Source organism: Eptatretus burgeri, chromosome 7, assembly GCF_056783735.1.
Source record: "Eptatretus burgeri isolate ZD-2024b chromosome 7, Ebu_testis_v1, whole genome shotgun sequence".
Lineage (NCBI taxonomy): Eukaryota > Metazoa > Chordata > Myxini > Myxiniformes > Myxinidae > Eptatretus > Eptatretus burgeri.
Window position 1 is genome coordinate 60,883,410 of NC_140967.1, and position 68,365 is coordinate 60,951,774.

Genomic DNA, 68,365 nt, shown 5'->3' on the forward strand with positions numbered 1-68,365 from the left:
TGTTACGCAAAAATAACCCTTATAATTCACATGTCAAAATTTATTCAACTGAAATGTAATTCCCTTCTCGTTTCATAGAGGATATGGATATCAGAAAGTTTTTCATGACAGCATCAAGTAGCACATCCCCGACCACTCTCCTGGAGCAATCAAGTTCCCAGAAAGAGGTGGACGATTCAAAGGAGAAGATAGCAGAAAAGGGTGCATGTGCGAGTACTCGGCCTAATTTCCCAGATCAGCCTTTTCAACCTCATGATGTCAATTGTATCCCAGTCCAAATACTGCCAAACCGAAAGTTGAAGTTTCAACAACAGTGGTTCAAAGATTTTCCATGGCTTCATTTTGATCAGAGCATCGGCGGTGTACTCTGTCACACATGTATGGACGCTTCACGTGAAAAACTTACCGAACTTGCCCGCTGTGCAGAAGACGCATTTAGCACAGGCATTTTCGCAGAAATATTTGGTCAACCTCCCACAAATTGCAACAAAAGCAAACTCAACAGATTTTGATTCCTGGATATGTCCTCAGTGACAGAAAAAAAGTCCTAAGGGATCCTCCGGGGGGAAAGTCCTGAAATCATGGAAATCCAATATGGCTGCTACCCGGCTTCGGGGAAAATGAGAAAATTGTATAGATTGATATTTTAATATGTAAATATATGTTTTTCTGCATTCGAATTGTTTCGAGTTATGGTCAGTATATTGATATACAAGAATAATTATAAAAAAGTGAAATGTATTGAGGGTAAAATAAAAAATTTTATGGCATTTTTTTGTCCTGAAAAAAAATATATTTACCTGATACTGATTTTGGCTCCTGGACAAAAAAAAATAAGAAACGTTGAAGACACAAGATGAAATCAAGTCCATGGCAATACAATATAATTATGTAAATCATTGAAACGTGACAAAATTCACAATTCCACTTGGGCAATCACATCTGCCTGACAAAGGTAACGAAATGAAAATGAAAATTTGCATTAAACTCAGAAACTACATCCATTATAAAGTTAGAACTCGACAATGTCGTCATAATCCTCATCATTGTCACATGGAGTGTTTGTGCAGCCAGAGCCCCTGCAGTTTCCACAAGCTGGAGTGCACTCAATGTTGTGCTTCTTGCATGTGCATCTCATGGTACTACATTCAGCCTGGCAGTTGCACCTAATGACACATAACATCTTTTCAGGCGCTGGAGCTATTGATGTCTGAAGTGGCACAAAACCCTCGTCACACTTCTGCCAACCCCAGTCTGTGGAAGAAGTATGCAAGTCTGACGTCTTGAAACTAATCAAAGACCACCTTCAGAAGCATGCCGAGTCTGCAAAGACATCTTCTAGAACTTCAGCGCTCTGGGTTCAGTATATGGACATTCCAGACATTATACGCAAATACATCCGGGCAGATCGTACGGGGAACTGGGCACTATATCTACTGGCCATCCAGGAAATGCTGCCTTACCTGGTAGCCTCAGGCCACAACCTGTGTGCCAAATCTGTGAGGATGTATCTGCAGCAGATGTCCAACCTCAAAACTCAACATCCCAATGTCCAACAACGTCTTGATGAGGGGTTCCATGTGGTTCGACGAAGTGATCGCCTGTGGGCAGGTCTTTCATCTGACCTGATCATCGAACAAGTTTTGATGAGAAGTTTGAAGACCAGCGGGGGGCTCACACGAGGGCGAGGAATGACAGAGCAACAACGGCTGGTATGGCTATTATCAATGCCTGCCTGTGCAGAAATAAACCAGGCAATGCAGGAGCTCACAGGTGTGAACTACAACACTAGAGCAGAAGAATGTCTTGCCTTGGTCATGTCCATCTCGTGACTGGAAGGACACACTCTCAGCTCTTCAGTATTTACAGGAACGGAATCCGTTCAGTAGTGATCCACGTCTGAGGAACATTGCCACTGGAGTTCATGCACACACCACTGTCAACGTCGATACAGCACATGCTGTACGAGCCAAAATATTGAAATCTTTGGATGGGAAAACACCTGCCGAGTACACATTTAAGAGGAAAGACCAAGTTGTCACCCTCGGCATGAAGTCGTCTGTCAAGATTGATGGAGAGCAAGTCCAGGTTGACCCACAACTCCTCTTCCAGAGACTGATCACTGTTGCACAGACAGCAGAAGAACTGGAGTCGGCCTTCAAATATGAACTGTGCAGCTATCCACCAGCCCTCTTTGATTCCTCTCTTCAGCTCCGAGAAGCTCACAAGCCAGTCTTTGCTGATGCCATCTGGGATCTTCTTGGATCCGATGTCCCAGTCGATATCCCCAATAATGGGCAACAGTATGTTTTGGATGGTGGGGCACTTGTTCAATGCATTCCATGGTCTCGTGGATCTACATACAGAGACATATGCCACCAGTACACTGATTATGAAACGAATAAGTACGGAGATGCCAGAGTCGTGTTTGATGGTTATGAGAGTACCAACACGAAGGACATGACACACCAGAGACGGTCTAAAGGGAATGCTGGCACTACTGTGACATTTACAGCTGACATGCGTCTCACAATGAAGAAGGAACAGTTTCTTGCCAATAGGCAGAATAAACAGCAATTCATTTTTATGTTGAGTGAAGAGCTTCAGAAGAACAACTGTGAGACACACCATGCCTCAGGGGATGCTGATCTCCTGATTGTACTGAAGGCTGTGTAGTCTGCAACTGTCACCAACACTGTGTTAGTTGGTGATGACACAGACCTCCTCGTCCTCCTATGCAACCATGCAAGCTTAGAATCCCATGACCTCGTCTTTTGTCCCGAGCCAAAGAAGAACAATAAGAAGCCTCGCATCTGGAACATCAAGGCTACAAAGAAAATGATTGGTACAGACATATGCAAGCACATACTGTTTCTACATGCAGTTCTTGGGTGCGACATGACATCTCGTCTTCATGGGATTGGAAAGGGAGCTTCCCTCAAAAAGTTCAAAGCAAGCAACACATTCCGTGAGCAGGCCAAGGTTTTTGATACATATCCAGCTTCCGTATGTGATGTGGCAGATGCAGGAGAAAAAACATTGGTGATAATCTACAACGGAAAGTCAACTGACACCCTGGATACCCTCCGGTATCAGTGGTACTGGGACAAGGTGGCTTGGAGCTCCTCTCACATGCAACCACAGATGTTACCACCAACATCAGAAGCAGCAAAGTATCACAGCCTGCGCATGTATCTGCAAGTCCAAGAATGGAAGTGATGTGCAGATGAACTTCTTCCGACAGACTAGGGTTGGCAGAAGTGTGACGAGGGTTTTGTGCCACTTCAGACATCAATAGTTCCAGCTCGTGAAAAGATGTTACGTGTCATTAGGTGCAACTGCCAGGCTGAATGTAGCACCATGAGATGCACAACATTGAGTGCACTCCAGCTTGTGGAAACTGCAGGGGCTCTGGCTGCACAAACACTCCATGTGACAATGATGAGGATGATGACAACATTGTCGAGTTTTAACTTTAATACGCTTGATTTTTCTCAACATGTATAGTAAGTTTATAATGGATGTAGTTTCTGAGTTTAATGTGAATTTTCATTTTCATTTCCAAACCTTCGTCAGGCAGATGTGATTGCCCCGAGTGGAATTGTGAATTTTGTCATGTTTCAATGATTTACATAATTATATTGTATTGCCATAGACTTGATTTCATCTTGTGTCTTCAACATTTCTTATTTTTTTTGGTCCAGGATCCAAAATCAGTATCGGGTAAATATATATATATATATTTTGGGGACAAAAAATTGACATTTTTGGACAAAAAAGCTATAATTTTTTATTTTACCCTCAATACATTTCACTATTTTATAATTATTCTTGTAAATCAATATACTGACCATAACTGGAAACAATTAGAATGCAGAAAAACATATATTTACATCTTAAAATATCAATCTTTACAATTTTCTCATTTTCCCCGAAGCCGGGTGATGGCCATATTGGATTTCCATGATTTCAGGACTTCCCCCCCGGAGGATCCCTTAGGACTTTTTTCTGTCACTGAGGACATATCCAGGAATCAAAATCTGTTGAGTTTGCTTTTGTTGCAATTTGTGGGAGGTCATCCGATATTTTGACTGTACTAATTTGTCTCAAAGGGCTTTCGGAACTGGAAAAAGGCTCCAGAAAAATTCAGACAACACGAACGGTCAAACACACATAGGCTTGCCTCTGAAAATCTGAAATGTCGCAGAAGTCAACCTGGTGTCCTTGTGCAGTTGAGCAGCAAACTGCTAGAAGAGCAAAGATCTGCACGGTCAGCACTTCTGAAGATTATCACCTCACTGCAATATTTAGCCCGACAAGGTTTTGCAATTCGTGGGAAGGATGCCTCTGAAGGGAATTTCAAAATGCTCTTACAGTTGCGGGCCAAGGATGATTTAAACCTCAAGACGTGGCTGTCAAGGAAGACGACGTTCACACGTGGAGAAATTCAGAACGAAATTCTACAGTTGATGAGTCATGCCATCCGCCGAAATATCTGCAGTAACGTGAATGAAATGTCCACTCAGTTCGGACTCGTAACTGATGGAACGCAAGATATTCAGGGTAATGAGCAGGAGTCGGTGTGTGTGCACTATGTGACGGATTCCTTTGATGTTCAAGAAGATCTCATCGGCCTCTACCAAGTATCGTCAACAACAGGAGTATCACTTTGTAAGATGCTTCAGGATGTCCTAATTTGGTGTCAACTCCCTATTGAACACCTTAGAGCACAGACTTATGATGGGGCAAGCAACATGTCCAGAAAGTACAAGGGCTGTCAAGCAGAGCTAAAAAAAACTCCAACCGCTGGCCAATTATGTTCACTGTGGAGCTCATGTCACCCAACTCATTACATCCAAAGCCCTACAAACTGCACCGTTCATAAGAGACACCCTTGATTATGTCCAGGTACTCAGCAACATCTACAACAACTCTGGAAAATTCAAGCATCTGTACGTGAATATCCACGCTGACAATGCTGACACTCCTTGCCCTACACGCCTGAGGCCAATTTGCCTGACGCGTTGGTTAACTTGTTCTCCTGCCGTGAAATCGATATTGGATAACTATGAAGCGATACTGGATGCCCTTCAACAAGCAAGCGGTACTGGAAGCGGTACTGGATGCCCTTGACTTTGGTATGAACACGGCATCGCGAGCCAACGGTATTCGAAGCTATCTTTCATCAGGATAGTGTGTTCTCGGTCTGTTTGCATCATTGCCCATTCTCCAATCCCTTGAATACCTCAATAAGGCACTTCAGGGTTCACAGGTTACCATCTCTGGTATGCTTACTGCTGCAAAGGTAACTGCGCAGACTCTCCAATCTCTTCGTACCGACCAGACGTTTAAGGAGGTTTTCGAAGCAGCACAACAGAAGCTCCAGCAGTGCCAACTCGATCCAGTGACCCTCCCTTGTAAGCGCAAGCTTCCAAAGAGACTTGATGGAGGCACGCAGGAATACACTGCCAATACTGCAGAGGAGGTATACAGAGTTGAATTTTTCAAAGTCATCGACAGCGCATCCGAGAACTTGAATGAGTTCTTCACATCAACCGACATCATGGCGAACAGGGACTTGGGTGAAATGCTCCTGTCTGGGTCATTCAAACCACAAATCGTCCGCAAATATCCCGAACTGTCAGATTCCCTCGAGCAAGAACTTGGCTTCTTTCGTAACCAGTTCAGTGGTTCATCTGTTGAGGATTACCGTAAGATATTTGTAGACATGGTGCCGGAAGACCGTCGAATGTTCCCACAGGTAGAACGTTTGCTTAGGCTTCTATTGGTTTCCCCAGCAAGTTCATGCGAAGCTGAACGGTCATTCAGCGCACTCAGACGTATGAAGACTTGGTTACGTTCCACAATGACCCAACAACGCCTCACCATCTCATGTTCTGCCATGTTCACCGAGATCGTCTGACTGCACTTGACCCCCAAGACATTGCTACAAAGTTTTTAACTGGTTCGGCAGACAAGAGGGTTCATATTTTTGGCAAGTTTTGAGGCAAGTTGACCGTACTCATGTAATATCAATTTGTATGTCAGTCTAGTTTTTAGTTTATATTTAGTGAATCAGTTCAAGGGTCGTGAGAAGGAGGCTTCATAAACAATTCTATATATATATATATATATATATATATATATATATATATATATATATATATATATATATATATATATATATATATATATATATATATATATATTTCTTTGATGACACTTGAAACTTTGAAATGTGAATTATTAATGTTTAATTTCGCTCCGTCTGCTTACATTTGATAAAAAGATGGTCGATAGATGGTCAGATTAATTTAAGGGATTTGTGTGATCAGAAGGCAGCATGTCAACGAGCGTATAAAATCAAGAATTTGCAAGAGTAGACTTGCTGTGGGCTTCGTGGTCTGGACATGCAATGTCCCCCCACTTTTCAAAAGCAATCGACGTGTGTGCCAGGCCACCATTATACCAGCTGGGTCACTGTGAGTACCAGGCCACCAGTACCAGGCCACCACAGTCCAAAACTCCAATCTCATTGAGCAGCCTCTAAATATAGTCCAAAATGGATAGAATTTGATGTGTGATGTTGTTTTGTATTTTGTAACACAATTTGTGGGTGACAGGTTTATAATTTCTAACTTTAGATTTTATCTGCAAATCAAGACAACACGAAATTCCAGAGCTTTGGTTGCCATTGCCTTCACAGCACGAAAGGTTGGAATGTGCATTTTGACCAGGGTGCCGGCGATAACTCGCTACTCTTCTCGAAAGACATTGTGGAATCTTTAACATCCACCAACTAGTACAAGCAGACAGGACACCCAGCTTAACGGACATTCGGGACACCATGCGCACAGCACGCAATGACGATATCGTGTCTCGTTCATGCGAAGCACCAGGATGACCGTTTTCAGCTGGTTCGGGATTCAAACCCAGCATAATTAGCTGATCACATGTGAGTGCACAAACTTTTTAATAATTTGTAGTTTAATGTTTCGAAGGGCTGCCACTGACGGGATGACCTGGAGGTAGGCACACTCTCCTCCAAGCTTCCTAGCCTGGGTTCGAATCCCGAACCAGCTATAAACTGCCATCCTGGCGTTTCACAGGCAGGGTGATTCATGAACGCCTGTCCAGTCCCTTGGATGGATGCTCAACCGCACAGGACCGTGGGAATAATTGTGGCTTCACGCGGTTTACAACACACAAACGTATGAAACGTGACAAGATGTAGCTGTCGTCAATTTAAATTGCCATGGACATTTTTGGCCTCATCAAGTTTCACTTCATCACAAAGTGCGAAAGCCACGTGGGCTGGGACGATGCAAGCGATGGTAATCTTACTAATGAATGAAGTCATGATCTTCATTTTAAATTAATTGGTTAAAATCAATTCTGTCGAGTGAAGAAGGGTTGATAAAGAAAAAATGAAATTCTTCGCGAGATGCAACACCTGCACACCTGCACACCTGCACACCTGCACACCTGCACCGATTCTGTTTTACACATCTTGACGGCAGGAGCAATCACCATTCCCTCGGCCATTAGATGCTGATGAAGCATTCAAGACTTCGTTGAGATCAACACTTGCAGCAGCTGCGATTGGATGTCTGAGTGGTTAGGGACAGAGCTGTGGGTTTGTGGTTCAAATCCCCATTCGGGCCACGTTTGAAATAGAAAGTGGAGAATCGTGACTTTGTGATCTGATAAACAGACTCGGTGTTCGGTCTGATGTGAATCTGGGAAGTCAGTGGATGAAACACCTGCAGTCAGTCATACAACAACATGAACAATAGTCAATTGGACATCATGGATGTCTTCAGGACTCTCCAGCCGGTACCCACTGTGATTCTCTGCATGTTGTGGACAACCCCACAACTCTCCCATAATTGTCTACAGATTGTCACTACCACAGTGGTTCTTCAAGCAGCCATAGTTGTGAAGGGCCATCTCTTTCTCCACTTGCTCTGACCGGTTGTTGCTTCTCCTTTCCTCCTTGTCCCACCTTCTCCCAGCATCCTCCCATCAGGGTTGATCCCTTTCATTATTATCTCCCTTTGAATTCACTCACATCCTCACTTTGGTTTTATTCCTTCCTCCATCTTGTGAACTTTCCTTCTGGCCACAACATCATAACTAGAGGGGGAGCACTCGGTAGAGTGCAAAACCTCCACCGCCAATACTGCGAAGTCACTCAAGTGAACCTGATATCCTATTCATTCAATTTGACGTCAACAGTGCTCACAGAGTTATAGTTTGCAACTTTCCCTTTTACTTTTAACTTTTACATCCTCAATTCATTCGTCATAACTAGATTCCTTGAGACAGAAATTGATTTTACGTGGGTATATCCACCTGAAGTTCCAAAATCAGCCGCAATTATAATTTTGGCATGTTTTTTGTTGGAAATCAAAATTTTGGAAATTGCAGAAATGCAAAAAAAAATTGGACCTCTATCTGAAACCGCACCAAGGAAAAAAATTTAAACTTGGCATTTGGCAAGTATTCTGCATGGGGAATAAGTGTAATTTTTTAATGTCATAGGTGCCTTCATTATGACGTCATAATTGCATATGTAGAATGCTACATCCGATCAGTACATAATTTTTTGAGGGTCATCTAGGGATAAAATATTGACAGAAAAAATTGATGACATAATCAGTTACGTGGTTCGGCAGCCATCTTTTTTTTATAATTTCATTTCAACCTTCAAAAAATATCCCTCTCCAAAATGGCTGAACAGATCAAGGCAAAACTTTACACGTCTGACCGCCTATCCATGAGGAACAAAACGTTCGCACCCTATTATGTCATCGGTCATGGTTTGGCAGCCATATTGGATTTACCTGAAAACCCATTAAAAAAAACTTCTCCAGAACTGCTGGACAGATCAAGGGGAAACTTCGCACACATATTCCCCAAGCCTTGAGGATACCAGGGTACTCACAAATTATAATTGATAGGTCACATGGTCTGGCAGCCTTATTGGATTGAATGAAGATCTTTTGAAAAATTATTTCTTTTGAACTGCTTCATCGATCGATGTGAAACTTTACAGTTATGGTCTCGTCATAATGGGGAATATATGTTTTCAATTTCAACCTGATCAGATGCATGGTCTGCAAGCCAGAATTATTATTTTTTAATCTGTTTTTTTTTTTTCTTTTCTTTCTGAATAAGGCTCACTTGGCTGTTCCTGGATGGGTTTGAGGGTAGAGCAGCAGCTGAAATGCAAATCCAATCCAGGTGATGACTTCATCTTTGCTTTTGGTTTGTCTGTGTTCCTTCCGATTACTCCAATTGCAGGACTGCACCCATTTGGTCTTCCATTTGATTTGAATTGAATTTATTTTAATCCCATTCTGAATTAAATTGAATAATTATTTTAAAAAACGTTATGGGTCAGGTGTCCGATCGAAGCGGGACATCTTGGTACCCGGTCATCACTGCCAGCAGTTATAAATTTGCAGTTCTACTTATGTCTCTTATTAATTAACACACCAGTACACAACACCACACAAAATACACCTCAAAGCTACATAAATACCACACAAAACAAGTCCTGGTGAGGGTCTGCAATCTCTGATTGCTCTTTTTCTTGTTTTTGTTGTATTTATTTAAAAAATAGTGGAATTTAAGGTTAGAAAAACTTTTTTTGATGAAACTTTGCTGTCCCCCAGGTGTGCGTCAGTCTGACGATCGAACACTCACACAGAACACAAATCATCATTTATAAAGTTTCCCAAAGCTTATTCTCTCGTAAGTGATCATCTATTATATTATCTCACCTGCACTTACGTCCGGTGAGCTTATGCGATCAAGCAGTAACTGTAGGTAAGTGAGTGAGAGTGAGTCAGTCAATCAGTCCGTAAACACTTCATTCATGATCGCTTGAATCAAACACACGATTTTGATTAAACTTGGCCACAAGCTTCACATCTGATGCCTAAGGAAGGTGTATTGACCGCATCAAAATCTGCACTCATTAAGGGGGTCTCCGGGGTGCGGGAAGGAGGGGGTTTGATCCCCCAAAATAGGTATTTGCTTTCTTCTCTGAAACCACACACACAATTTCGACGCAACTTGACCACACCACAACCTTCATCACCCATGATGTACCAAAGTTTGTTCACGCCAATAAAAAAGAATCGGTCTGGGGGTTTGAGTGACTGTCGCTCCTGATCCAGGTGAGCTTCAGGACGCGTGGTCTTATTTTTTATCGTGAGTGCAAGACATACTTTTTTTATTAAGTTTGTTCCTATTTAGTTTGTACACAAACATTTGTTTCTATTTAAATATTTAACCACAGGAAATGTTATTTGGATACATGTATAATGTATGAGAGAAATAAATTGTACATTGGGACAGTAAGCTGGTTTACTCTTGTATGTAGAGGTCAGTTTTTCCTTCTTATATAAAATTTATGCCCTCTCTATATTATTATAATTTCAGGCTTCTCCTTTGAAAAAATAATCTCTTCGATACCATAAAAACGATTCATGTCTGTGTGTGCAAAAAGTTACACGACGCACTTATGTCTCTTAATTACGTCCGTTTGAACGTCAGTTGCGCCGTGATTACATCAATTAATTACGTACTATTGGAACACACCTTTTAAACTTTTAGACCCTTGAGATATCTTTTGACTCCTTGGGCCATAAGCGTAATGTTGGCTTAACAGTACACCAGGTGGGTTGATTCAGCCTTCTGAGGTCGGCAAAATGAGTATCAGTTCACTGGTAACAGGGGCACTGCATCAGCAGCACAGCCATGCTTCCAGAAACGATGTGACTAGCAGCCACAGGCTACGTACAAAACAACGAAACTTTATGCCCTTTCGATCCCTTAGATCTAAAGATCCTTTAAACACCTTGAGACCATTTAGATATTTTAGACCCCTTGAAACCCTTAAGAACTTGATATTAATAGCCTTTGAACTGCTTAGACCCCTTTCGACCTTTTTGACCCTTTAGGCCCCTTAAGCCTCCTTCGAGACTTTAGGCCCTTTTGATTCCTTAGACATTTTTTTTGTACATACAATGTCGAGGCTCGTATAAGAGCTAACACACAGAGAACACATAACAAGGGGAACAGGAGACAAGAGGGGTGGGAGAGGGAAGCACAAAACAGTGGGGAACAGAGACATTGGATCTGAGGAAGGGAGAGGGATGGGGCGGGGTACACAGGGAAAACAAGATGGACACTACAGGGACTTTCAGGGACATTTATACCCCTATAAACCCCATTAGACCCTTTAGACCCCTAACTGCTATTGGAACATACCGTTTAGACCCTATGAACCTTTGTATACCCTCTGTAAACCTTTAATACTCTGATAGCCCCATTGGACTCTTTGGACCCCTGAGACCTCTTGGACCCTTTGGACCCCTGAGACCTCTTAAATCTTTTGAACCTTTACACTCTTTAGATATCTTAGACTTGTAGACCTTTTAAAACCTTTTACACCATTTAGCCCCTTCAGACCCATTTGATGCTTTAGACCCCATCGACCCTTCTGACCAATTAAACCATTTTATACACTAACTACAATTGGAACATACCCTTTAGACCCTTAGAACCTTATAGACCCTTTGACCTCTTTGACCTCTTTGACCACTTCGACCCTTTGCAGTTTACACCATTGAAACACCTTCGACCATTTAAACCTGTAGACCTTTATTTCCGTTCAACCCCTTTAATACAGACACCACACAAACATTGCCTTCTTGCAAAACACAGTACCTTTTTTCAGCAAGTAATGCGCAAACTCTACCCACCCATCGGGTGGGTACTCTGCTAGTTTACTTTAAGTTGAAGCAAAAACATCGACCAACACGACAAAATTGTATGAACTAACCAGTTTGGAGCTATAGATTGGGCTGATTCGAGAGATTATATTACACGAGGGAATCCCTGGCAGAGAACCAACATCTGTCTGCTTATTAAAGAAAATCTCGTCTTTGAATATATAAAGTAACAAGATAAAATTGCTTGAATTTTCAACCCTTTACTTGATACCCATTTTACAAATACCAAACAACAAATGCAGGGATTGATGAACAGTGTCAGAAAAATACAAAATGACCCCAATAATTTATGCACGCAATCTGTGCCTAAACGGGCACCGTGACCCAATTAACCACCTTTATCCATCAAAATCCCAGGCAAAACGAACAACGGAAAACTGTTTTCTCTACATTCACTCTTCGTATATTGTCGCCAAAATTGAGAGAAAAAGAAGCGGTAGGATGGAAAGGATCCGTGGTGCGAGGGAGTGACGCGACCGGGCCAAAAAGGGGGGTTGGGTGAGGAGGGTCTTGGAGAGGGTGTGGAGAGTCTTGGAGGCGGGATACGGAGGGTCTTGAGCTCCACCATTAGGAAATGGAAAAAATATAAAACTACCCAGACTCTTCCTAGAGCTGGCTGTCTGACCAAACTGAGCAACTGGGTAAGAAGGACCTTGGTCAAGGAGGTGACCAAGAAGCTCCCTCTGACAGGTCGGGGAGGTGACGAAGAACCTCCCTCTGATAGGTCAGGGAGGTGACCAAGAACCTCCCTCTGATAGAACCCAATGACCACTCTGACAGAACCTCAGAGTTCCTTGGCTGAGATGGGAGAACCTGCTGGAAGGACAACAGTCTCTGCAGGACTTAACAAATCTAGGCTTTATGGGAGAGTGGCCAGATGGAAGGCACATTAAAGACTCTGAGAGCATGAAGCAAAAGACTCTGTGGTCTGATGAGACGAAAATTGAACACTTTGGCCTGAATGCAAAGCGCTACATCTGGCGGCAACTGAGCATAGATCATCACCCATGGAACACCATCCCTACTGTGAAGCATGGTGATGGCAGCATCATGCTATGGGGATGCTTTTCAGCAGCAGGAACTGGGAGGCTTGTAAGGATAGAGGGACCAATGAATGGAACCAAATACAGGCAAATCCTTGAGGAGAACCTGCTTCAGAGTGCAAAAGACCTGAAACTGCAGTGTAGGTTTACGTTTGAATAGGATAATAACCCCAAGCAAACAGCCAAAGCAACACTGGAATGGCTTCAGAACAAGAACATGAAAGTCCTTGAGTGGCCGAACCAAAGCCCAGACTTGAATCTCATTGAGAATCTGTGGAAAGACTTGAAGATTGCTGTTCACCGACACTCCCCATCCAACTTGACAGAGCTTGAACAAATCTTCAAGGAAGAATGGGAGAAAATCCCCAAATCCAGATGTGCAAACCTGATACAGACATACCCATTAAGCCTCGAAGCTGTAATCGCTGCCAAAGGCGCTTCTATAAAGTATTCACTCAGGGGTATAGAAACATTTTATCATGATAGGTTTGGGGGTGATAAAATAAATAAATTGATGATGATTAAAACCTGATATTAAAATAAAATATGTTAAACCTGAAGTAGAATGTACTCAAATATGATATTATCTTTTAAGTATGTATCCATTTGGAATTAACATAATTATATTTCTCCTCTGTATGGAAAGATCACCTGTATATTAAATATGTAAACAGGTTGAACTTTGCCAGTAAGTTGAATATAAGAAGAATTGCCTATCATTTAAAAAGCTATCTAGAGGAATTTTTAAAACAGACACAAACAGGTTGGAATGTGGATTTGAGAAGGTGTCCAGATGTATTCACGAAGCTCTGGTCGCTTCAAGATAATATATCTTCCCAGTTTTGGGAGAAGCAGACTGACTCTTAACCTACATAAGATGGAAACTTGTTTTAATGGCCATTAGGGTTGGTGTTTGACGTTATTCTAGCATTCTGTGCCATTAATATGTCTGGGTTTGAGTATGTGTTCCAACCATTTAAGCAGGAGCTGTCAAAGCAGACTGAAGATAAGGTTCACCTGGAAATTGTCAAGACCAGGCGAACTGGCGTCAGCGTCAAAATTATTAAAAAAAAAAACTGTGTCTTACTGGAAACTATACAAAGACGAAGATTCTCTAGTTATGTTGAGAGATCTGGAACTTGTATGTATTGTCCAGGTTCTTCTGTGCTGGCATATATAATCTGTTTGTCTGTTCAATAAATGTTTTAAAATTGTACTGACGTTCTGTGTCTGTATCTACAGGGGGATGAAGGATTATTGACGCAAGACATTTCAGCTTTTAATTTTTAATTAATTTGTTAAAAATTTCATTATGGGGTATGTGTGTAGATTCATGACAAATAATTGAAATTTAATTCAGGCTGGAGCACAACAAAATCTGACAAAAGTCAAGGGGTGTGAATACTTTCTGAAGGCACTGTACGTCGAACCAATGGAGGAAAACAGACACCGGTTGCAGGTTTGGAAAGTCTATATGTTGTTAAAACCAAAAGCAATTGTGTTGGCTGAATCTCCAGTGTGGATCTCCAGTGTGCACTAAATGCAGTTTGGGATTAATGAGAGCACAGTTTTACAGTGATAGGAAGCACACAAACTGAATATTTGTCTTGATATTCAGTGTGAGCTTTTCAAACAAATGGTGATGTCCATTTTATAATTTTTTTATATAGTTGTGAGGTTTGGGGTTGTTACAATACCACCCATATTGAAATTTTTCATCATAAATTTCTTCAACAAATTTTACACCTCAATAAAAGGAGTGCTAACTGTACTGTATGGTATTTGGGAAAACCAGAAGTTACCCCCATACGAGACTTTATTGACAAGGGAATGGTAAATTTGTGGTTGCATATTGAAAGTGGCAAGCAGAACAAATTTTGTGCTGTCATGCTGAGATTATCAAAGTGTCTTCATGAAAGTGAAATATGTCAGTCGAAATGGCTTATCGTCTGTGAAAGGCATTGTTACCTCGGCCACGCAGGTGAAGGAGGTTATGTTTTCACCCCTTTCTGTCTGTCTCTGTTTGTGTACAGGATATCTCAAAAAGTTGTAGACAGATCCAGGTGAAATTTTGTGGACAGGTTCGGTGTGTGACAAGGCCAAACTGATTCGATTTTGGTGAAGATTCGGATCTGGATCCACTACTAGAATTTTAAAGTGATCCTTCACCATTGAGAGATTGGGCAAAACTGATATATAGCACAATATCTCAAAGAGTTGTGCACGGATGCGTATGAAACTTGGTGGACACGTTGGGTGTGTGACAAAGAAGAATTGATTCAATTTTGGTGAAGATCCGGATCCGGATCCGACTACTAGAATTTTAAAGTGATTCTTCACCATTGGGAGATTGGGCCAAAAACGATATAGTACTGTATAGCATGATATTTCAAAAATGTATTGGGCCCGATATGTTTTCGTGGATCAGGCATTGTGGGGTGGAGGTATGCCTTCTACCAAGTGCCCTTCTAGTTTATGAATGAGTTTAACTTCGACCCGTATTTACTGCAACTCTCTCCTGTCCTCAGAGTTAATACGTGTAAATTTTGTTGGCAACCATAATCTTCCTGTTTCTCATGGTCACGAGTCAAATGATCCTTTTCAGCAGTTGTGTCCATGATGCGAGGCTAATGCTACCGGTGACAAGTTTCACTATCTTCTTGTCTGTCGAGCGTACAATGAAGCTCATAAGAATTGTATGAAACATCATTATTGGGAAAAGTCCCCAATACATGAAATGAATGAGCTATATGTGGGTAATGTTGGTCAACTTGTAAATGTGGTGAAGTTTATTGGTTGCATATTATCCAGGTTCTAATAACTTGCTTATTTCTTTGTTGTCATTCAGGAATTTTCTATGCTGAGCCATGCTCAAAAATGCATTATATCTGATCATCTGTATCCAGATGTCACTTGTTTTGTCGACACTTGTATTCTAATGTTTTCTTTACTCTCGTTCCCAGAAAGGGGTCAAAGAGTTAATAATAAAATTCATTTATTCAATTAAATTCATTCAAATTCAATACAAAAACATATAAAGTAACATAGATTAATTTTTGGGTTTATTAAATTATCAACAATTGTTATGCAATGGAGGGATGTCCCTAAATTGCAAAGTGTACAATGACATTATATGTAATGTACCAAAACTTAAAAAAAAAACATCATTTGTATTCAGAGATGCAGCACCAATGTATCTGGAGCAGGTTGAAAATACGATGCTAAATTATTGATTTCAATAACTAACCTGCATCATCAAAAGTTTTACTTATTTTAAAAAAGACATAAAATGTCATAGCCCCCATTGTTTAAGTGATTTTGCCTGATGGAGTTAAATGGTTAGCCCATATTTATGTACAACTAAAATGGCCGCTGGTCTACCAGTCGGCCATTTTTGATCAGATCGCAAAATAAAGTGTGGTGTACATGTATGTCATCGTGTACTGTGCCTGTGCCAAGTTTGAACAAAATCAGACCATGCACGTCTGAGAACTGGTTGGGGACATATTTAAGTTACAAAATTGCTACTAGTCGGCCATCTTGAATCTGATCTTGAAAAAAAAATGACGTGCATAATATGTAAGCCATCATTCATTACCTGTGTGCCAAGTTTGAACAACATCGGTAGATGCATGTCTGAGAAATGGTTGAGGGCGTGTTGAACATAGGGTTTTTTTTTACAATTAAAAAGGCCACCAGTCGGCCATGTTGAATCTGATCTTGCAAAAAAAATGACGTGCATAATATGTAAGCCATCATTCATTACCTGTGTGCCAAGTTTGAACAACATCGGTAGATGCATGTCCGAGAAATGGTTGAGGGCGTGTTGAACATAGGGTGTTTTTTTTACAATTAAAAAAAGCTGCCAGTCGGCCATCTTGAATCTGATCTTGACAAAAAAAAATGACATGCATATGACGTATACCATCATGTGTTGTGTTTGTGCCAAGAACGAATAAAATTGGTCCATACATGGTTGCGGATGCACAGACATGAAAATAGAGACTAAATCCATAAGCCCCTGTTTAGGACTATCCAATGGGGGCTAATCACACCCCTTCCCTGTGTTTGACAAGCGAGACTGAGCAGTCTTACCATTGACCTATGCAGCATACTAAATTAACCAATATCCAGGTTTATAGGTCAATAGTGAGACCTATTTCAAATAACAATTTGTTGCAGATGAAGTGGGCCTGGCGGGTAGCGTTCAGGGCTCATAGTAGGCTCGATGGATATGTAAGTGTCTATGCTCCATGGGACATATAAAATATACCAAAAAATAACATTGGATAATAACAGTTAAGGTGATCTAAACCAAATTTTGAGGCAATGAGAATCGTTCTTCATGGCCGTACATCTACTTATATCGTTTCGCTATGTTTTACTACATTACTTTGTCACCTCTGTCTTTTCTCAAGATATATCTAACACAACCCTCATCCTACAGGTTTCTCTTTTCCATGCAGGATGCCCTGCTGACGTGGCTGGAAACTCATGATTAAACCAGGCTGTGCCTGCTGAGGGTGGCAGCTCAGGTCATGGGTAGTCTCCAGTGGGTGGTTCTTGTCTCCATCCGCAGGGCAAATTTGAAATATTGGTAGGATAGTGGCCAACACTACCTTCATTGCGATAATGGAGATGTGTCTACCCACACATGAACGCCTCCCAGCCCCAAACGGCAGGTAGTGTCCAGGTGGCACCTGTGGAGCACATTGCAATCAATTGAGGAAGACTCATTAACATTATCATTCAGTGAGAAATCAAATCGGATTTATTATTATTTGTTTTTAACCAAAAATGTTTTAATTTACGAATTATTTTCTGTGTGCTAAGTTTCTTAACTAGGATCTTCAAAAAACAAGGATCTCACCGGCTCTTTGAAGTTGTCTGTACTGAAGGTGTGTGCTTGTGGGAAGCATGGGTGGCGGTGCATACGTGCTAAATTGAGGACAACGTTTGAACCTGGTGGTAAAACACAGCTGTCAAGAGCCACGGGCATTTTGGTTTTTCGCATTATAACCTCCACGACTGGCATGTGGCGTATAGACTCCCGAATGAACCGGTCCAATAAGGATAACTGTTGGAGGTCTGCAGATGTGAGCTCTGATGGGGCTATGGAAGAGAGGAAATCGGCTCGCTTTACATTTTGATTTTTAATCCTTCCCCCTGCCCCCTCCCGATCATACCCCTCCCCCCCACCCAACACCCCATAAATGCAACATACATACCCCATTTCTAAAACATAATTCAGATGAATTAACACAATTTAGATGACATACCTCACAATGCTTAGAGAAATCTCTCATGCATGTCAAGGCAATTCATCATGGACACATGAATTCTCAATATTTCTTCATACAATACATGTTCACTGTAAAATGACCTACAGGCAGGATAAAACGATTACAAGAGATACAAGAGAACTATATTTTCTGACGTTTTGAAAATGCAAAATATAGAGGAGAACCTTGTTTTCTGAAGCTTTTAAGTGAAGGACAAAATGATCATCGCAACTTTTTTGGCCGTTTGATTGTTTTCGAACTTCAGTTCAGAAAATATTGTATTTGTTATCATTAAGCATTTATCGAGCAATGTGTTGCACCATATTTTGAATGGCTTGTTCATGCATTAGAAGGTCTGATAATTAATGAGTTTCCCAATCAGAGACACAAAACATGCGCAACTGTATAGAAGAATGACAAAGTCTGATTGCCTGTTGAATCAACTCGAAAATGTCACAATATTATTGGCACACCTGAACTCATATCCACCTACAAGGTTTTCCTTCACCGCTTGGTGGAGTACTGCTCTCCCCTTTGGGCTGGCTCCCCTGCCTCACATCTTGCTCAGCTTGATGCCTTGGTAGAAACCAAGGCCTCAAGATCATTGTAATCTCCCATGCTGAAGCTGAGCCAATGGGCCTATCACTTCACCATCGCAGAGAGGTCGGTGGTCTCTTTCTTCTACCACCTAATTTCTCATCTTGCACCCTCTGCTCTTTCTGTGCTTTCTTCCCACTCACCAAAATCCCCCCCCCCCACAAGGTGCACCGTAAACCCTCTTCCGGTAAAACTACCAAAATCTATGATCACTACTCACTTCCACTCATTTGTTCATCTTGTTTTCCCCACCTGTGGAATCAACTTCCACATCCTCTTAGATTTCATTCTTCCCTCCGGGTCTTCAAGACATCTGTTCACCACCATCTCAGATCATCCCCAATCCAAAACCATGATCTTTTCTACCCTTGTAAATCCCTCCTAATTCTCCAGTTTTTCCTTCTCGGAGTTTCCTTCTCCATGCACGCGTGTTTTGCGTCCTGTTTTTGTCTGTCCCGTGCTGATCCGTTCAGTGTGCTAGTTCTTCCATGAGCCTTGACGATGTAATAAATAAATAAGTAAAATCACAGCAGTGTCTCCATGGTGATGACCATTGTACTCACTGTGATTGTTGTTTAAGTAGAACTTTGCATGTGGCTGTGAGTAGTTTGTTCCTTTGTCCGAAAGGTTGACCAGTAAATTATAACGGTGCTTAACATGACCAGTCAGACTGGGATCCAATCCCCCCCAAAAAAAATTCATTGGAGGAAGGGTACAGGTGACGAAATATGTTTGGGGACAAGACTGATGGGCTGATAGCTCGGGCTTAATATGCCTACACATGCATATCACCTTCCATATATGGTCAGTTCTCCAACTGTGTTGGCCGTTGTGACCTCGTTGTTTGCCCCTTTCACGACAGCCATACTTACAGCTCAACGCAATCGTTGGCTCTTTTGTGACAGCTGTGCATAAGATACGGCACGGTAGCCATGTTCAAGGCACAGCACGATTGCAACACTCAATCCTTTGGGTGGTGCCCTGCCTCACAGTCCCCGTACCGAGCTTCTTGTCCCATGACTCTTGCCCGTGACTCTAGTTCTGCAGCTCCCCTTCTCCAAACTATTTTCTGTATGGCAAGTGGCTTCATATATACACCATTGCATCTGCTCACAACAGATCACCTTTGTTGAACGCTCTCAACGATTTTCAACATTCGTTTCCCACCAAAACGAAACAAACCAAACTCTACACACAGTCAGTAAGAACCTTCATGATGTGTGTCTGGCAGAAAATCACTTCCCAAATGCTCTCTGAGAGCATCATTTATTAAGTAGTTTTAAAAATTTACCAAAGCTAAAATTTCCACCTCCCACTCGGACTCTCCCTCGAATGGTGATCATACACCCCATTTCAGATTTCAAGTCAAATCCCTTCTGATATGAATGTTGAGCATGCTTGATGTCAAAATATATTTCAAAATGATTACATTGATGTAAATTGGCTTGAGAAATACGTGCAATTTTATTCTTTAAAACTAGAACAGTACTCGGTGGAGGGCATAACTCCGCCAGGTTGGATAGTTTACGTTTTGTCTCCACTGAAAAGCCGGATCTGTATCCGGATCTGAACCAAAATCGAATCGGCTTGTTCTTATTACTTAACCAACTCATCCACCAAGTTTTGTCACAACTCGTCCACAACTTTTTGAAATATCGTGCTATGTATAGTTTTTGGTCATAATCTCTCAATGGTGAAGAATCGCCCAAAAAAATTTCTAGAATCCGGATCTTCACCAAAATCTAATCACTTCAACCTTGTCACAAACGCAACCTGTCCAAGTTTCAGCCAAATAGATCGACAACTTTTTGAGATGTCCTGCTAACAGACAGACAAACGGACGAACAGGGGTGAAAACATTACCTCCGTCCACCTTTGGTGGCCGAGGTTAATGAAGGGACTTGCACCAACTAGCACAGCTGTTCAAAAGGTAAGGCGCAGTTCAAGAGCTGAGCCCTCCAGATCCTAAACAGACCATTGCCTTGGTGAGCAGCTAAAGTTGGAGGTGATGCCTTCATTTTTGAATATGGATCATCGACAGACAGCTTTTGGATATTCATCTTCTTTCGTTTTGTAACACACAGCTGTAGATAGCATCATTGGCTGGGGTGTGTGTCCATTTCTGCTGAGTACCACATGTAAGTTGGACCAGGAATTTGGAATTTGTTAAGGGTGCCGGCAATAGCTTGTCTACTTTTTTTTATGAAGGACCTTCACGTTCATTTAGTAATTCCAGCAGAGGGGACGTCCAGTTTAACGTCCATCCGAAGGACAGCACACACATTGATGCCTCGCCATGCCTGCGGAACACCAGGATGACGGCTTATTATCTGGGTGGAGATTCAAAACCAGGCTCGACAGCTCAGAGGAGAGTGTGCGTACCTCTCGGGTCGAGGCCATCCTACCAGGCCTTTGCGATTCGTGAGTTATTTCTACACTTGATTACGAAAACCTCAAGTAATTTAAACATTAACAGATTCATTAATAATATCATCTTTAAAAAAAATCTGTGTTCGATTACCATACTGCATACATGGATACTCACTTTCTTCAGAAGCTGTTTGTTCTTTGCCAAGGCATGTCTCAATTTTTCTTGCTTTATCACCTTCAAAACAGATAATCATGATGACGTGCTACCACACACAATGCATATCAACACACACACTTCTGTTAATCTTGCATGTTAAAGATTTCAATTTAATCGAAATTTATATTTGTTCTAAATTAACCATGCATGTTACAATGCCAGGATTCGGTGGAAATTGGAAAAACCACGAAATAATTTAAAGTTTAATTTCTCACGCTCATCATCCATTGTCAATTCAGCGGAATCACAAGTAATATCACCTGAGTGCTTCAATAGGCTAAAGTGGATGACAGTAGTTCCATACCTAGTTTCGTTTCCAGCTCAGACACGAGTTCTGCTTGGATCCCGGGTTTCTGTGCCAAAAATCTCAGCATGAATAACAAGGTTACGGACATTGTGTCTGGCGCAGCAATCATCATCTCGAGAGTACACTGCAGCACGTTTTCCTCGGTTAGCTCACCCAGCTCCTGAAACGTCAACATGTATGCAGCACAATCTTACATCTTCTGTCTGGACCATTTGCAATAACGCGAAAAGCAACGGCTGATCCTTTTCTAGCTTGCTCCGAGGTATTCCCAAATTTTGGGTAAAAAGGTATACCTTTGTTCTGAAGTTTCTCTCCTGTAAATTGTCACCAACATTCTATCGATACAAATAAATGTCAGTGTGTCAGTCTGTCCGTCTGTCCGTCTCCTCCATAGCTTCAAAACCATGAAACCGAGCAGCCCCCAAACTTTGCATGCACACCAAGGGAACTCCAAGGGAGCGCATGAATGAAATTAGTTGTTTGGGTTAATTAAAACAACCCTTATGAATATAATTAACGGCCTTATTTAATTATATCCTATATCAGGCGCATCCTTGGTCACCGAGCTCCTCCCTTGATGAGAGTCTTAATTCACTATTTTGTTCAGCTTGTTCAACAACACCTTGACTTGGAACAAGCCTCAACCGTTTCTTAACGACAAAGTGCTCAAATGTTTTTTTTTTCACTTTCCTCACTCGTGTCATCGAAAGCCTGATCTACACAGATACGAATTGCTGTATACATCACTTTTGTAAGTGCTATAGTTTTCACATTCGGAGCTTGGAGCAATTTTGTGCATTATATGATGCGATTTTCCATGATCTACTCTCACGGACTAATTAAAGTATATAATCGCAAAGTAATTGCTGTTTGGAGGATCCGATCGTGTGGACTAAATAACTATCAAAATCTGGAGTGAAATCTGAAAATATTAAGAAATCAGGGCTGTTTTGTTTTTTTGTGGGTATGTGTACCAATCAGTTTGCTATCGTTCACCAAGCCAGCCCATTCCTTATCAATCATTTCATTGGAGTGCATGCTGGAATGCTTAAGCTACTTGCCGAGCGTCCTACAGTCGATAACGGTACAGTTCCTGTCTCGATCGAGAGGTGGTGCAAATGGGTAGATTTGGATTTGGAAAGGGACTCTCAGTGGGGGTGTGTGCATGCCTGCATGCTTGGTAACGTGCATGTGGTGCGTGGGATTCATGAACTGAACTCGCATGGGCCCACGCCATGTGGCCCCATGGTGAATAGTGCCGTGGCGGAGGTGATGCGGCAGTCTTGTGAAACATGTGTTCTGGCATGCAGGCACATTCAGAGCATACATGCTGAGGCCGAAGTCACGTGGGACGTGCCATACAGTGCGGGTGTGGGTGAAGTTGAACGTGCTAGTGGGAATTCGTACACGTTTGCACGTGGAAGGATGAGTATATCGCCGGTACGCATGCAAGGTTAACATGGACCGCAAGGAGGTTGGAGGAACGAGTTTGGGTGGGCTGTTAAGGACTGCTTCTCCAAAGTGTAGCATATGCGAATCCGATTCAGAGGGGGCTGTATGTGCTAGCACGAAGAGGTACGTAGACAGCACACACGGACGTGGTATAAATGGGTAGATTTGGATTTGTAAAGGGGCTCTTCGTGTGTGTGTGTGTGTGTGTGTGTGTGTGTGTGTGTGTGTGTGTGTGTGTGTGTGTGTGTGTGTGTGTGTGTGTGTGTGTGTGTGTGTGTGTGTGTGTGTGTGTGCCTGTATGCTTGGTTACTTGTGTGGGATTCGTGGGTGCGCAGACCGAACTCACCCCCAGGCCCATGGTGCGTGGCGCCATAGTGGATGTTTGAACTTTTAACCTCAGCAGCATGCGAGTGATCACAGTTTCCTTTGTCCTCATGACTGTTTCTAAAGCAATTGGTTGTTACCTCTGCCACCGAAGGTGAAGGAGGTTATGTTTCCACCCCTTTCTGGCTGTTTGTCTGTTTGTGTACAGCATATCTCAAAAAGTTCTGCACGGATCTGGATTAAATTTTGTGGACAGGTTTGGTGTGTGTGACAAGGACGAGCTGATTAGATTTTGGTGAAGATCCGGATCCGACTACTCGAAATTTTAAAGTGATTTGTCACCATTGAGAAATAGTCAAAAATGATATATAGCACGATGTCTCAAAAAGTTGTGGACTGATTTGGACGAAACTTGGTGGACAGGTTGGATGTGTCACAAGGACGAATTGTTTCGATTTTGGTGAAGATCCGTATCTGGATCTGGATACGAGAATTATTTAATTTCAAAGTTATTCTTCATCATTGAGAGATAGAGCCAAAAACGATGTAGTACTGTATAGCATGATATTTCAAAAATGTATTGGGCCTGAGATGTTCTCGTGGATCAGGCATTACATGGCGGACGTACGCACTCGACTGAGTGCCCTTATAATTTTATATGAATCGGGTGTGCTTTCGAAAGGTTATATGCTTTCTCTGTCTAAATTTAAAAGCGAAATATATTTGATAATACCCAATTTCTGAGCTGTTTGCCATATTTACATGTTTTCTAATTTTTCCTACCCATCACCCACAGATGTTTATAAAGAATAATGTTTATGTACATCTCCTTGAAACGTCTATAATGCAACGTTGTGTTTTTAAAATTTGTTTATTGAAAGTTGTATACAGTACGTACTGCAGTCCGTAATCACACTGACTCCAATCTGCCGATTACCGAAAAATTGCCAATATCGGCCAAACGTGTGTGTGTGTGTGTGTGTGTGTGTGTGTGTGTGTGTGTGTGTGTGTGTGTGTGTGTGTGTGTGTGTGTGTGTGTGTGTGTTTGTGTGTTTTGCTCATAAAGCAGAACATTTTCTCTCTGCCAACTCCGCTCGCCAATTTCTCTTTCTCTTTCTCTTTCTCTTTCTCTTTCTCTTTCTCTTTCTCTTTCTCTTTCTCTTTCTCTCTCTCTCCCAGCCATCCCCAGATGGTGGTTATGTGTCTGATCGTGTTTGTCCCCGGACATGTCCAGCGGTGTTTGTCTCAGGGCAGTGTTTATAGTGTGACCAGTCGAAAATGGATAATTTTGAGACATTATTTTGTTTCCATCTTCACTGTTGTTCTATGCAGAATCATTTTGATGAGACAGTGTGAATCGGAATTAACATTCCACTGCAGGTCTGCCTTTCCTTCCCCTCCCCTCATGCTGCCTTCCCTTCCCCTCCCCTCATGCTGCCTTCCCTTCCCCTCCCCTCATGCTGTCTTCCCTTCCCTTCACAGTCTTCCCCCCCCCTCACACTGCCTTTCCTTCCCTTCACGCTGCCTTCCCTTTTCTCCCCTTGTGCTGCCTTCCCCTCCACTTGTGCTGCCTTCCCTTCCCCTCACACTGCCTTCCCTTCCCATCATGCTGCCTTCCCTCCCCCTCCCCTCATGCTTACCTCCTCCCAAATCCCCTTGCCCTCCCCACTTCCACCTTCCTCTCTCTCCATCCAACTCACTCCCACCCTCCCTCGCAGAGTGCTTAGCGACATTTGGTGAGACATTGCTCTCCCCGTCCCCCCTTCTTTGCTCTTGCCCCTTCCTACCTCCCTCCTTCCTCACCCCCTCCACACTCCCCCACCCCTCCTCGCTCCCCTTTCCATCTTCTCTCCTCTCCCTCCCTTCCCACCTCTCTCTCTCTCCCCCCCTCCCTCCTTCCCCTTTTTTTTTTTTTTTTTTTTTTTTGTATACCTTGGTCGAGGCTCGTATGAGAGCTAACACACAACTCACAGCAAGGAGGCATGAGACAAGAGGGGTGGGAGTGGAAAGGACAAAACGATGAGGGAACAGACACAGGTGAACTGTGGAAGGGAGAGGGATGGGGATGGGACGGGGAACATGGCGAGGAGAAGATGGACATTACAGGGACTTTCAGGAAGGAAAGCAGGAGAATTGAAGGAAGTGGGCTTGGGTGGATTATCGGGGGTAGAAAAGATCGAGGATTTGGATTGGGGAAGATAAGAGGTGGTGGTGAACAGCTGTTTTGAAAGCCTGGAGGGAAGAATGGGAAAGAATAGAGTGAGGAAGTTTATTCCAAAGGCGGGAAAAAGAGGAATGAAAGAGTGAAGATGAGCAGTGATTCGTGATTTTGGTAGTTTTACCAGAAGGGGGTTGTTGGCGGACCTTGAGCGCCCTGTGGAAATGTGGTTGGGACAAATCGCAGAGAGAGCAGGGGGGGCAAGGCTGGAGAGGAGTCGGTAGAAGACAGAAAGACCACCGACCAACCTGCGGTGATTGAGTGAGAGGCCCAAAGACTCAGCTTCATTGCGGGAGATGCCAATGATCTTAAAAGCCCTGGTTTCGACAGCGTGAAGTCGAGAAAGGTGGGAGGCAGGAGCACCAGCCCAGAGGGGAGAGCAGTACTCCATCAGGCTACGGACAAAAGCTTTGTAAGTAGTCAGGAGCTCAAGAGGGCCGAGGAAGGTCTTTGCACGACGGAGGATTCCCAGTCGGCGACTGGCTTTTGAGGCAAGGTTGGAAATGTGACTTTCCCAGGAAAGGTCATGGCAGATAGTGAGACGCAGAAGCTTGAAAGAAAAGACTTCTTCCAGAGGATTGTTGAGAAAGTGGATGGGGGGGTTTTGTAAACGGTCCTTTCGAAGAGACATAGTGAGAGTGTGAGATTTGTGTGGATTGAAAGACATGTTCCACGTGTTGGACCAGTTTGTGATTTTATCCAGATCTGCAGTGAGCGAAGAAGCTGCTGCTTGCCGGTCTGAGGGATGACAGATGGTACGGCAGAGGGTGGAGTCGTCGGCAAAGAGAAATAGAGGATTTTCCAGAGAGTCCGAGAGATCATTGATGAAAACCAGAAAAAAACAGGGCCCAGAACGCTACCTTGAGGAACTCCAGCCTGCACAGGAAGAGGGGATGAAAGAACTCCATTTAGGGCCACACGTTGACTGCGACAGGAGAGGAAGTCTGCAAGTAGCCATGAGTGGAGATGGCCTTGAATACCATGGGAAGAGAGTTTGGTGAGTAGGGCAGGGTGCCAGACTGTGTCAAAAGCACGTGATATGTCCAGGGATACGGCTCGGATTTCCTGTCTGGCATTGAGGACCTCCATCCATTGATGGGAGAGCAGTAGCAGCATATCCAGGGTAGAGTGACCTGGTCTGAAACCAAATTGATGATTGGAAATCAAGCCATTGGAGAAGAGGAAGGATTTCATGTCTGAAGCAATGATGGATTCCATAACCTTGCTGATGATTGGGAGAAGGCTGATTGGTCTGTAGTTACAGGGATCTGTTTTTGCACCTTTTTATGCAGGGCAGTGATGTTAGCAGATTTCCAAGCAGATGGCAGATGACCTTGGGAAAATGAGAGGGTGAATAGAACAGAGAGAGGGTGAGCAAGAGCAGAAGAGCAGGCTTTGAGGACACGTGGGCTGATGCCGTCTGGACCGGTTGCAGAATCTGACTCGAGGTTTGAAAGCAAGCTCTCCACCTTGTCAGGAGAAAAGGATACAGGTCCAGGGACAGTTGGGTGCGACTGGGTAAAGTGGGTAGAGATAGTGATGGGTTTAGGACACAAGATTTAGCTGCAAACACCGAGTTTAGACATTCAGCTTTATCACGTGTGGAATCAGCAGTGCGGCCATTTGAGGTAAGGGAGGGGATGGAGGGGGAACATACACCAGAAACAGATTTGATTAAACGCCACCAGGATTTTGAGGAGGGAGAGAGGTTTGAGAGTTCAGACTTGAGATGAGAAAGATGTTGTTTCTCTGGCTCCTGAGGGTAGATACACACTTGTTCCGAGCTTTGTGGAAAGAACTGAGATTGCCCTCAGTTGGGTTTGCTTTCCATGAGGCAAAGGCAAGTTGTTTCAGGACAACTGCCTCACCACAAGCTTCAGTAAACCAAGGGCGGGAGGAAGGGTAAGACAACTGAACACGAGAGGGGATAAATCTGTGCATGAGGGAGAGCAAGTTTCTTTGAAAGAATTCCCAGGATGAGTTGATGTTTGAAGAAAGTAGTGATAGGAGACCAGTCTGTAAGTTTGATGGCTGCTCGGAGACCCTGCCAGTCGGCTTGAGTGAAATGCCAGACTCGACGGCGGTGAGGTGGTTCTCTGATGACAGCCAGAGAGATGTCCACTTTAACAAGGACGTGGTCAGAAGAACCAATTGGAGCGAAGGAAGAGCAGCAGATATTGTCAGGGAAATTTGTCAAAATCAGATCCAGAAGAGATGGAGTACCATTTGTTGAGATCCGGGTCGGGAAGTTGACCGATTGAGTCAGTCCCAATGAGTCACAGAAAGCTTTTGCTGATGTCCCATGGCAGGTGAGAGAGGTACCCACACCTAGCCAACTGGCGTGATGACAATTGAAGTTGCCACATAAGAGGAAGAGAGAGTTTGGATGAGAAGATAGAAGATGGTCCATGTTTTCGGAGAGTGAGGTGTAGATGGAGTCATCACTGTTCGGTGGACGGTACAGTACACATATAAACATGAGGTGGGAGTGGAGGGGAAGCCGAAGCCAGAGGTATTCCTGGGGGTGTGGGGGAGTGAGAGCAGTGCAGGGAGAGTGAGGAATAGAGTCTTTGATGAAGAGAGCAACACCTCCACCAGGACGAGGCTCAGGTCTGTCATACCGTAAGAGGGAGTAACCAGGGAGTGATACTTGGGAGTCAGACACGTCTTGGGAGAGGAAAGTTTCTGTGAGGCAGATGATGTCTGGTTTGTCAGTGGCAACCTGTATGGAAAGATCTGAAAGGTTTGAGCGAAGGCCCCGGATATTTGAGGTCCACACTTTTAATGAAGAGGTAGGGGAGGAGGCTTTGGGTGCAGGAGGTGGAGGGGGCGGGGGAGGGTAGGACGAGGGACGAGGGGGAGGTAAGGAAGGTTGCTGAAGGAGTGTGGGGTATTGCAGAATGGCGAGGGGAGGGGGCCGAATGAGGAGGAGAAAAGGCTCTGTGGTGCTGGGAGAGAGGGGGGACAAGAGACAAGGAAGATGGCAGTTGAGGATTTGAGGAGGTGGAGTGAAGAGATGGAGGTGAGAGGGCAGTGGAGGGAGGCAGGTTGGTGGATGAGAGGGGGGCAACTTAGAGAAGGAAGAGTGAGGGGATGAAAGGTGGGAGAAAGGTGAGGGGGAATTTTGAAAGAGGTGAGAGGGAGGCTTGGAGGGAGAAGAGTGGGATGGTTGCTTTGAGAGTGAGAGTGAGGGGTGAGGGGGTGAGTTGGCACTGAAGTTGGAAAAAAAGAATGGTTGATGGAAAGCGAGCATCCATGGCAAACTGTGGTTTTAAAAGTTTTAGGTCAGAGATGCGATTTAACACAATTCTTGATGGATGCAATGAAGGCGAATTCAGAGCATGGAGAGAAGAAGCGCTGTAATAGTTGGATTTTTTAGGCAAGGAATGAAGGAGAGGTCGAAATGAGAGCAGTCTGTTAAAATAGCAGAAGAGAAGTGCATTGTGAAACAGTAAAGAGTACCACATGTGTGAGAGAGGAAGATGAAGCATTATAAGATCGTTTTTGTTGTTAATATTAATGTATGAGAGAGTTCAACAGATTAGGTCATGGAAGTGTAAAAAAAAAAAGAAATCGAGGAAGACGAGGAGGAAGTTAAGAGGAAGAAGAAGTAGCAGAATCGGGAGAAGGTGAGCGTGTTGTTGTTGTTGTTGTTGTTGGGTATATTTTTTTTTTTTTTTTTTTTTTTTTTTTTGAGATAAGAAAGAGATTAGTTGGGAGAATGGGGGATGTTTGGAAAGTGGGAAGGATGAAAATTGAAGGTAATGGGGAGGATAGAAATTGAAGGTAATGGGGAGAAAAAACAAACAAAAAAAAAACGATCGAACACCGAGTGGAACCGGTAGGCCTCAAACCTAGGACTAGGCCTCAAACACCAAGTAAGAACGTCGACATAAATACTCACAAAATAGCACGATTTTTGAAACAAAACCGAACTAGGAACACACATTAACATGTAGGTGAGAAAATTAAACAGTTAAAACGGGACAAATAACAACCGGAACTTAACTTTGAGAATGTCAGCAGGGAGCCCCGAAGGAGACCTCTTGCCGCTCAAAACCGGAACCGGAAGCGATTCCTTCACACTCTCTCTCCCTCCACTCTCTCTCTCCCTCCACTCTCTCTCTCCCTCCTCTCTCTCTCCCTCCCTCTTTAACCCATCTCCCATTAATATTCCCATGTGCGAAGCGAAGCTATGAAATTTTTTTATGGTCAAAAAGTCGGAATAGAAAAGAAAACCGGCAAAACATCCCAACAATAAAAAATAAACGAGTGTACTCTGTGGGTCCAGATGCACAACCGTGTCCACAAATACCACATTGATGATTGAAATACAACACAACCCAGAATGATGTGAACATTTTATGATTTATATAAGTAAGTGACTCCATTCCCCATACACTCTGAACCTTAAAAATACAGATCTGAACCTAATTCATCAGCCCTGGTCCAGAATAATAAAACAAACTTGTGCTTGAATCAGGCCAGCAACAAAATCGCTTCTTTCTTCACTCCCAGCCTTGAGTTTCTCACGCTTCTTCTTTACCAGTTCAGCAACTGCTTCACGCATTTTCTCACTGTGACCAACATGCATTAGATAGCACTTTAGATTGAAAAGGTACATCAAGCATTGTCGCAGAAATGTTTCAATGCTACATTGTCCAACACATCTACAAAGTGTCTGGGATTAGAACCTCGAACCCCAGGTTTTAGATTTTATATACACCATGAGCCCCAGTGTTACCTTGAACTGGCTGGGTATAACATCTGAATATGAATTACATTCTTATATCACCAAGTAAATGCCTTGTTTCATAATCTAATGGTTTTCATTTCTTGTGATGAATTAACGAGGTGTTAAAGTCACAGAACTCCATTCAATGAAGGCTTTTTGTTTGTGTTTTGTACAAAATGTCGAGGCTTGTGGAGGAGCTAGGATATCACCAAACGATCCAGGTGTAACAGAACGATAGGGTCGAAGAAAAAACAGTAGAAAGAGGGGGGAGGACGTACCAACAGCAGGGCTGAGGGTCAAAATAAAGGGAGACTTGGAGAAATAATGGATGTCGGGAGAATAAGGGCTGGGGAGGACACGTGGGGTGGATAAGATGGTAGAGCAGCAAATTCTCAGGAAAGAAAAATTGGAAAGTTTGAAAGGGGTGGGCTTGGGGAAGGTGAATGGGGTGGAAAACTTCATGGTTTTGGATGGGGAATGATCCATGATGGTGGCGAACAACTGTCTTGAAGCTCTTGGGGGAAGAGTGAGATTGAAGAGAAGTTCAGTTCGGCAGGTGGGGCAAAAGAGGAACGAATGAGTGGTGATGAGCAGTGATTCTGGCATTTTGAAGTTTCACCATTTTGGACCACATGCGCAATGCATGACCACGAGGGGAGGGGGGGGGGACCAGAGCGCACACACACAGTCGAGTAGGGTGCAAGACCAGAAAGCAGGTGGTGGAAGACAAAAAGTCCACCGACCTGTCCACGATGTGAAAGTGCGAGGCTCATAGACTCAGCTTCATCATGGGATATTCCAATGCTCATTAAGGCCTTTGTTTCCATGGCATGATGATGTGAGGCAGTGGTGCCAGCCCAGAGAGGAGAGCAATACTCCATCAGGCTGTAGATGAAGACCATATAGGTGGATAAGCGTTCAGGTGTGCCAAGGAAGGACTTTGCATGACAAAGGATGCCCAGTTTCCCTCCGATGCATAAAGGATTTCCCATCTGTGGACTGGCTTTGGAGGCCACTTAGAAGTGTGGTTTTTCCCAAGAAATATCATAGCTGATAGTGAGGCCCAAAAGTTAGTGACTACATGTGTCCAAAATCTATATAAGCCACACCCCTCTGGCCATAAAATCGACTTATTTTGTCCCAAACAAGGTTGCAATAACATTCCATATACAACTACAGAATCGCATCAGCTTTGAATGTCCTATTCCTCTGAGGAAATGCTTTGTTTGCTCCTTTCAATGGCCTCACTGACTTTCATACAACTTGCTCTTTAATAGCGGTGTATATTGCTAAATATTCCAATCTTGATTCATTTAGATTTTCCAAGCCAACATCCAACATTTTCAGCAGGCAAACACCACTTGCTCGCCCTATTGGGAAGTTGACTTGGAAAATAAGTTGATTGTTTGCTAAAGCATGACGCGGGACGTGCAAGCTTCGAAGCAGAAATAAATTTCAGTTCAATTTTTGGGGAAAATGGTCATGCAAATCAGAGATGTGGGGGGGAATTTGGGGTAGGGGAGGATGCATGGGGTGGACAATATGGATACAGAAGGAAAAACTGTGAAATTGGAAGGAGGTGGGATTAACGGGGGTATAAAAGATCATGGTTTTGGATGGGGAATTATTTGAGATGGTGGTGAACAGCAGTCTTGAAGATTTGGAGGGAAGAATGAGATTGAAGAGAATGTGTAAGTTGGTTCCACAGGTGGGAAAAAAGGAGGAACAAATGAGTGGAGGTGAGCAGTGATCCTGGATTTTGGGAGTTTCACTAGAAGGGGGTTGATGGTGAACTGCTCGTGTCCTGCAGATTTTGGATAGAAAACAATGGTCTACCTCTACAACGACTTCAGATTGTAAAGGTAAATAAAGGTGGATCTCACAAGACTTCATAGAGTTGATATGGAAGTTTTAGAGCTTATGACAGAACATGAAAAGTGCTTGTTCTTTTGTTTTACTTATATGTTATCATGACTTTTGTGCCAGGTTTTGCAAATTTGGTAGCTCTGAAGGTTGCAGTTGTGTTAGTAGCAGAGCAACAGGTAATTGTGTCCGTTGTATTTTGAAGAGTCAGCCTAAGGTCTAATTATTTGTCACCACGAGTCGAGTGGTTAAGATATTTGGAAATATGGTTGGGAAACTAGGTTACAGGGAGTGAGGCAATCATGAAATAAGGAGAAGAGAAGAAGATGACAAAAGGTGTGATAGGTGCTTGATGCGGGCCATATCAGGGATAGTGGAAACAGAGGGGTTGTCAATGTTGTAGGAAGTGTGAGGAAAGACCTCCACATGAGGGTAGTTCTTGATAGGTTGAAAGAATGAATAATTAACTTACAGCATGTTCCAGAATGTGAAGAATTTGTGGAATGAGTCTGCAGAGGAGATTGGCAGTGGTGAGCACGAAGCAGGTGCAGGCAGTGGTGACGGTGCAGTGCTGAGGGTGCAGCAATATGCAATTACTTTTTTTTTTAATAGACATCCTCTTCTAAGATTATTAAAGTAGAAAGTAATTACAAGTACAGTATATCTTTTTACGAACATACCGCTGATTTTGATGATGATTTTAATTGATGTTTTACATTAATTTTTCATGAGAACATCTGTCCCTGCCTTTTGGTTTCAGGTTGGTCACACTTTTTAGCTCTCTATTTATTTTAACCTTATATGGTCTGGCTCCCAGGCTGAGTTTTTCTTTTCCCTTCTTTAATCCCATTCACCATGATTTCCCCGTTTCTCATGTTTACCTTATCTGTTTCCACCTTGTGACGTGCTATTGCACCTATTCTCCAATCCTCCCCCTTGCTTTTTGCTCTATTCACCCTCCTATCGTGTCTATCCTGCTTTTTTGTCATGATACTTTAGAATGCAATTTGTTTGTATTCCTCGTAATGTACTTGCCATTCCTCAGTATGTGCAGGTGACAAGCCGTTCTTGTGCACTTTCTTCCTTAATTGTTTACATGTCACATGTATAATGGGGATGGTTGAGTCTTTATGACTTGCAGTGATCGTCCGTTTGTGAATTAATCTGTCTCTTATTATAATGTCCCTTTTATCTGCATGTTAATTTGTACACAATTTCATTATACTGAATTACAATGTACTATTTTGCAGTAGCGAGTGCAGAAAGTGGTGATGGGGTCGTGAGTGCAGAAAGTGGTGAAAGTGTTCCGAGTGCAGGAATTTGTGAGGGTGTAGTGAGTGCAGGAATGGGTGAGGGTGTAGTGAGTGCAGGCAGTGGTGAGGGTGTAGGGAGTGCAAGCATTGGTGAGGGTGTAGCGAGTGCATGCAGTGACAATGGTGCAGCAAGTGCAGGCAGTGATGGGGGGGTGTAGCGAGTTCAGGCAGTGGTGCAGATGCAGAAATCGAGATAGGTAGGAATTACACCAGGAAGAAGGATTATGTCTTTAAATTTTTCCTGCATGACAAATTGGGGAATGTTAGCCTTTTGGTTTCGTAGGAATTACCAATCTTGGGCATTGCAAAATGCACTTGGACCACTTTCGCTGCTTTTAACTTCTTTTCATTAATTTGATTTTTTAAATACAACAAATCACGCCAACCTTAACATAAGATCTTCACAAAACATATTATTCGATCGCTCCCGGGAAAATCCCAGGCAGGGCATAAGAACATACTCACTCAAGACTTGAACACGGAAGTGTTATAATAAACCTGTGTAAAGCAATCTTTTCAATAACAGGTTCATGTGTAAACACTATGTTAATGAAATTTGTGTTGTTGACAACAAATCACAACAACTGGTTCTGGTTCTTGAGTGACGGTGGTGGGTTTTTTTTGTTGGCTTCCCTCTCACCCCTCCCTCTCAAGTCAGCTGCCACCACCCTCTTCAAAGCAAAAAAACTTCACCCTCCCCCCCCAAGCTTTCCTCTCATCTTTCTCAAAATCTCACCCCAAACCTTTCTCCCTCAATTTTCCCTCCCTCACCCTTCTCCCCCAAATCTCCCAACTTGCCCCTCCCCTTCAAATCTTCCCCCTCACTCCCCCTTCTCAAAGCTGCCACCCTCTTCCCACCACCTCAAGTCTCATCATACCTTCCCCTCTTCCTATCCCCTCAATTTTTGTTCCTTCCCCTGCCTGCTCCTACAACACCTCTACACACTCATCATTCCCCTCTCCCCATGCCTCCCTTCTCCCTCTTCCCTCCTCCCCCATGGCCATACCTGCTCTTTGTCTCTCCCAATTCTCTCCCCTCACCCCTCCCCTTCAAATCTCCCCCTCCTCAAAGCTACCCCCTTCACATCCACAAAGCAGGCGCCTTCCCCCACCCTCTTCCTTCCATGTCATTCCTCCACCTCATACAATCTCCTACTTCCCTTTTCCCCATCTCATTACTCCCCACTGCGACTCATCCCTTCACCACCAAGCCCTTTTTCCTCCTCCCCATCTGACCCTCCACCCTCGCTCTTTTGCAATCCCTTACACATTGTCAACGACTCTCCCAACCTCCACCTCTCCTTCCTCATCCTACTCTGTCTCTCCACTCTCCTGCACCCAAAGCCTCCTCCCTCCCTCTTCCTTAAGAGGCTGTCACACCTTGACGTTTTAGCCAGCGTATGGCAAGGTATCAAAATGTATGTAAAACGCTGGCGTATGCTGAACTATTGATGTTTTTAAAAAAGTTTTGGGCGTATAATAACGTGTTGGACGTATGCATAACGTATTAGTAACGTACACAGAACGTTTCAATCACATATAGATAACTTGTACCAACGAATGCTGAGCGTGTTGTCGGCGTTCACAATCTATGCCCAACGATAGTCTATACTAACTTATGCATAGCGCGTGGCAGCGTATCGCTGACGATCACGTGGCGTAGCCTATTAAAAAGCTGCGGCTCGACAATTCAAATCATAACCGCACTAGACATCGAAGTGTGAAGCCGCTGTCACACCTTGATGTTTTAGCCAGCATATGCTGACGTATGAAAAATTTGCCGAACCAAGCTGGCACACGTCAAATACGTTATGGGTAAGTTTTGTATATGTTAAGAACACACTGGCATATGTCGTAGTATGCTGGCATATGTCATCATACGTCGACAAATTTTCAGCATGTTGAAAATTTCTCGACGTACTCTGCGTATGACACACGTTCCGCATACGCTGGCATAAGTTGTAGGCACGCTACGCGATCGTTGACACATGTCGACATGCATTACTTGTACGTTACTCATAAGTCGAAACGCGTCGAGGTAATGGTGAGCGTCAGTGTTCCAGACTCCCTGTTTTTTTTTTTTTTTCGGTATGACAGTGATGATTTAAATCGGTGAGCAGCAGCCTTTTAATTATATTATATTATAACCACACTAGAAATCGAAGTGTCAACATCACCGTCATACCGAAGAAAAAAAACAGGGCGTCTGGAGCTCTGACGCTAAACATTACCTTGAGTGTTTCGACTTATAAGTAACGTACAAGTAACATGTATCAACGTGTGTCAACAATCGCGTAATGTGCCTACAACACGTTACTCATAGGTTAGAAATAAGTTTCGGGTATACTAAACATTACCTCGACGCGTTTCGACTTATGAGTAACTTACAAGTAACGTGTGTCAACGATCGCATAACGTGCCTACAACTTATGGCCAGCGTTATGCGGAACGTGTGAGTCATACACCAACATACATCGAAAAATTTCAAGCATGGAAAATTTGTCTAACACCTCGGCGTACTACGACATATGCCAGCATAGTACGAAAAAAAGCCAGCGTACTACGAAAAAAAGCCAGCGTACTACGACGAGATGCCAGCGTGCTCTTAACGTATACAAACTTACCCATAACGTATTCGACGTGTGCCAGCGTTTTAGCCAAATTTTGCATACGTCAGGCATACGCTGGCTAAATCGTCAAGGTGTGACAGGGCCTTTAACAGTGTGGACCTCAAACATCTGGGGAATTTGCTCTAACCTGACTGATTTCTCCATACAGGTTGTCACTGACAAACCAGACATAATCTGCTTAACAGAAACTTTCCTCCTTCAACACATCTCCAACTCCTTAGTTTCTCTCCCTGGTACCCCCTCCTCCGGTATGATAAACCTGAGCCTCATCATGGCGGCAGAGTTGCTGTCTTCATCAAAAACTCAATGCCTCACTCTGCATGCACTGCTTTCACTCCCCCTCACCCCCAGGAATACCACTGCCCATGGCTTCACCTCCGCTTCACCTCTTGTTATGTGTGTGTTGTACCGTCCACCAAACGGTGAGGACTCCATTTACATCTCGCTCGCCTAAAACGTGGACCAACTTACATCCTCTCATCCGAACTCTCTCTTCCTCAAATGTGGTGACTTCAATTGTCATCATGCCAGTTGGCTGGGTGTGGGTATCTCTCTCACCTGCCGTGGTACTTCAGCAAAGCATTTCTGTGACTCAATGGGACTGACACAATCTGTCAACTTCCCGCCCTGGAACTCAGCCAACGATGCCCCATCTCTGCAGAATTTGATTTTGACAAATTTCACTGAAAATATCTGCTGTTCTTCCTTTGCTACAATCGGTTCATCTGACCACATGCTTGTTAAAGTGGACATCTCTCTGGCCATTATTAGAGAACCACGTCAGCGCTGACGAGCCTGGCATCTCACTCAGGCTGACTGGCAGGGTCTTCAAGCAGCCATCAAGTTTCGAGACTGATCTCCCATCTCTACTTCCTCCAACATCAACTCATCCTGAGATTTTTTTTTTCAAACAAATTTGCTCTCGCTCTCTCTACTCGCTCTCATCATTCCCCTCTCCCCACGCCTCCCTTCTCCCTCTTCCCTCCTCCCCCATGGCCATACCTGCTCTTTGTCTCTCTCAAATCTCTCTCTCTCTCTCTCTCTCTCTCTCTCTCTCTCTCTCTCTCTCTCTCTCTCTCTCTCTCTCTCTCTCTCTCTCTCTCTCTCTCTCTCTCTCTCTCTCTCTCTCTCTCTCTCTCTCTCTCTCTCTCTCTCTCTCTCTCCCTCTCTCCCTCTCTCCCTCTCTCCCTCTCTCCCTCTCCCCCTCTCTCCCTCTCTCTCTCTCCATCTCCCTCTCTCTCTCTCTCTCTCTCTCTCTCTCTATCTCTCTCTCTCTCTCTCTCTCTCTCTCTCTCTCTCTCTCTCTCTCTCTCTCTCTCTCTCTCTCTCTCTCTCTCTCTCTCCCTCTCTCCCTCTCTCTCTCTCCTCTCTCTCCCACCCAAAACCATCCATCCATTGGGACCATACTCTGTGTAGAGCGTTGGTGCTGCCTAAGCAGTCTCCTTGGCTATTGAGCACAATCCTGGATGGGTCGCCACTCCGACACAGGATACCAGCAAGTTGGCACTCATTTTGCCGACCTCGAAAAGATTACAGGCAGAGTTTCTCTCGTGCAATCTCTCTCACTCTCTCACTCTCTCACTCTCTCACTCTCTCACTCTCTCACTCTCTCACTCTCTCACTCTCTCACTCTCTCACTCTCTCACTCTCTCACTCTCTCACTCTCTCACTCTCTCACTCTCTCACTCTCTCACTCTCTCACTCTCTCACTCTCTCACTCTCTCACTCTCTCACTCTCTCACTCTCTCACTCTCTCACTCTCTCACTCTCTCACTCTCTCTCACTCTCTCACTCTCGCACTCTCACACTCTCACACTCTCACTCTCTCACACTCTCACACTCTCACACTCTCACACTCTCACACTCTCACACTCTCACACTCTCACACTCTCACACTCTCACACTCTCACACTCTCACACACACACACACACACTCTCTCAGACTCACACACACACACTCTCACACACACACACTCTCACACTCTCACACTCTCACACTCTCAGACTCACACACACACACTCACACTCACACACACACACTCTCAGACTCACACACACACACTCACGCTCTCACACACTCAGACTCACACCCTCACACTCTCAGACTCACACACACACACTCTCAGCCTCACACACACACACTCTCACTCTCACACACACACACTCTCACACTCACACTCACTCTCACACTCTCAGACTCACACACACACACACACACACACACACACACACACACACACACACACACTTATCCCATCCCGTCTTCACTTGTCCTACTCTTCTTCCTGCCCATGATACACTGAATCCTGTGGTGAAGCAGTTGCTCTGAAAGATCATCTGCCATCTGCTTGGAAATCAGCAAACATTACCACTCTGCATAAAAAGGTACAAAAACAGATCCCTGCAACTACAGACCAATCAGCCTTCTCCCAATCATCAGCAAGGTTATGGAATCCATCATCGCTTCCAACATTAAATCCTTCCTCTTCTCCAATGGCCTGATTTCCATCATCAATTTGGATTCAGACCAGGTCACTCTACCCTGGATATGCTGCTTCTGCTCTCCCAACAATGGATGGGGGTCCTCAATGCCAGACATGAAATCAGAGCTATCTCCCTCAACAAATCATGAGCTTTCGATATGGTTTGGCACCCTGCCTGGCTCACCAAACTCTCTTCCTATGGTATCCAAGGCCATCTCCACTCATGGCTCATGGTGCAATCTCCACCCTCAATGGAATTCTCTCATCCCCTCTTCTTTGCCAGGCTGGAGTTCCTCAAGGAAGTGTTCTGGGCCCTGTTCTTTTTCTGGTTTTCATCAATCATCTCTCTGACCCTCTGGAAAATTGTCTATATCTCTTTGCTGATCACTCCACCCTCTGCTGTACCATCTGTCATCCCTCAGATTGGCACACAGCAGCCTCTTCACTCTCTGCAGACTTGGATAAAATCACAAACTGGTCCAACACTTGCAACATGTCTTTCAATCCTGACAAATCTCACACTCTCACTTTGTCTCTCTGAACTGACTGTCTGGAACCCCCCCCCCCCCGCCCAAATGTACCTTGTCAACAATCCTCTTCAAGAAGTCCTTTCATTCAACCTTCCGGGTATCACTATCTGACATGATCTTTCCTGGGAAAGCCACATTTCCAAGCTGGCCTCCAAGGCCAGTCACCGACTGGGCATCTTCCATCATGCGAAGTCCTTCCTTTGCACACCTGAGCTCCTGACCACATACACAGCTTTCATCCACAGCTTGATGGAGTACTGCTCTCCCCTCTGGTCTACTATTTCCGTCTCGCACCTTTCTCGGCTTCACACTGTGGAATCCAAGGCTTTTAGGATCATTGGTATCTCCCGTGATGAAGCAGAGTCTTTGGGTCTCTCACTCTCACCGTACGCAGGTTGTTGGTCTTTTTGTCTTTTACCAACTCCTATCCGGCCTTGCCCCCCCCCCCTTTGCTGTGTCTGTGATATGTCCCACTTATAATTCCACAGGGCACTCAAAGTCCACCAGCAACGACCCCCTTCTGGTGAAACTACCAAAATCAAGAATCACTGCTCACCTTCACTCTTTAATTTCTCTTTTTTCCAACCTCTTGAACAAACTCCCACACTCTCTTCAATCCCAATCTTCTCTCCAGGTCTTCAAAACAGCTGTTCACCACCAACTATTATCTTCCCCCATCCAAAACCAAAATCTTTTCTACCCCCGCTAATCCACCCAAAACCATCCGTCCATCCATTGGAACCATACTCTGTGCAGAGGGTTGGTGCTGCCTAAGCAGTCTCCTTGGCTATTGGGTACAATCCTGGAGGCGTCGCCACTCCGACACAGTATACCAACAAGCTGGCACTCGTTTTGCCGACCTCGAAAAGATGACAGGAAGAGTCAACCCCACCTGATATTAATTCAACAGCAGAATGGGATTTGAACTCAGGATGTGGTGTGATGTGTTCTAGAGTATTCGGGGATTATCCGGACTTCCGGTTCAGGGATCAGCGCAAGTCGATGACTGGGTGACGAGCTCTCCTTCCAGTCCCTCTAAAGCTAAGTTTCCAGTCCTAAAGCGTTTTGCGTATTTTGGTATCGAGATTTGTGTCAGGGGCTGTGGAGATGTAGTTATTTTGTTCACGTTCATAACAGTTTTAGCGAGTAGTTGAATTAGTTTCTTGAAAGCAGCAGGGTGAAGCCTCGTGATAAGTTTAGCGTGAAGTCAGTTGGGGCCTTGGGAGTATGGGCGGGGCGGGGCGGGGCGGGAGAAGGTTATAAATAGAGAGCGAAGGAGAAAGGAAGAGGAGGATGTAAAATGTAACAGTTGCTCAATGTGGGCCACGTCAACAATGAGGGAGGTGGAGGGTTCTTTTTGTTGTCGGAAGTGTGAGGAAATCGTCCACTTGAGGAAGGTTATTTCCGGGTTGAAGGAACTCATCGACAATTTATAGCAAGTTGCAGAATGTGAGAAATTTTAGATAATAGTTGGTTACGGTTGTGGAGTGAGGTTGCTGAGGATATTGGAAGTGGTGATGGTGCAACGGGGGCGGGCAGTGGTGACGGTGCAACGGGGGCGGGCAGTGGTGATGGTGCAACGGGGGCGGGCAGTGGTGATGGTGCAGCGGGGGCGGGCAGTGGTGACGGTGCAACGGGGGGGGGGAGTGGTGATGGGGCGAGGGGGGCGGGCGGTGGTGATGGTGCAACGGGGGCGGGCAGTGGTGACGGTGCAACGGGGCCGGGTAGTGGTGATGGTGCAACGGGGCGGGCAGTGGTGATGGTGCAACGGGGCGGGCAGTGGTGATGGTGCAACGGGGGCGGGCAGTGGTGATGGTGCAACGGGGGCGGGCAGTGGTGATGGTGCAACGGGGGCGGGGAGTGGTGATGGTGCAACGGGGGCGGGCAGTGGTGATGGTGCAACGGAGGCGGGCAGTGGTGATGGTGCAACGGGGGCGGGCAGTGGTGATGGTGCAACGGGGGCGGGCAGTGGTGATGGTGCAACGGAGGCGGGCAGTGGTGATGGTGCAACGGGGCCGGGCAGTGGTGATGGTGCAACGGGGGCGGGCAGTGGTGATGGTGCAGCGGGGGCGAGCAGTGGTGATGGTGCAACGGGGGCGGGCAGTGGTGATGGTGCAGGGGGGGCAGGCAGTGGTGAAGGTGCAACGGGGGCGGGTAGTGGTGATGGTGCAACGGGGCGGGTAGTGGTGATGGTGCAACGGGGCGGGCAGTGGTGATGGTGCAACGGGGCGAGCAGTGGTGATGGTGCAACGGGGGCGGGCAGGGGTGATGGTGCATCGGGGGCGGGCAGTGGTGATGGTGCAACGGGGCCGAGCAGTGGTGATGGTGCAACGGGGGCGGGTAGTGGTGATGGTGCAAGGGGGGCGAGCAGTGGTGATGGTGCAACCGGGGCGGGCAGTGGTGATGGTGCAACGGGGCGGGCAGTGGTGATGGTGCAACGGGGCGGAGCGGTGGTGATGGTGCGGCGGGGGCGGGTAGTGGTGATGGTGCAACGGGGGCGGGCAGTGGTGATGGTGCAACGGGGGCGAGCAGTGGTGATGGTGCAACGGGGGCGGGCAGTGGTGATGGTGCAACGGGGGCGGGCAGTGGTGAAGGTGCAACGGGGGCGGGCAGTGGTGAAGGTGCAACGGGGCCGGGCAGTGGTGATGGTGCAACGGGGGCGGGCAGTGGTGATGGTGCAACGGAGGCGGGCAGTGGTGACGGTGCAACGGGGCCGGGTAGTGGTGACGGTGCAACGGGGGCGGGCAGTGGTGATGGTGCAACGGAGGCGGGCAGTGGTGATGGTGCAACGGAGGCGGGCAGTGGTGACGGTGCAACGGGGCTGGGTAGTGGTGATGGTGCAACGGGGGCGGGCAGTGGTGATGGTGCAACGGAGGCGGGCAGTGGTGACGGTGCAACGGGGCTGGGTAGTGGTGACGGTGCAACGGGGGCTGGTAGTGGTGACGGTGCAACGGGGGCGGGTAGTGGTGACGGTGCAACGGGGGTGGGTAGTGGTGACGGTGCAACGGGGGCGGGTAGTGGTGACGGTGTAAGGGGGGCGGGGAGTGGGGACGGTGCAACGGGGGCGGGTAGTGGTGACGGTGCAACGGGGCGGGTCGTGGTGACGGTGCAACGGGGCGGGTCGTGGTGACGGTGCAACGGGGCGGGCAGTGGTGACGGTGCAACGGGGCGGGCAGTGGTGACGGTGCAACCGGGCGGGTAGTGGTGACGGTGCAACGGGGCGGGTAGTGGTGACGGTGCAACGGGGCGGGTAGTGGTGACGGTGCAACGGGGCGGGTAGTGGTGACTGTGCAACGGGGCGGGTAGTGGTGACGGTGGAACGGGGGCGGGTAGTGGTGACGGTGCAACGGGGGCGGGTAGTGGTGACGGTGCAACGGGGGCGGGTAGTGGTGACGGTGCAACGGGGGCGGGTAGTGGTGACGGTGCAACGGGGGCGGGTAGTGGTGACGGTGCAACGGGGGCGGGTAGTGGTGAGGGTGCAACGGGGATAGGTAGTGGTGACGGTGCAACGGGGGCGGGTAGTGGTGACGGTGCAACGGGGGCGGGCAGTGGCGTTGGTGCAGCAGGTGCGGGCATTGGCGGAGGTGTGGTGGAGGTGCAGGCAGTGGCGGAGGTGCAGCGGGTGCAGGCGCTGAAATAAAATTGAGTTATATGAAGAAAGATCTAAAAAGATTAAGATCTATCTAAAAGATATAGAAATCTTTTAGAGTTCTATGAAGCAGTGTCTGATTGGGTGGATGAGGGAAAGGCAGTGGACATAATATATCTAGACTTTAAGAAGGCATTTGATAAGTTACCACATCGGAGGTTGTTAGTCAAAGTGAGGGCTTGTGGAGTGGCTGGTCAGGTAGCTAATTGGATTGCAAACTGGCTGAGTGGGAGGAAGCAAAGAGCGGCTGTGAGTGGGAAGATGTCTTGCTGGGAGGATGAAAGTAGCGGGGTACCTCAGGGATCAGTACTCGGACCATTACTATTCATTATTTACATCAACGATTTGGATAATGGGGTAAAGAGTAAGCTTTCCAAATTTTCAGATGACACCAAGCTTGGAGGTGAGGTGGATATCAGAGGGGGTGGTGATCAGATTCAGGAAAGTATTGATACTTGTATAGATTGGGCAAAAGACTGGCAGATGGAGTTTAACCTGAGCAAGTGTAAGGTGTTGGGGATGGGAAAGAACAATGAAAATAGAGATTACAGGATGTAAGGGGTAATTTTGGAGCGTGTCACACAGGAGAAGGATCTGGGAGGAAGTAATAGATTCGGGAGGTAAGCAGGCAGCACAGTGCGAGGCAGCTATATGTCGAACAAATAGGGTTTTATGTTTATTTGGAGGGGGATCAATTATAAATCAAAAGAGGAGGTGTTAACATTGTAAAATAATTTAGTGAGGCCACGTCCAGAATATTGTGTGCAGTTTTGGTCACCACAACTCAGCAAGGACACAGATGTCATAGACAGGGTTCAGCACAGGACTAGTAGATTGATTCCAGGCCTAGCAAGACTCAGCTATGAGGAGCGGCTGAAGGAAACAGGGCTTTATACACTAGAAAGGTGTCCATCTTGTTTACCCCATGTACCCCACCCCATCCCTCTCCCTTCCACAGATCTCCAAATGTCACTGTTCCCCACTGTTTTGTCCTTCCCTCTCCCGCCCCTCTTTTCTCCTGTTCCCTTTGTTATATGTTATTTGTGTTAGTTTTCATACAAGCCTTGGCAATACATACAAAAAAAAAATCTGGAGGGGGCTGAATACTTTTTCATGCCACTGTAATGGGTGCTCTCGTCATGGTGAAAAGTGTCCATTTTGGAGGAGGAGGTGCCCTTATCACAGGGAAAAGGTATCCTTTTTGTCCCCCACCCCTCCAACAAAGTCTGAGATGGGGAACATTAAGATGAGCTTGGTCCAACCAACCGATCATCGATCTATGAACGATCATCCATCCATGTATTTTTGTGTACGCGATATTTCCAAAACTGTTGACGATTTAGCTTTCATATTGCAGATATCATTTCTTCATGACATTATCTAAATCTGATTAAATCACAGCTGCAATTGGCTGAATTATGTTGCCATGGCAACCATCTCGGTATCTTGGCTTGTGTACATGATATTTCAAAAACCGTTGGAGGATTTAGCTTTCGTATTACACAGATATATTTCTCAAGCCACCTAAAAGGTGGGGGACCTAGAGTATCAGCTCCTTGTTTCCTTGTTATCCCCCCCAAATTCCCCCAAATCCCGAAATGTTTTTGATGCGACTAGGGTCAAGCAGCTATAGGTATAGCAAAAGGGTTTCAGGTTGTATGAGGTATTCATAAGAGGATAAATTAAATAAATAGTCCAAGTCAGACAGACACTCGTCTCCTGATGGAGTGCGGTTGTAGCCGGGCTGCATTAGGTGATGAAGGCAGTCTTTGGGGTCTAAAGGATCTTGGGGGAGCGTCTTAGGGGTTTTAAATTTCTAAATGGTCTCAAGGCTAAAAGGTGTTATAGATCTTTAAAGGTCCTGAGGGTCTTAGGATTTTAACGGGTCTTAAATGGTCTTAGGGTGTAACTGCAGTGCTCACATAGCGTGGTGGTACTTGCGGTAGAGAGGTCGAAAAGCAAAAAAGATTGAGGGCTTGATGAGCAGGACTTGCCAGGCCTCGAAGTAGTCATTAATAACTCCCAGGAGGTGAGTCTCTGCGAAAGGGGGAGGGTGTTTGGAAACAAAAGAAGCATTCTGTTGTTCCTTCTTTTCAATGTTTCACTTGTTAATGATGAAAAATGTTCTGCATCATCATGACCCAGCACCTGTTTTACAAATTTGATTGCATGTACACTACTGTGTGCGTTGTTGTGCTTTAAAAATGCTTTACATTAAATGGCATGTTGGGGAAAAGGTAAGAGGATTACAAAAGGATGAGCTTGGACACTTTAATTAAGTGGTGGTGGGGGTGATGGGGGTGTAGGGGTGGTGGGGGTGAGGTGGTGGGGGTGGTGAGGTGGTAGGGGTGGTGGTAATGACAAACGAATGTAATGCAAAAGTGTGTCGTTTTTAAGATTGGGCTGTGTTTACAGAAATTACTGAGAAACACAAGAAAATGGTACCGCTACCAGTACCGTATATTAATTTTTGTAAAGTAATGGAAAATGAGAAACTTGATCCACATCAGATGTCCTGCATTCCATTTCTCTATTAGTTTATTGACACTGCAAACATAATTTATCCCTGTTTAACAAATACATATTTTACCAAGAATCGATTACTAATTTTTTGCTTGTTGCCTCGTCAATGAGGCGTGGCTCTACCACACATGAAGTCTCCCCATATATTAGGGCACACATTGGGAATTTGATCAGGAAACCAGCAAACAATGGCCTCCTCTTGAGGAAATACTGTGGAATTTTTTTTAACCAATAAAAGTTAAATAAATAAACAGCTGACTTTATGTCCTCTTCCGAAGGATGCAATGCTTTGAAATACTGCTCCATCTGCAGCTGCGATGGTCGAATAGCAGGTTTAGTTTGATTTGTTGAGTACCATGGGATCTTTGACATCCACCAAGGAATGCTAGCACACAGGACAGGCCAAACGTCCTTCTGAAGGATGGTGCATTGAATGATGCCATACCCTGCCTGTGAAGCGCCAGAGTGACAGTTTCTAGACATTTTGGGAGTCACACCTATTCTGGACAACTCAAAGACAAACACGTACAGCACGTTTTGAGCTATTCTGCCAGCCCAGTAGTCAATATTGCTCACCATTAATTGGAACATGCAGGAAGAGGAGATTTGATAAACGCAATGTCAGGCAGCGCATCAGCTTGAGGACATCTAATGTGGCTCCTCCAGGATGTGCCCTTAGCGTCTCGGCCAAACAGTTGCGAGTTGCTTGCTCTGCCGCAATGACTGTATTGTCGACTGCAGAACCTGTAACAGCTGATTGAACAACGAATGAGAGATTCTTGTCTGAAGGTTGAAAAGAAGGTAAATTTCTGGAAGGATGTGGGTGAGAATTCTCCAACAGATGCTAACCCCAGTTAAGCATCTCTGTTCGTTATTCCATTGCTTGTTGGAATGTATCAGTACATACAATAAAAAGAAAATAGATATTTAGCAACTCTTATGGTGTGCATGGACAGTGAGCAGGATGGTCAACTGAATGCATGGGTTTATTTGGCAGCAGGAGGCTGCAAGTGAGTTGTTTTAAATTCTGTGCAGACTCTGACCTGAATTGGCAAGCATGGTCCACAAACCTGATGCCGAGGAGCTTTTCAATGCAAAAGACTGGATGCTGCCAGGTCATCAAAATAGAGTAAAATATTGGGCAGTAAGAATCACCACCACATTGCTTGGTGTTTCATCGCCTCAAACACAAAACAGTCGCTGTTTTTATTGGTCAACAACTTGTTAAACAATAGTTGGTGTCAAAGCCACCCAATGCTCGCCTGATTATACATTGATTGTTTTTAAAAGACTCGTCTAATAATTCATATTTTTTTTATAAAGCATTGCAGTGAAGTCTAATCCAAATAATTTTAAAGCAAAATATGTATTTGTATATTGTAATCAGTAACAAGAGTGCAAGTGAGCACAATATACGCCCGAACAAGAAGGTATATACAGAATTGTGCTACGACATGGAAAACAACATCCTGGTTGCCATGGCAACCACTTTAGATGACGAATGTATGTCGCGACACACCGTCTCCACAGTCTGCACCTATGTACCAGGTATGAAACGTGAAAGTTGAAAACTTTGGGAGTAGGAGTGCGGACAGGAATGGATGGAAAACAGCATCCTGGTTGCCATGGCAACCACTTTAGACGACGAACGTATGTCGTGACACACCGTCTCCACAGTCTGTACCTATGTACCAAATATGAAACGTGAAAGTTGAAAACTTTGGGAGTTAGAGTGCGGACAGGAACGGACGGACGACCGGTATCACATAATACAAATAATACGTATAAAAAATAGTGTGGTAGATAAAACCATTAGAAAGGAAAAAATAACTTGCACCAAAAACTTTAACATTTTCACGCTCATGCTGACGCTGACACTCACGCCGGGGGTATCGCTATAGCTCTCTGTTCTTTGAACAGGCGATCTAAAAAAAAGCAAAGAAAAACATTGCATCGGATTGCTTTTGTGATCTCCTAGTCTTTTACTTTGTCACATTTTACCGATGGTGTTTGACTTGGAATGCAGCTGGGAAATCACCTTGTGGATTAAGCCAACAAGTTGGAAAAGCCTTCCCAGATCACATCACAATCTTCACATGATGTATGAATGCCGGAACAAATGAAACCCATTGAATTGCCCAACAAGACCCATTATGGATGGCTGATTAAAACACAAGTTTCTCTTTGGCTGAAAATCTACAACCTGTTGCTTATTTATCTCCAATCAGGGTGGGTTGCCCAACAAGAACAGTCAGACGAGCCACTACTGCAGAGCTGACAGTGTCACATTGACGTCAAATTGGCCATTGCGCTCCCACTCTATTATCCAGCTTTAAGAATAAAATAAATCAGCAAAAGTTGCAATGTCATTGAAATACAGTATTGTTGTTTGCAACTCTGATAAAGCAAAAAAGATCTTTTGAAACTCAAATAATAATAAAAAAACAAAAGCTGTAAAAAAAGTAGAAATAAATTAGAGGTCAAAGATTCACGGAAGACCATTTGATGAGTGCTTGTTCTAGAATCTAGGTTATTGAAAATATGGTACCTGTGATACATCATTATGCTTGAGTGTTAAAGTTAGATAAACTAAGTGTCCTTCCATCACAATTTTTAAAATTTCTTATAAAATTGTTTTCATTCCATATTACCTCTCATGAAATGTTCTCGCAAGTGACTCCAGCCGTCATTGTTGAAAATGAGACCATTATTCATGTGCAGCATTTTCAGGGCTCGTTCGCTGCCGAAACGCTCAGCGCACCATACACTCTTCAACACCTTATGCACCGCCTGAGGGCTGTGTTATCCCAAGAAACACTGGTAGTCGAGATTTTATCTCACGTTTAATCCACTTCCGTACATAAAAGAACACACAAATTATGCACACCTTCCATACCTACTGAGAATAAAAGTTTCCTTCCCACCAATCCATGTGCGAACATTGTCACCATAACAGGAGTTATAGTAATCCGCCGCTCGCCAAATCCCCATTACCACAAAACGACCGTGGCTGAGCAAGGGCCCCAAGCCCAATAAAAATGATGGACCTGTGGTGAGATTAGAAAAACAGAAGGGTATATTAACCAGAAATATAATGCAGAGGAAGTCCTTACATCGTCTGCTTATCTACAACTGTTAAATATCACTTTCCGGAGAACATCTCAATCAACCAGTTATTTGTCCAGAATAGGTCTGAGTTAACCGATTGAAATTAAATCCTAGTGCTGCATGGAAGACTGGAAGTAGGCCATCCATCTCCTTGGTTGAAAGAGCGTTCATGGATCTCAACTTTACCAAAATACTTCCATGTCTTTACATTTGTTTGTGTCATTTCTTTCCTCGAACAGCCTCCTACACTCCACTTCTTCAGTTTCTTTATGTGTTTGACTTCCCCTTTTGATAACCACACAATCTTTAATTGTGACACTTTCTCCCATTTTCTTTTATCTCTAAGGCTACGTGCCTGTCAGAAAAGGTTAGCTTATATAAAAACTATACAGTACAAGTAGAGATGTGGAAATAAGAATCATGGATGTCCATTTGATGAGTGGTTGTTCTCGATCAGTGCTCTGCAAGCTTTTACTAGTGGTAGGCAGGATCGTCATAGGGCTGTCCGGGCAGTGGGCACAAGCCAGAATGAGAAAGGAGTATTCACGAGAGGTTGGAAGAGCTTTGTGGTGTCTCGCCTCATTGTACTTATGGTGCATTATTTTGGCCTTGCCAGATGTTCAAGATGATGACGATGCATATGAAAAGGCCTTGATTGCACTTGAGCAACATTTCTTCCCTGCCATAAACGTTGTAGTAGACTTATCGATTTCTACAGTGGGCACAGCTCCCCGGAGAGTCCGTTGATACCTACACTACTGCATCACAAGAACTGATCATTACATGTGTGACAGACGATTTGGGACCAATTGGTTGAAAAGATTACCTGCAGCCATACACGTGAACAATTTGTAATGGAAACCGTTTTAACTCCACATCGAGCAATTGAAATTTCTTATCGTGTTGAAACTGCGATCAAAGTAGCCAAGGCAATGGGTTGTGAAATGAAACCATCTAATTCTGTGGAAAATGTACAGCTAGAGCCTTGCTCTATTGATCACCCACAACGAACAGGTGCTCAACGTTCGCAACTTCGTTCCAGTGCTCCTATGAACTTGGGTAAATCTACTGCTTCATGTAAATGCTACCATTGTGGATCTTCCTCCTACTTTGCCAATTCACCAGTCTGTCCAGCAACAGACAAGACATCTACATCATGCCACAAGATGGGACATTTCGTTGCTGTGTATCAATGCTCACATCCTGTACAACAGGTGAATATTCGGCCACATGAAGTTCTTGTTGTCCACAGCACACGCCCAAATGAAGATGAAGGTGACTTGTCACATTCTCATAAATGACATTGCAGTGGATGTTGTTGTTGACTCTGCTTATGACGTTGTCACTGATGAACCAAGCATTTCATTGATGATGCTTTACAACCATGCCAGGAATTGTTTAATTCCTACACTGCTGATAATGTTCATATGCTGGGTTGTTTTGAATCTACTGTCAAATATCAGGAGAGATGTGTTAAGACATTGGTATGTTGTGAAAAACGGTTCTACACTTCTTAGTAAAGATGTGATTCAGAGTTTTAGTTTCAATATCCATAGTAAGACGCTTACATAATGTTGCGGGCTCGGCGTTGCGGGGGAACCACGAGGGAGGGGCTGTCTCAGGTTCCTCTCTGGACTCACCGGGAATCGCACACCATCACACACAAATAACTTCATGTCATGACGGATTGCTAATCGACCACGAACGCCAATAACTTGACCACGTGACCCAGGGTCCCCCATCTGACAACCGTTTACATAAGAACACGCGGTCTCCTTATCGGAGAATCGTGCCCTCGGTACATTCTTGCATTAATTAAGATACTTACCGGATCAGGTGCAGCTGAGTGGAGCTGCCAAGTACGCACCGGCTATTTAACAGATTTTGGGGAATAACGTCCTGGTTAAGCTCGGGTGCAGGCCATGCTAGACTAATGGAGGAAAAGACAAAAACGAGCTGGGTACATTTCAAACGAGCACATTTATTTCAACAAAGAGTGAGGAAAGTCATGTGGCACAGTATGGGATTTATTACAAATGCACGGCAGGGAAAGCAAGGAATTTGTGGGGCGCAGTAAAAGCCATGCAATATTTATAAAAGAAGACACAGTGCAGAGTTATCCTGAAAATTATTATAGTCTTAACTTATGCGATGACAGGCACCATCACACACACACACACACACACACACACACACACACACACACACACACACACACACACACACACACACACACACACACACACACACGGAAAAGTAGAGATAGCCCAGATCCCAGAGAGATAGAAACAGTTGAGGATTAATGACCTCTCGATAACTGGCGTGGTCAGCAGACCTGCACAACCCAAAAACCCTGAGGAAAGGGGAGGAGGGAGAAATCCTGAGGGTGTCAAGAGTGCCTGTTTGAGAGGTGCAAGTGCCATTCAACATGGGGTGCAGCGTGGTGTAAGAGGAAGAATATGAGGTGCAGCTCTGGTCGGTTCGCTCTTGGGTTCGTTCTGAAAAGAACGTACTTGGTCATGTTTTCCCGTGTTGATTGCTCTTTTTGCATCCACAGTAGGAGAGAGAGAGAGAGAGAGAGAGAGAGAGAGAGAGAGAGAGAGAGAGAGAGAGAGAGAGAGAGAGAGAGAGAGAGAGAGAGAGAGAGAGAGAGAGAGAGAGAGAGAGAGAGAGAGATAGAGAGAGAGAGATGGTAGAGAGAGAGATGGTAGAGAGAGAGATGGTAGAGAGAGAGATGGTAGAGAGAGAGAGATGGTAGAGAGAGAGATGGTAGAGAGAGAGATGGTAGAGAGAGAGATGGTAGAGATGGTAGAAGAAATATGCTTGAGAGAAAACACCCCATTGTAATCGCGTAAGAATCTGAACATGTAAGTGTCGCTGGGGATGCAGCCTAAATGAGTGACGATGGAATGAGTGCAGTCCCAGCTCGAAGCAGCAAAGCGTGACCCCATGCTTGGTCATGATGACTCGTGGCACCTCTCGCTCAGTGCCAATGCTTGTCCTCCTGCACCGCCTATCTCTCCGGCGAGGTCCGATGTCTGGCGAGTCTGGCGAATTCTGCTCCGGCTAATTCCGTTGTCTTCTGCTCCTTGGCGAGTTCGTTCTCCTGGCGATTTCTGTCCGAAATGAGCCGCGTTCGCTTTTTTTATGAGCCCCGGGTGAGGGAAGGAGCCAAAAATCGGATCAAACAAGGCTCAGTGAAATCAAGCTTCCCTATTGGTCCGTAATGGTCGTAGCCACCCCCCGCCAGGCCCCCAAAACTGAAACATCGTACAGTCGCTCACCGACAGTGCCACGTGTAAGAGCCCTGACTTTTACATGGGCCCTGGTTTTTGGAGGCGCTCTCTGGCCCTAAACGTGCACTGGCCTCCCTTCAAATGTGAGATTTTAGGGAAATCCTTGCACGACCCGTAGATCCTTAAACGAGCTCCAGAGCTCATTCGCGCTTCGAGTTATGCCCCGAAATAACCCAACCTTTGTCTCCTCAGTGTCCCTCAAGGCAGTGTCCCTCAGTGTCCTCATTGAGTGTTCGATGAATATGCGGCAGTTGTAGAGAAGTAGGAGTAAGTTGTGGCGGGAAGTTCCTTGTAATGAAGTCGTCAATAACGGTCACGTTTGTAATAAAAAAATGTAAGCGCGAGTTGTTGCGGGTATTCTTATTGGTCATATGAAGTGGTTGTGGTGAGCATGATATAGTATAGTGAGCAGAATGAAGGTTTGAGGTGAGACGGCAGTTCAGAATTGGCGCACAGTTTTGAATGGGAAATTGGCACACAAATGCATACGCGGCACTCGCGGTGCTGCTCACTTGGATCCGATTGGTTTGCGTGCGTGCTTGCTTGTGTGTTTCGTGTGAGAGAAAGGGGTGGAAGAACTGCAAAGATTGAAGATTAAGGAGACCTAACTAAAAGAGCCCTACCCAACGCATCTTTCCCATTTACCCACTAGACATATATATATATATATATATATATATATATATATATATATATATATATATATATATATATATATATATATATATATATATAAAGGGCTAACTAATACACATACTATTGAAATGACTGCTATGGGATCGCTGTATGTTGTGTGCCATTGCCTTGGAGGCATGCAGTTTTACAGAACCGCAACAATATTTTGCTACAACCTCAGATGTACTTACAAGTAGTGGTGTTACACAAGAAGCTCCCCGATCACAAATACATATTCAATCTCCTGCTGCTGGTACATAAAATGAGATACAGGCTGAATTCCCTGCTCTGTTCTCGGGTGACTTAGGGTTGATAAAAGGGTACTCACATAAATTCAGGTTGAAACCTCATGCCGTTCCTGTCCAACAGAAGTTACGCCCCCTTCCATTTGCTATTTGACAAGAGGTAGCGAAAGAGGGAAAGTGCCTTCAGGAGCAGGATGTTATGCAGCCTGGTGAAGCTTAATTACCCTCGCCAAAGAAGAGGGTATTGCATTTGGGTCTATTTGTTTGTTTGTTACTTGCAAAATCGAAGCTTTTCCAAATATATTGGTCAGTCGATTTTGTTATTCTGTCTGTCTGTTTGTCTGTTTATCGTCTACAGGTCACAATTTTAAACGGATCTTCACGAAATTTCACCACATGGTGGAGTTTCTCATAAGGAAGAAGCCTGTTGTTTTTGTGGTCAAAATATCAAAAGGTCAACATAGGCCAAAGGTCAACAACTTTGGTAAGATTTCTAAAATCCTAAATTTTCATCCACTTGATTTGAAATTTGAAGAGGATTTATATTTCAGGTCACTGAATTGAACCACCCATTATTTTTGAGATCAAATTTGTTTTAGGGATTTTGCAAGTATTGTTTTACTGCACAACGTCTTCTTCTTTGTTTATTTATCCGCAGAGAACTTTCGTGTTTTTCCCCACAACCACTTGTCATATCGAGCCAAAACTTTCACCATAGGTGTGACTACTCATGTACAATGTTTCAATTATAATTATGCCGTCACAGGTCACATGGTGTGGCAACCATGTTTGAAAAACAGAAAATCTTTGGACCTCTGCATCTCTGAAACCACATCAAGCAAAAAAATGAAACATGGCATATGGTAAGTACTCCTCATGGGGAAAAGTTTGATTTTATATGACATCACAGGTGCTTTCGTTCTGACGTCATAATTGCATATGTAGAACGCTGCATCTGATCAGCATGAAAATCTTTTGAGGGCCATCTAGGGCTAAAATGGAGCACAGACAAAAAAATTGATGACGTCATTGGTCACGTGATTCGGCATATTGTTTTTTTTTTGCTTTTTAAAAACTTTAAAAATCCTCTCCTCTGAAGTGGTTGAACAGATCGAGGCAAAACTTTACACATAAGACCGCCTATCTATGAGGAACAGAAGATTCACATGTATGACATCATAGGTCACATGGTTTGGTAGCCACACTAGATTTACCCTAAAAGCTATAAAAAAATCTTCTCCAGAACGGCTGGACAGATTAAGGCAAAACTTCACACAAATGTTCCCCAAGAAGAGTTGGGTGTACAATTTTGTTAAGGAATAATTGATGTCACATGGTTTGGCAGCCATATTGGATTGAAGAAAATATTAAATAATGTTTTCTCTGGAACCGCTTAATCAATCGACATGAAAATTCACAATTATGATCTCGCAGTGATGCGGAATAATGTTTTAAATTTCAACTTGATTGGACACATGGTCTGGCAGCCATAATTATTAAATTATTTGATCTGGGTTCTTTTTTGATCTTTTTCTTTTTGATGTTTCTTTTTTTGAAAAAGGCTCATTTGGCTGTGTCTGGATGGGTTTGTGGGTAGAGGAGTAGCAGCTGAAATTCGAATTCTATCCAGGTTTCCTCCTGATGACTACATCTTTGCTTTTTGCTTGTTCAGGTTCCTTCTGATCACTCCAATGCAGGACTGAACCTATTTGGTCTTCCATTGAATTGAATTTATTTTATTTTAATCCCATTCTTAATTCAACTGAATAATAATGAAAAACGTCACAGGTCAGGGTCAGGTGTTCAATCAAAGCAGGATGTCCTAGTACCCAGTCATCACTGCCAGCTGTTAAAAAGTGGCAGTTCTAATTATATCTCTAATTCATAACGTAACACACCAGTGTGCTTCAGGTTGGCCTCCACCCAGGCTTCCTTTCAGAGACAAATGAACTCACTTCTTCGAAACCTTCCAGGTGTGATTTCTTACTTTGATGTTGTGTATGTCTCGGGCAAAACACAGTCTGAGCACGATTCCAACTTATGATCTGTACTGTAACACTTTTCTGATACTTGTATTAAATTGAATACCAAGTGCATATTTGGCGTCCCTTGCATCAAAGTGCTTGGATATACAGTGGATAAAAATGGTGTCCGACCAAATCCAAATCTGGTAAATGGGATTGCCAATGCTGCTCGACCTAGCAGTCCTAAACAAGTGAGATCTTTTATTGGAATGGCTGCGTTTTACGTGACATTCATCCCTCACTTTTTCTCACTTGTTCAACCGATACGTGATATGCAAGCTGTTGTGCCTTTCAAGTGGACTGATTCATCTGCTACTGCTTTCGCTGCATGAAAAATGCCATCATACATAGCACCGGATTACGACTTTTTGACCTTCGTCTAGAAGTAATTGTTACTACTGACACTTCTGGTTATGGGATTGGTGCAATAATGACACCGATTAAGCATGACAACATTGAGGTTACGACTGCCTGTGCATCTAGGAAATTGACTGATATCGAGAAACACTACTCTGTTGGAGAACGCAAAGCTCTCGCATGTGTTTGGGCTGTGGAATGCTGGCATGCACTCTATGGCACAAAAATTTACACTGAGCACTGGTCAGATTTCAAGTCAATTGGATGAAAATTGACAATTTTAGAAATCTCACCTAAGTTGTTGACCTTTGGCCTATATTGACCTTTTGGCCGATGTTGACCTACAAATAATTGGTGATTGAATTCAGTGAGGTGATATGAGAATCCTGTTCAAATTTGAAGTCAATCGGATGAAAATTGACAATTTTAGAAATTCGGCCTCTGGTGATCTTTTGGCTTTTGGCCTACCGATGTTGACCTCGCTCAACCTTATTGTATGACCGTCGCAGGGATAGTGCCTACAATCTGCCAGAGTTTCAGAACGATTGGCGGAGCAGTTTGGGCGGTAGGCGAGCGGACAGACAAACAAACAATCTAAACAGATCAACCAACATCCTTGGCAAAACAATTTGAGTATCTTTCCTCACACCAGGAGCCCTATAAAAGCATCCTATGCATACCTTACTGTTTTTACAATCTTTAATCTCTACAAATAGACAGACAGGGGTGGAAATATAACCTTCGTCCACCTTCGGTGGTGGAGGTAACAAACACTTTTACGCCTTCTCACTCACCTCTTCTCGCGATAAAGCAAGAGAGTGCGGCCACTGTAATGTAATACTCGTTTCTACGTTGCTATATTATTGAATTACATCGGCCTGGTTTTGGCTTAAGGGTTAAGGTGGCTGGCTTAAGAGCATATGGTCTTGAGTTTGAGCCCCTGTCAGCTGATGAATTAACACCAGGTGGGGTTGAATCAGCCTGTCATGCTTCCGAAGTTGGTGAAATGAGTACTAGTGCACCATGGATATAGAGGGAAATGCATCAGCAGTACAGGTGTGCCCCCAGAAAATGATGCAACGAGCAACCACAAGCTGCATACATAGCTAGTTATTGAATTACATCTTGCCTGAGATTCGTGGCTTTGTTGGAGTCCTGAAGGAGTACACGATGGTGAGAAAGGAGGTAAGGACAATAATAATCTGGAGGACATTGTATCCCAGGGTCCACATCAAAGTGTTCACAGTGCAACTTTCATCATGTTGTTCCAACTCCATGTTAGCACTTCCTGTAAAGACACATCCTAAATTCAACAGAGCTCATGGCAATGGGATGGAATTGTGCAACACATGAATCACAGTGGGGATAGATGCTAATACACATTATTAAAGTCACTCACCAATGAGGGGAAATATATATATATATATATATATATATATATATATATATATATATATATATATATATATATATATATATATATATATATATATATATATATATATATATATATATATATATATATATATATATATATATATATATATATATATATATATATATATATATATATATATATATATATATATATATATAAACACTTTAATCCTCCGTAACCGTGAAGCAATGGTCCTGCGCAGATGAAACTCAGCATCGATGTTAATCCTTTCCTCTGTATTTTCTCGTCAGTGTCATACATTTTTCCCAGTGGTGTGTGATTTTACTAATGCTATTCAAAAAGCAACCATGGCATTGTCTCTGAAAGCCTTTGCAAAAGGGAAAATTTTCTGATTTCTCGTTTTATGACAATTCAAGGTAAAAATAACATGAGGAGCTGTTTTTGTAGTGAATATAATGTTATAGTTAACTAACTTTGACATGTGTCTCAAACAAAATTGGTTTGTCGTGATTCATTTGGCAGATTTTCAAACTGCAAAAATCATAAACTCGAGAGTTCATAGAACACCTTACCCCACACAGTCTTGGAAAAAAAAGGACATGGGAAGGGTCCTTTTTAACTTATACATTGCATTTCCGAGCACGATCTATATTTCCTACGAGTTGTGATTTGGGCTGAATCTCGATATTCCACAACATTGAGAGCGGCAAATATGATTGGTCGAGATGGCGTAAAATGGCATAATATTTTGTCCAAGTTATGCTGAACGGAGGTTTTATTTTTTAAAATGCCAATACGGCGATTTGTGTTCTATAGTGTTCAAGTATGTGATTAAATTGAAACCGAATAAAGATTTTAAAAGCTGTAGAAAAAAAGACTTTTTCGGAAATTTACTGCCATTTACACCACCATATTCAACAAATTTAAGTAGTTCTTCATGCCTGTTTATGTCCTTTATGATGTCCCTAAAAACAGCATGTTTCCTATTTGGAGTAATTTTCAATATTGTTTCACTGCCAGAGAAACAAGACAGACTAAAACAAGAATCACCGCAATGTGGTCACATCCTGCAACAAAATCCAGTAACGAACCGATTGGGAAACGCGTATTTAAAGCATCTGAAAAGATGAACAGCACAATTGGGAAACACGCATTTAATGTGCTTTTAAAATACTAGTACATGCCCGTAAAAAAATAAAAATAAATAAATGGCCATAACTTGGGAAGCACTTGTCCGATTAATATCAAACCTTGAAAAGGCACATCCTCAGGTCCCCAGCAAATATACCTGGCAAGTTTCAATTCGATCGGACCAGTGGTTGTCGAGAAACAGTGGTCACACACACACACACACACACACACACACACACACACACACACACACACACACACACACACACACACACACACACATTGCTGGAATTATAGATAGATTAACTCGACACCTCTCATCCATGTCAGCCTCCACCACAGTTATATCAGAACGAGCTGATTCGTCACACGGTCACGGATTGTTTAACTCCAACATGGGGCTGTTTGAAAGTTACATGACACACATTTTTGTTTCGGGAGGATCATACTGTGCATGCTGACGTCCTTAATTAAACCTTACTAATAATTTTTATTGGACATTCATTCGATTTTTCAGCGTCCCTTATCACGAGTAACACTTGACCCAAACAAAGTCAATGGAAATCTGATATAACAATCATAAAATAACGTTCTAACGTGTTCAAAATATACTATTCAATTGAAATGAAGTAGTTTCTCGATCATAAACTGACGTCTGTACACAGACAGACAAACAAAGTAAACCAATCGCTTAAACCCACTTTTCGCTTCGTACGCACTGGGTAATGACCACACACTTGGCTCATTTCCAGTGCACCCCTTGTTATTATTAATAATAAAATAAGTATAGTAAAAGGATATTTCAGCTTGCAGACTTGCTCGCAGGATTCTTGGAAACGTCTAGTACAGTACCAAACTAAAGTGGCACTCGGTAGAACGCATACCTCTGCCAGGCTGAGCAGTTTACATTTTGTATCCCACAGATTGGCCAGATCTGTATCTGGACCTGAACCAAAATCGAATCGGCTTGTTCTTGTCATCTAAACAACCTGTCCATCAAGTTTTATCCGAATCTGTGCATAACCTTTTGAGATATCCTGCTAACAGCCAAACAAACGGGTGAATGCATTCATAACATCCGTCCACCTTTGGTGGTGGAAGTAAATATGTAAACACATGCGGAGTCCTAACTGTATACAATACTTACATCATCAGTTTTGACCACTCTTGATATCATCACACACAGATCTAATCTATTGGAGTGTTTCCTCATAACTGGGATTCAAAATATCTGATTCCGTTAGAATTGCTGTGTTCACATATAAGAAGTAAGGGAATGCTTGAATAATGAGTAGAATAGTAAAAAACAAAACAAAAACATAACAATGACGTCATTGCACAAACTCAATGGGTTGTGAATAACTTGAATATGGCAACAATGTTGTTCCAAAGACGAGTGCGCATATTAATCAGGTTGAAAAATTAATCATCAGGAACGGCACAATTGCAGTCTTAGCAATTCACGAAACCTTTTTTTCATATCAGACGGTGTACAAAATCACAGGAGCTGAAAATAAACTTTCAATCTCAACAAGGAGTTTGGTGTTTTTGAAGTACCCAATGAGCTGTTCAATCAACCTGGGATGACAATAATGAAGATACCAGACAGCATGACACCCAAATTGGATTATCAACTGGCTCCAAGTATCACACAAAACATACTCACAGGATGGGAGAAACCAAATGACCAGTTTGTCATTGAGGAGACATGCAATGAACTGCTCAATGTCTGCTGTTATATACAGTGCAGTGAATCCCACACAGCGAGAATCATCCCGAAGCACCAAACCCCACCCATAGCTCCTCTCCAGCCACGTCTCTCAGCCTGCCTGGAGACGCCACGGCGCCTGACTCAAGGTCACAATGCATCAAGGTCACAATAATGGGCCCCGATTTGTGCACAGTCAACGGCCCACTGTGGCCTCACCCCTCACACACACAGATTATAATACAATATATCGCTCTTCTTGAGAACAACAGCACCTTTCTGATGATTTTGAACACATTGTGTAACTCATCGTTCAATTTATCGGATTGCACTGAAATATTCACCATCAGATCATAATTCATAAGCATAGTGCGGAGAAAGTCACAGAATGCATAACAATGAGTTCAGCTGAAGTTGTAACTGAATATGCAACTGCTGTTCAATTGTGGCTTTCTGAGTGCAGCAATGGCCTTCCAATGACGCACTCTTCTGATATTGTGCCCCATCGGCAACAGTGAGGGGATGGCATGTTAACCTCAGAGGTGGTGTACTCAACACTAAGCAGTCACCCAGGGTTTTATTTATAGTTAGACTCCAAGATGTTTTCCTGGTGTTTTACAGGCATGCCTGGTGTTGGCATAATGGTTGGGGTGGTGGGCTTGGGATCCCAGGATCCTGAGTTCAAATCCCCCTTGGATGTTGAATTAATACCAGGTGGAGTTGACTCTGCCTGTCATCCTTCTGATGTCGGCAAAATCAGTGACAGATTGCCGGTATCCTGTGTTGGAGTGGTGACCCATCCAGAATTGTGCCCAATAGCCAAGGAGACTGCTTAGGCAGCACCAACGCTCTGCACAGAGTATGGTCCCCATTGCTGGGGTGTTTTGCAGGCAGGGTGTTGAATCGATGAGTGTGTTGTCATCAGGGCCGGATTTACCATGTGGGGGGCCGTGGGCACAATGTTTGTGGGGGGGGGGCAAATTTGGAGATTAATCAACAACTTAAATTATAACTGCTTTTTCATCAACAACTGAACTTGTATCGATAGATTTGGCAGATCCTGATCAGGAATGATTTGGCATACATGTTCACGAATCACAATTAAATCTGACAATATGACAAGATGGACGGATTGTTATTGATATGGCTGGTGACTTATCGATGAGCTGATGACTTATCTCTGAGCTCATTCTAAAATCAAATCACAAAAATGTTGTTGCTGCAAGAGTAAGAGATAGAGATGGACTAATATAAGAAAATAACAAACGAAGCGCTGTCATTAATCATACTACGAACTTCGACTAAAAATCTTCTAACTTCTAATAACCCTCTGGACAAGAGAAATCCGAAATGGTGATTAATAGCCGACTTCCAGCGACCGCAAATATACGGCAGTGTCATCCACATCAATGAACATACACACCGTGCCTTAATCATTGGACAAGTTTCCTGCGCGACTTCGCGGCAGCGAACTCGGATATGATACTGTCAACCTGCATGGAATTGAGCACATCGGATTCGGTTGAAATGATGGTCAGATTGACCAGTCTCTGCTGCTCCATCGTGGAGCGAAGATGGTTCTTGATAAGCTTGAGTTTCGAAAACGAGCGCTCCCAGAGCAGTTCGACACCATCAGTGAGAGGTAAATCCGAAGCAGCACTTCCACGTTTGGGAAAGTATCGGTGAGTTTTCGCTCGATGAGAAAACTGTACATCTCAAGTTCAGTACGGCCCGAGTCTGGCTCTGACTCCTTCATCATGGCTTGGAACTGAATCATTTCTTCTGTGAGGTCAGGTGATAGATCTTCCCGATACAGCTCGACGAGCTTCGAGCATGACTCTCGAATCTGCTCCACTTCGAGTTGAACAAGAGCACGCAGGAATCCAAATCTGTCGCGCATCTCGCTGTAAGCGTTTGTACGCTTTTCCAACTGCGACAGCAGTACGTCGATCACTGCAATGTATCCACTGATGCGAAAGGACTCCTTGGCGTCTCGTTCTACTTCTGGAGTGTGTCCGTAGTTCAAGGGAGCGAGGCGGACATTACGCTTTCGTCGACGCGATCCGCGAGTGAATTCCTCCATACCTGAGCACTCCACTCCGTCAACAACGAATGTATCAAACTGATCGCGTAATGACTGCACGAAGCTCACCAGTGACTTGAGGAGCTGCACGGCTGTGTTGAGATCGGTAGCTTGCGACTGAAGGGTTTTACTCATACAATCAAATCTACCAAGGACAGTAGACCAGAAACCAGCATAGAACCCTATCTCGAGCGTGCACATCGTTTGGTGAAGTGTCTCGGCGGTGTTTCTCGTTTCACTATTCAGTTGTTCATCGTTTGCGATTTCATCGAGGACATCCATGATTACGCTGTAACCGTCGACAAGAGCTCGGGTTGCATCAGAATGAGCCGACCAGCAAGTGTCGCTGAGGCGCTTTGGTACTTGCAGACCTTTGGCTCTTAGGGCGTCAAATAATCTGGCATAGCACGACGTGGTAGCTGTAAAAAATACATACACTTGTTCCACGAATTCAAAGAATGCTGCTGCAGGTCTACAGCATCCCACGGCCAACTGACCGACTAAGTTCAGTGAGTGCGTCACGCATGGCACAAATATTGCGAGAGGGTTCTCCTGTTTGATCATTCCCTGCATCCCGTTGTATCGGCCACTCATATTAGATGCGTTATCATAAGATTGTCCTCGGCAGTTAGTGATGTCCAATCCAGTGGCTTTCAAAAAATCCAGTAATGCCGTCGCTTGCTGGAGTCGTGTGTCCTGTGTTGCTCAGAAAGGTCATGAAACGCTCCACTGGAGCCTCGTTCTCGATGTATCATAGAATAACTGTGAGCTGGTCAATGTGGCTTATGTCAGGAGTAGAATCGACTGACACAGAGAAGTATTTTGCCTCTTTCACATGAGCGACGATGTTATCCAGAACAGATTTTCCAATGATAGAGACTAACTCTTCACATGTCATAGATGATAAGTAGTTGGTGTGGCCACAACATTGGTTGGCATATTTCTGAATGTGCTGCGCCAAAAATGGATCGTATTCCGCAAGTAATTCCATTAAACCAAGGTAGTTACCATTCGTCCATGACCCAACAATTTCATCTGATCCACGGAACGCCAGACCACGCTCAGCGAGAAACTATATCACGCTCACACTTCGTTTTAGCACCTCCCTCCAATAAGACGCAATCTCACTCACCTGTTTGACGAGTTCAGTGTCCACACGACCTGCGGATGTTGCTCTGTCTGACAAGCGGATGATATTCGCACAATGTACATGCGAACGCTCATGCACCTCGATAGAACGACTGGCATGCTTCCAATCATTGAATCCTTCCCCGCCCAGGGCAGTAGCGCCTCCAAAGAGCTTGCAAGCGAAGCAGTACAGTTTGCCGGTTGATGTGGAGAAGCAAAGCTGGACCTTTTCACGGACTCTCCGTTTTGTAGTCTATAGTAAAAAAAAATTTTGGATCAGCAGCGTTTCCAACCTTCAACGAACTTTATGGATGAATCAAAGGGACCAGTCGAATTCTGCAGGGGCTCCAAATCTCGTGATGCCCAGTAGTCGATCATCTCTGACGACGGTCGCTCAGGAGGCCAACATCCAATGCAATTGGCAAAGCCAGGTCCACAATCAGTCAGTATATCTCGCGCTTCTTCATGTGATGCATGTTCTTCATCGGTGGAACCTTCCGAGATGTTGGGCGAATCTTGACGCGGGGGTTGCGTTGCCAAATCCGCTTGTTCTGTCTCTGTTGGTGTTCCAGCCTCTGTCATGGACGAATCGCCTGTTTGTGCAGGAGTGAAAAACTCTGAGATTTTCTGGGTCTTGTCGACGACGGCCTTGTGTCTTTCATCTTTTTCCTTGGAACGTTTCCGCTTTTGAGCACCACTGTCATATTTCCGTGGAGCTCTGGATTTGTGCCTGTCATCACCGAAGCCGCTCATTGTGGTTTCTGCAGCTGGTAGGTACCGAGTAACCGAGATATCGTCAGAGTGCACGTTGGACGTACCAGAATCATGAACAACAAGTATGTTTCACACACCTGGAACAAAGAAAGTCACATCGTGTTACTGTGCTGTGTGCGCCAGTAAGCAGGGTACTAACATCGTTCCCTGCCAGCCGCAGTTTCAGTGTGTGCAATACTACCCCTGCCAGCCATATGCTGTGCTGGCCTGGCCTAGTTTTACCACGTCGACTTTCACCTTTTCACCTCTCCTCTGGCTGGACCTCTGTATTCCGTCTGTGCTTGCTGGGCTCTGGTGGGTAGTGCCGTAGTTAGTTGGTCACGCGCAACCATCCGAAGCATCAATGATCGATCCAAAAAAGGATCCGAATGCGGGCCCCCAATGCCTGAGGCTTGCCCTGGGAATTTTTGACCACGTTGGATCCGTTCTGTGGACCATGGAAGAAACGGCTTGAAAAAGCCAAAGCTTGAAAAGGACCCTCACAATGATGGACAATTTTGAAGATATCCTTGCAAAGAGTTTACAATCTTCATTCACCGACAATAAAACTTTCAAAGCACATTTTCAAGGGATTTTCAAAATGTCATCGAAATTGTGGGGGGGCCCCTAAATGTGGGGGGCCCTGGGGCCATGGCCCCACCTGGCCACCCCTAAATCCGGTAGTGGTTGTCATCAAGTAGTATGTTCAGCCCTGCGTGGCGGTGGCATCTGCTGGCATTCATTAGTGATCGATAAAAGATCACACAGTACCTTTTGCAAAAATTGGCAATTGTCAGCACCCTGGCCAAATTCAAATCCGACACCATAATTTCAGGGCACTGCATTATCAGCACAACTGTGTTTCAGTAGTGATGCAAACAGCGGGCCAAGTTCATAATCATATCCCACAGTCCAATTTGCATTTACCTGAAACACTGGAGAGAAAGAAGCGGGACTTGCCTATGAAGAGCACCTTGCTTGTGGGTGTCCAAAACTCTTGCTGAATTCTGCAACCACTATGTTTTGCTACACTGTCGGACCCTGCTATTCACAGGGGATGTGTTCCTGAAAAATGCTGCGAATGTCGAATTCACGAATGTCGGGCCATTATCTCGATGGAAAAAGGGGGGATACGTTTCCAGCGGTTCACAAGGGATAATCAAAAATCTTGCGAAACCGTGAAAAAACCCAACATGGATACCCCCGTGAAAAAAAACCCCCGCAGATACTCAAAGCACGGGGCTGTGAATGTCGAAGCAGGTCGCATTTTATAAACTGTGAATACACGGTGTCCGTGAATAGCGAATCTGCGAATAGCAGGGTCGGGCAGTTGCCCCCTAAAATAGGTATTTGCTTTCTTCTCAGCAACTTCACATTAGGGTGTTCCACTTTTGCAAAAGTAGTTGCTGGAATGAAACACTATGTGCCTATCAATTCCACTTGTGAAGTTAGGTGATCGACCAAAGTTTTTAAATTTTCCCGCCTATTTTGACGCAGGCCGGCATTTTGAAATTTCAGGAAAAATGCATATTTTTGGCAATAATATTGATTTTTGAATATTAAAAATATATATTTCTCTGTGTTTAGATGGCCGAATGCACTTCATTCGGCACCATTATTATAGTAAGTACCCGTAAATATTATTCACAAACTTGTCCCGACATTTTGAGAAGGGGTTGCCATTTTGGAAATTCAGTGAAAATCGTATATTTTGTGTATATCTAATGATTTTTTTTTTAATTCTTTGTGTACTTGCAGATAAACCTTGACTGACCAATGGTCAGGGCTCCTGTGGCTATGTGGGACAAGTTCGCTTGTTACAGGAAATTTTGCGAAAGTGCTAATTCTTTGCGTGTCGTAAATGATCTTTCTGAAAGAGGAATTAAGCTAGTGTCTGACTATTCATATGTGCAATGATGAGAAACAACGTCAAGCATTGCTACAGTGCGTGGAAGAGCACAGGAAGCTTTACCCAGACTATACAAAACAAATGATATGTTCTCTATAAGATATCTGTGTGGTTGCTTGTTTGCTCGATTGTTATGTTGTCATATATGAAAACCATGTCGCTTAAAACATATTTGGTTGTTCTCATAATTAATTGATCATGCTGTCATTTGTCATTAATAATGTCTTTATGAAAACACTACTCCTGATATTCTGTAAATGCCGAACAATGTGCTGTGCAATAATTGTCAAAATATGGGATTTTCAGTGAAATTCCAAAGTGGCAACCCCTTCTCAAAATGTTGGGACAAGTTGTGAATAATATTTACGGGTACTTACTATCATAATAGTGCCTACTAAAATGTATTCGGCCATCAAAACAGAGAAATATATATTTTAAAGTATTCAAAAATAAATATCATTTCCAAAAATATGGATTTTTCCTGAAATTTCAAAATGCCAGCCCACGGTCAAAAAAGGCGGGAAAATTTTTCAAACTTTGGTCGATCACCTAACTTCACCAGTGGAATCGATAGGCACATAGTGCTTCATTCCAGCAACTACTTTTGCAAAAGTGGAACACCCTACTACACATGCAATTCCGATGAAACTTGACCACAACCTTTATCACCCATGATGCACCAAAGTTGTTCATGGCATTAAAAAAAATTCCATAGGTTTTTACTTTATTCTCCGTTACACATTTTGTGGGTCATCCACGCGTACCAGTGGTTCCCTGGTCATCTTATCCAGCCGCACCCATCTTACCAGGTGAGCACCCAGGGGGTATTGCCCTTTAAAAAAAAAATTGTTATGTATGATTAAAGTCTACATTCAAAATTCATCTGATGCATATTTATAAACGGATGTTTTCTTTTTCTACTTCAAGCAATATTTCAAGTTATAGTCTGCGAGTGAATATATGTGTGCTAAATTATTAAATTTAAACGATGTGGCAATTCACTAAACTGCAGGGGCCCTGATAGCAATAACATGCAATGCATTTATCGGCTTTGGTTTGAATGCACCTGATCTCATGGAAGCAAAATCAGGCCCGGTTCATATAGCAGACTTTCTTGGACAGCCAGGCATTTAAGAATGAAGGACTGTAGGATAACTCAGTGCTCACCTCTGAATATTTTGCTGCTCAATTTGTTTTTCTGTCAACAAAAAATCGAATGGAACAACAAAAATGTACTGGAGCAATGCACTCAGGGAGCATCATGCAATCCTTAAGCTTGGGGTTGGCTTAGTGGTTAGGGTGGCTGGTTTGGGATCCCAGGCTCCTGAGTTTGAGCCCCGTTGGCCACTGAGTTAACACCAGGGGGTTGGCTCAGCCTGTCATCCTTCTAAAGTTGGTGAAATGAGAACCGGTGTACTGGTAGAGGGGCCCAGCATCAGCAGCACAGCTGTACTTCCAAGAAACGATAGCTACCCAGCAGCCAAAGTTGTTTAAGTTGCTAACGTACCTTATTTGTTGGAAACAGTAGGCCTGTCCACCTCAACTCCCTATGCTGATACCCTGGCTAAATTCCTTGCCTCGAGGTTAAATATGATCGACAAAGGGTTGTTAAATTAATGGTAAAAGCATTGCATTAGCACATAGATAGGTTAATTCAAGTTAATGAGTTATGGATATTCCACAAACCAAACTGATGTACTCGACTCTGTCACAGTGCGTCAGTGCTGCCAAAACAGTTTCTTGGCAAGGGATCTTGCTGAGCGGTTTGCCATCCCTCTCTCAGCAACAGTTTGGGCAGGAATTTGGAATTTGTTCAGGGTGCCGGCGATAGCACCGTGGAATCTTTAAAGTCCACCAAACTAAATTCAAAGTCCACCTACTAAAGGCAGAGGATGCCCTGTTTAATGTCCATCCGAGGGACGGCACACGCATTGATGAATCACCCTGCCTGTGAAACACCGTTAAAAGTTGGGTCGGGATTCAAACGCAGGTTAGACAGCTTGGAGGAAAGTGTGCACACCTCGAGAAGGCAGGGCCTCTGCTCGGTATGTGGGTGCTCCCCTCCCTCCCCCACATAACCTCGCGGGTGGTGGTGGAGAGGGTTCCTTCTATCAGAGGATTCCATAAAGTTTTGAAGTAAATTTTTTCTTCCCATCTTGATAATTTTCTTCCTTTGGGGGAGGGGGAGGTTGTTCAATTGGAATTATCTGAGCTATACAACAAAAGTGTATTGTATATGCACATAAGCAGTACACATGTTTCCGCTTCATAGACGTAACATGGATTAACTTTATTTTCTGGAGCAATCGAGGCAAAAAGGTAACCACCATGAGGCCAATAACCCCACAGCTTTTCAATGTCCAGCACGTCCTGAAATCACCATCGGGGAAAAGTTCACCCAGCCAGGCACCGCCAGGTATCCTCCCGCTCCTCCTCGGGCATCACTTGGTATTCCCCCACCCGGGCTGTGCTGGATAGCAACTGCTGGTGTTATTATGTGTTAGTGTTTCTAGTGGAGTACAGTAAATCTTTCCTTTTCCAAGTTGTGAAGAAGCTGGAGTTCTTGCAGCAGCTCGTTATGTTCCAGGTTAGTTGAAATTTAATCAGTTAGCAGGACATGGAGGTCGGTACAGCTTTTTCGAAGATTCCTGTCACTCAAAGCTTTCATGGTTGAGATGTTGAATGGCTGGAAGACGTAGCACAACTGCAACAATGGACTCTCCAATGCGTTCAGGGAAACATCAATAACCATGCAGAGAAATTCAACTGAACTTTTCCTGTGGCTCTGAAACCGGTTCCATCCATCCATTGGGACCATAGTCTGTGCAGAGCGTTGATGCTGCCTAAGCAGTCGCCTGGGCTATTTGACACAACCCTGGATAGGTCACCACTCCGACGCAGGATACCAGCAAACTGGCATTCATTTTGCCGACCTCGGAAGGATGACAGGCAGAGTCAACCCCACCTGGTATTCATTCAACAGCCGAATGGGATTTGAACTCAGGTTCCTAGGATCCCAAGCCCACCACCCGAACCATTAAGCCAACACCAGGCACATAAAACCAGTTCATCTGCACAGTTGTATGAAAAATACCTTGAATTCACTCGCATTTGCAGCACTTTCTTCGGCAAGCTTGAGCACTTTCTCCAAACTAATCCCGTGCTTCAACTCAAGCTCGGCCATGTTATTGGGAATGTGTCTACAC

The 68,365-nt window shown here is 44.2% G+C and overlaps 1 protein-coding gene across 3 annotated transcripts; it reads right to left on the reverse strand.

The window, feature by feature from the left end:
• Positions 1 to 15,828: 15,828 nt before the first annotated feature.
• On the reverse strand, positions 15,829 to 59,394 carry CYP19A1 (cytochrome P450 family 19 subfamily A member 1). 3 transcript variants are annotated; one of them, XM_085888714.1, is made up of 12 exons: positions 59,245 to 59,394; positions 56,183 to 56,336; positions 48,240 to 48,395; positions 47,995 to 48,140; positions 45,920 to 46,096; positions 44,743 to 44,857; positions 32,688 to 32,786; positions 30,086 to 30,194; positions 21,621 to 21,783; positions 21,275 to 21,334; positions 17,721 to 17,962; positions 15,829 to 17,550 (listed from the first exon to the last, which is right to left on the reverse strand). In XM_085888714.1, exons 2-12 carry the CDS (start codon positions 56,323 to 56,325, stop codon positions 17,287 to 17,289), a joined length of 1,674 nt encoding a protein of 557 aa, XP_085744840.1. In that variant the 5' UTR covers positions 56,326 to 56,336; positions 59,245 to 59,394; the 3' UTR covers positions 15,829 to 17,286. The 3 variants fall into 3 exon arrangements, with proteins under 3 accessions (XP_085744840.1, XP_085744841.1, XP_085744842.1); XM_085888715.1 differs by lacking the exon at positions 32,688 to 32,786; XM_085888716.1 differs by lacking the exons at positions 56,183 to 56,336; positions 59,245 to 59,394 and having other exon boundaries at positions 48,244 to 48,387.
• Positions 59,395 to 68,365: the final 8,971 nt, after the last annotated feature.

What these genes read in the sequence shown, in the direction of transcription:
- CYP19A1 (XM_085888714.1), bottom strand. Translation starts at nt 56,325, where the DNA reads ATGGAGTTGGAACAACATGATGAAAGTTGCACTGTGAACACTTTGATG. An exon ending in GCGAGAACATTTCATGAGAG is followed by an intron (nt 46,097 to 47,994) that starts GTAATATGGAAT and finishes TTGTTCAATCAG; the next exon opens with CTGTTACAGGTTCTGCAGTC. An exon ending in TGAGCTGGAAACGAAACTAG is followed by an intron (nt 21,335 to 21,620) that starts GTATGGAACTAC and finishes TCTGTTTTGAAG; the next exon opens with GTGATAAAGCAAGAAAAATT.